At 40.5% G+C, this 57,795-nt stretch overlaps 1 protein-coding gene across 1 annotated transcript; it reads right to left on the bottom strand.

Annotated features, from left to right (window-relative positions):
- Positions 1–456: 456 nt before the first annotated feature.
- On the bottom strand, positions 457–52,350 carry slc1a7a (solute carrier family 1 member 7a). Its single transcript, XM_052011157.1, has 11 exons — positions 52,024–52,350; positions 51,599–51,678; positions 26,301–26,516; positions 19,423–19,465; positions 17,644–17,869; positions 16,185–16,284; positions 14,240–14,473; positions 13,109–13,303; positions 10,407–10,541; positions 10,176–10,275; positions 457–2,728 (listed from the first exon to the last, which is right to left on the bottom strand). The coding sequence occupies exons 1-11, from the start codon at positions 52,252–52,254 to the stop codon at positions 2,519–2,521; spliced, it is 1,770 nt and encodes a 589-aa protein (XP_051867117.1). The 5' UTR covers positions 52,255–52,350; the 3' UTR covers positions 457–2,518.
- Between the last annotated feature and the right edge of the window lie 5,445 nt (positions 52,351–57,795).

The raw sequence follows: 57,795 nt of genomic DNA on the forward strand, positions 1-57,795 counted from the left end.
TGTTTTCATTGCCAAAATAAACTTGCAATTTCCAATACATGCATGCAACAGAATGACTATTTGAGGTCTTTTACTTTTGTTAGAATATAATCTAAACACCAAACCACAAGGAACTGCTGAAGTTTCAAATGCCTGGAAAAGGCACTAAGTTGCCATTCTGCATTTTCACGTCTGGTTGAAATTATAATTTGCACTCTCCATGAGAACAGATACCTGTTTAAAATCTGGAGGACACTGGCAAACAATTTATACTTAAAGCTTTTTGTCAATTGTAAACTCTTCACTGCACATTGTGTATAGAACACATGTCCCACACCACATAAACGATGGTTGTATTACGAAAATGTTGCTGTTAGGTTTGCTGTCCTCAAGGTTGGAATGGTCTTTAAATCCTTTTACCTTCTCCCAATTAATACAATTAGTTCAAAATAGAGCGAGTTTACCAGTGGAATATATTAGAAGATAATATTAACAACAATTACCATGGAGAAGCCACATTTTTACATCTGCAAATCACTGAAATATTGGTGTACAGCACACCCCTTGCACCAATTAAACAAAATGCACATATTTCATGCAAAGCTTAATTTATTGTCAGCCAATAAGATCATCAGGAGAAATAATGTGATTGTACATCAATGGTTACCCATCAACAATTACTTTTTTCTATCAATCAGACAATGCAGATGGTCAGTTAGCATCTGGACATTTGGTATTTCCTACAGAGAGACTTAAGAAGTGAAAGCTGATGGCAAGTTCAACAAAAGATTATTACCTCCATTTCGATACAACAGTTCTTCTCAAAAAACATTGATTTGGTTGACTTTGTAAAATTTTCCACATGTCTAAACTGTAAATTTCTCTACCCTAGCATCACATTGTAAGTAACATACTGTCAGTTGCAGGCCTTGATATAAATGAAAATGCATTTCAACTATTGGATTATTTAAAAAATGCACCACAACAGGTATGACACTAGAAAAAAAACACATCCACAAAGTGATTACTTGGTTATTGATTACAACTCCCAACTGCTTTCAAAGTGTTGTGGCCAATTAATTGAAACAAAAGTCCTAATTTTCTAGCTTCCTTCAATACAGACATTTCTGCTTGTAAGCCACAACTCTGCCCTCAGAATTGTAGGGCAGAGTTGTGCCTTGTAAGGAAAATGAAGAGGAGCTAATTTGAAAAGAGCTGAGGAACATTGTTCAAATATACCAGCAGACAAGATGATTGAATTCTTACCCACTAGAATTTTTAAAGCTTTATGCTGAGGAAATGGCTGATTCATAATTCAATTTAAAGGTTGAGTAAATTTTCCAGAATTCCATTTTAAATCTTTTTAAAGTAGAAAGATTCCTTGTATAAGCATGTTGCCATACGAAACATACATTTTCCTCTCAACAACTTGATAAAAGTGCTCAATGTTTAGTTTTCTCCTTCTAAGAACTCAAAGCCAAACAACTGTTAACTTCTCTTGATCTTACTTTCCTACTACAGTAAACAGGCTTTTAAAACCCGATGTTTAACTTATTTTCTTTTCTGCTCTTCTTACGTTAGTAGCCCTTGACTTCACTCCTCAGAACCTATTAGATGAATGGGTTAGGCTGAGTGCATGAAAGAAGCTGCCATGCATCAGGATTTTTAGCTGGAGGCGCTTAGAAAGGATTTTGAGTGAACACATATTAGAATGATGCTATTAAGTTAAATTCAGCTCCCAATGGATTAAAGCCACAACATGTAGCTTCCAGGAATACAGATTAAAACTCAGGAAAAGAATGACTCTTCCAATATCAACTTAAGACAATGGAGGTTTGTTAAAAAAAAATCACTTAAAACTTTGGCCTCCAGAGGACCATCAATCATCCAGTCTTAGGACATACCGAGCTGGGGGAGGGTTTGAGGTTAAGCCATTGGCTTCTCATCCAGCCAAGGAAGAAGAAAGTCCACATAGATCCAAAGTAATTTTCTGCAAGGTTTGGCCCGGTTGTCAGCTATAAACAAAATAGCAGATTCTGATACCAGAAACTGCTGCAAAAAGAGCACAGTTCCTAGATAATAATCAGCAATCCTCTTATCCATTGTATATCAGAACACCATGCAGGAAAACCTTGCCTGCTTGCTCAATCCACTAACTGGATTTAGTGTTGACAAATCTTTGGGAAAGTAGGGAACGAGAACAAGAAAAGACAAAATAGGTTTACTTATCTTTATATTATTGCTGCAGGTGAAACAAAGGCAAGAATATACACTCTTAAGTTTCCTCTGCACTCTTTATGAAATAACCTAGATGAATAACCAACACTTCATATTGACTAAACAGAATTGAGAAATAAAATGTTGTTCACAAAAAAAAAGGAATAGTAATTCAAAGTAGTTTGAACCAGGTGTGCACCTTCAGCACTGCCATCAGTTCCACTTTTCACTTCTCATGTATATATAACATTTCCAACTATGAGGTAGTCATACATGTTACCAGCATGGCATGAAGTACTCCCATTGAGATGCATTCCTCTGACTATACTTTTGTCTCCAGTTCATCTATTTCAATGGTGCAATGATCTTTTTTGGTGCTGAGACCCAGCTCCATTTGTACGTTATGAGATCCATCTGTGGCACCTGCATAGAGATGTTTATCTGTCTTATTAGCATCATTTGTACATCCATTTCTCTGATAGGTCATGATTTGATTAATACTTCCAGGCTTCGTTTCACAAATCAGTGGAACCTAAATAGGAGAAAGATATAGTGAGCAGAGTGGATAGCTTGATAAATTGGTAATTGTTACAACGTTTTGTCAAGTGCAACTAACATATCAAGATTCAAAATCACAGGGGTATATTTTTCACCGCTACTGCTGAGTCGTAATCTGATGACATGAATTACCATCCATTACAGCACCACTGGTTTTCATACTAATGAAGTTAAGGAACAGAGAAGTGGGTGAATGGACAGCAATGTAGCAGAGCAGACTAATCAGTGAAGAGGAAAATTTATTCCTACTATCCCAGGTGTCAAATTAAAAGAAATTCTTAAGGAGGGAAGAAGCAACCAATGGCATTTCAAAAAGTGGGAGAAATTCAGAACACTCAAAAAAAAAGCAGCAATGATTGTATTTATTTGAAAATCCAAAATAAAACTGCAGATGCTGGAAATGGAAATAAAAACAGAAAATCCTGGAAATGCTCAGAAGGTCAGACATCACCTGTGGAAAGAGAAATAGAACTAATGTTTAAGATCAATGTTCTGCTGAATGGTCTTCCACTTGTAGCATTATTTTTCTCACAGATGCTGCCTGAGCTACCGAGTATTTTAAGCAATTTCTGATTGTATTTATTCAGTTTCTTTAATCATCTTAGTACATTCCATAGTGTTTTACAACTATTTTTGGTCATTCTCTCCCATAGGTAAATTTTATTGCCTATGATTGGCGAATGGAGAGCACTCTGACATGCAGGCCAGTTCATGAGCAAAGTTTAAGTATCTTGCACATTTCCGGTTTAGCACATTCCCACAGGCATGCAGGGTTAAGTCTAACATATGCTTCACAAAACCTTAATAAACTCTGCAGGAATATTTCCATGCTCCCATACCAGCAAGGGCTTTACGTAGATCATATGCATACATCCAGAGATTTCACATCCATTGAAGCTAATGGATGCTAAAATGCTTCTTATTTTTACTCAGAATTACCAGTCTTCACTGCAAGTTTATGGTCCATTTAAATGTGTAAAAATCGTACATTTGAAGGGTAAAATGACAAGCCGGTGGAAGTGCTTTTTCAACTTCCAATGTCAGGATGGCTCTTCATAGCATTCTCCCACTATGCAGAATGTGTGTCAGTTTCATTCACATCACAGTGCTTAAGTGAAATGTTGCTTAATGGAGCAGTGTAAGCACAACACCCAGTGTGCTCCTGATGGGATGCCATTAGTTCCGTTGCAGATTAGGGGGAAGTCCTTTTACATAACAGTCATGGGTCTCCAGCAAAGATACAGGGAAACCCAAAAGAACTTCCTGATGTAAATCCAATTAACAAGGAGAGGTATCTTAAAGCAGGACCCCATCTTAATTACTGACAGGTGTCTGTTTCAGTGCCCTCTCACTATAGTTGAGGAAAATGAACAGATGAAGATAATCATGTCAATATAGGTGCAGAGAAAAGTAGGTTGTTAGAAATTAGCAAAGCTCATAACCTCTTCAAAGATATCAAGGGCTGCTGAATTGGTAGATTGTGACAGAGCATGACATGAGGTCAGGAGATATACTTAGAAGATAAACTAGGTTGCACTGATAGAAGTTACCCAAATCATTTATTTATTTGCTGAAGGCTGCCACCAATAATGATCACAAGGGTTTCTCTAGTTGATATCCAAAATCAATAAGCCCACAACATCCCTGCAGGGTATTCTTGAGATTTAGAATGAGCACTTTATCAAGCTGATGTCTGACTAAACAAAGGTATTGTGGAGATTTATCTGCCTCGACTCTGCTGTGCAGAAGGATTGCTGTGATGTACCTGTTCAATATAAGGAAGTGCTCTGAAATCTACAGTCTAGCTAAACCAGAAAACAACTTCTGGTCTTGGTAAGCAGAGCCAGACATCCAGATTTGATTTGGAACTGCTGCTAATAAATTATTTGCAGCATTCAGGGTGCAGTTTTGGTTTCTAACACAATAAAGTCAAATCCATTGAGCAGGAAATTTACTAATAATTGGTGTTAAGTTGCTTTTTAGGTTGTTGTGTATGCATATTGGATTGTGTGCAGTAATTAGAAAGGATCTGAGGAATACATTGTTCAGAGCAACATTTTATTCAAATTTGTTAAGGTGCCCCTGCTTATATTGGGTTCTCATTTCATGTCACTTTATGAAGAAATTGAAAGCTTTATGCATACATCTTAAAGCAAATGTAGATCAGAGGATCACTGAACTTACTGTTTTTTGTTAAGGCTGGCACTCAATATTTTTAATACATTCATCAGTGTCATATTTGAAATGATTGATTAAAGCAAATCTGTTTGCTTTATACCTATTTATGGCCCTTGCCCAAAACATCTAGGTTTTGATTTGCAGGCGGTTATTTTTCTTCTGTTGGTTTACACCTTCCCTTCTTTACTAGCTGGTTCCTTTCATCTCCACAGAGAGTTCATAGTCATCCTTTATACATTTTATTCTCAAAGTTCCAGAATATAATAAATAACTGTGCTTCCACAGGTCTCTGGGATGGAGAATTCCAGAGACTCAACCATTTTGAGCAAGGGAAGTCCTCCTTTTTTCGGACTTAAATGGATGATTCCTTATTTCTGAATCCACGTCTCCAAGTTCCCATTATCCTAACTAAGGAAAATTTTCTCTCAATATCTACCCTGTCAATCACCCTCAGAATCTTTTGTTTCAATAATATCACCTGTCATTCTTCTATACTCCAATGAGCATAGGCTCAACCTGTTCAATCATGTTGAGTCTACACAAATACTGTGGCTCATGTTTTACAGATTTCTCCTTTACAAATGTTAATAGATTGTCTGCCTGTTTATAGACCCTGTCTAGTTTTCCTTGTCATTGAAGCTGACAGAATTAGAAAAAGAACTGGGTGTACATGGGCTGTCCAAACCAGGACTGCCAATTCAAAAGTTAAAATCTTTATTGTTCAAAACCAAAACTGCATCCTTAATGCCACAAATTATTTATTAGCAGCAGTTCCAAAGCAAATCTGAGATGTTTGGCTCTGTTCCCCAAGACCAGAAGTTGTTCCCCCTCTCTTCTCTGTAACTTAAAACATGTTTGATTTTTTATCTTTCCTACTTCAAGATGAAAGGTCATTGATCTGAGATGTTAATTCTGTTTCTCCCATCACATATGCTGCCTGACCTGCTGATCATTTCCAGCAGTTTCTCTTTGTACTACTATTTTTTTGTAAAATGATCCACATGAAGAGAATTTTCTGGTCCCAGTGCAAAGAGAGAGAGCTTCAAGCCTGTTATTTTCACTAAGCACCAATTTCACATGATTTAATATGTCAGTGAGCTCCCAATCCTTACAGGATGATTTCCAGCTCCAATTCCCTTGGGCGAGCTCCTGCCAGGTCTAATTAATTCAGGCTGAGAATAAATATGGAGATTCAGCACAGAGTGTCTGGTTTAACATTTAGTTTTCTCCTGCCAAAACACCATCATAGTTGAATTGCTGTCAGATTCACATCTTCTTCTTCAGAAAAAGGAGAGGAATCTCTCATTAAATTCTTTCATGCCTTGCTCTAGTTTATCAATACTTCTGAACTTTTCTTTTTTCATTCCAAATGTTTTAAGTTGAATATTTTTCAACTCATTCTATTGATTTTAATACATTTTCCTGATCACCATTATACTATACCAGTATCTTAAAACTATAAAACACTTTACCCTTCTCACAGCCCCCAGTATTCCTTCAATTGCTCCAACCTATGGCTTTTAAAATCAAAGTATTGCAATACCTTTTCACTAATTCTTCATGGAACAACATTTTTTTTTAAACTTTTCTCTTTTGTAATTTAGATTCCTAATTAAATTTAGATTTAATTCCAAATCTGTATTAATTTGGAAAACTTTTTTTAAAATATAAAATGATCTGGTATTTCCAGCTGTAATGACTGAAACTGCCAGGGTTTGATGTCATTAGTAAGTCACACTGACAGCAACTTGCAACAATTACACCTGCCCCGCTAAATCCAGAAAGTGAGAAACTGCTGTCAAAGATATCCTTCATTCCACAGGGCACAATGTGTCAGTCTTCACAGATGCAATCAACAAAAAACATGATTAGGCACAAATTTCAACTCCTAACACATTTTCATTATTTTCTTACAGCAAGAATAATGTTAATTTGTATTTTAACAGTATTAGTGATCAAAACTGTTGATGTCCTCCCTAGCCCTGCAAGCTAATTTTGCATTTTAGAATCTCAATCCCCAGAGAAGATTTAAAAATGCATGATTTAAAGTAATATAGATGTTTATAACTTTTATGCTTCATACCTAATTACACTTGGATATCCCAATCCTGAGAACATAGAACATACAGCACAAGGAACAAGCCCTTTGGCCCACAATGTCTGTGTCGACCATGATGCCAATTTAAACTGCACATTGGTCTGCACATGGTCTATTATCCCTCAACTCCCTACCTGTTCATGTGCCTGTCTAAATGCCTCCTGAATATTGCTATTGTATTTGCTTCCACCACCTCCCCTGGCAGCACGTTCCAGGCACCTACCACTCTCTGTGAAAGAAACTTGTCACGTAAATCTCCTTTAAACTTTCCCCTTCTCAGGGTAAAAGTATGCCCTCTAGTAGTTGACATTTCCACCCTGGGAAAAAGAGCCTGACTATCTACCCTGTCTATGCTTCTCATAATTTTATATACATTGATCAGGCCACTCCTCAGCTTCTGACACCAAAAGAAAACATTCCAAGTTTGTCCAACCTCTCCTTAGAGCTAATATTCTCTAATCCAGGCTATATCCCAGTGAACCTCTTCTGTACCCTCTCCAAAACCTTAATGTTGTGACCAGAACTTCACACAATATTCCAAATATGGCCTGACCAAAGTTTTATACAACTAACAAATGGAGTTTAATTTGGATAAGTGCAAGGTGTTGCATTTTGGGAAGACAAATAAGGGTAGGACATTAACCATGAACAGTAAGGCCCTGGGGAGTGTTGTAGAACAGAGGGAACTAGGAATACAAGTACATGGTTCCCTGTAAGTGGCATCACAGGTAGACAGGGTAGTGAAGGCAGCTTTTGGCATGCTAGCCTTCATCAGTCTAGGCATTGAGTATAGAAGTTGGGATGTTATGTTGCAGTTGTACAAGATGTTAGTGAGGCTGCATTTGGAATATTGTGTTCAGTTTTGGTCACCTGATGTAGGAAAGACTGCAGAGGAGATTTATGAGGATGTTGCTGGGACTGGAGGGACTGAGTTATGGAGAGCGGTTGAGCAGGTTGGGACTTTTTTCATTGGAGCTTAGGAGAATGAGGGGCGATATCACAGAGATATATAAAATTATGAGAGGTATACATAGGGTGAATGTGCAGTCTTTTTCCCAGGGTTGAGGAATCAAGAATTAGAGAGCATAGGTTTAAGGTGAGAGGAGAGAGATTTAATAGGAACCTGCGGGGCAACTTTTTCACCCAGAGGGTGGTCAGTATATGGAATAAGCTGCCAGAGGATGTGGTTGAGGCAGGCACATTGACAATATTTAAAAGATACTTGGACAGGTACATGGATAGGAAAGGTTTAGAGGGATATGGGCCGAAGGTGGGCAAATGAGACTAGCTTAGATGGGGATCTTGGTCGACGTGGACCAGTTGGGCTGAAGAGTTTGTTTCTGTGCTCTATGACCTCTATAACTGCAACATGACTATTTGACTTTTATATTCAGCACCCCGACTGATAAAGGCAAGTATGTTATACACCCTCTTTATCACCCTATCTACTGGTGTTGACACTTTCAGGGAGCTATGGACTTGCAACCCAAGGTCCCTCAATGCTCCTTCAGGTCCTGCCATTTACTCTATACTTTCCTCTTACATTTGACGTTCCACAGTGCAACCCTTTTGCTTAGCTTTCTGGATATTGATCGAAATGGGAACCATCCCATGATTTTTACATTTTGCATTGCTAACTTGAGAATTTTTCAGTCCGATTGGTTGCTTGCTGCTTGCCCTGTTGCTTCACGCCACAGATCCCTTGTAAGTAGCAACAAGTTCAAAGTCATCGCTGAATAAAGGAAATCTGCATACTCCAGTCCAATAAATCTTTATGGGCAGCTATTTTGTTTTGAGGTCAATGACAAGCACCATCCTTTCATCAAGTGCTGGAATTGCAAGGCCGTTAACATGTGAATAAATGGGACAGGCTGATTTCCCTCCACAAATTAGCATACACAACTCCAGGGACAAGATTCTAACCCTACCATCTGCTGCTGTCTGTGTGAAGTTTGTACATTCTCCCTGTGACCATGGGGGTTTTGTCCAGGTGCTTCGGTTTTCTCCGACATCCCAACAATGCATTATTAGGTTAATTGGCCACTGTAAACTGTCCTTGGTCTGGAGGTGAATGGCAGAATCTGACAGAGTTGATGGGTGTGTAGGTAGACTAAAATGGGATTAGTGTAAAATTACTACAAATGGGTGCTTGATAATTGGAGTAGACTCAGTGGGCTGAAGAGTTGTTTCCAATGCTGTATGACCCTATAACTTGGATTTCTATAGGAGCAACACCACTGGTCTCAAGGTAGCAAGAGGCAGTTGTAGTGAAGAAGTTAAACAACACTCCCACACTGAGCAATGTCCACAAAACTACAACACAGGAAATGTAGTTATTGCAACCCTTGTTCAAACAAGCGTTTTCTCATCTGAAAGCACAGCCTTACACTGGGATTTTGGACATTAGCAGTAGTTTCTAGTAGCTTGTCAAAAAGACTATTTTTGATGTGTAATCTTAGACAGTTCAGGAGCTAAATGTCTATAGGGTACTTTATAAGTGAAGCCAGTCATGACTTTCCCTGACATCCATACATGATCCTGGCTGCCTTGACTAAGGTAACAAGACATAAATAATCAAAATGTCTTGGGGTGAATGGGTCAGCATTACTTAGGGAATTTGATATATATGCTTTATACTGGGTTGTTGTCCTTAGAGCACAGAGGACTGAGAGTAGATTTGACAAAGATAAACAAGATCTTGATGAGTTTAGATGTTAAATAAAAAGATTGTTCCCTGTGGCTGTTCAAGGGCCAGAGGGAAGGGGGATACAGACTTAAAATAAGGGGCAAAAGGTCTTAGGGAAATTAACTTTTCTTTTACACACAGACAGTGGTTATGATCTGGAACTTGAAGCCTATAATTTGAAAGGAAAGTACATTAACCTGCAGGGCTGCAGAGAAAGAGTGGGGTAATTGGACTGACAGGATTGTTCTACAAAGGGCCAAATGAGACTTGATGGGCTGATTGGCCTCCCATGCAGTAATGATCCTTTTGTTTTATTTTGTTCTGTGATCCCATGGAGATTACATACATTTTTCCAAGATCAATTATAAAACAATCAATGTTCAAAAGTGTGACAAACCATTAGATAAATCCACTGAATTAAACAAAATTCGAAAAGAATACAAAAAATTATTTTCCTACTTCATCATTTTCCTGAGTAAAATTCTTTCGGCAGATATGAGCCATAATTCCAGCTGCCAGAGCATCTCCCAGAACATTAATCATGGTTCGAAATCTATCCCTTTAAAAGAAACAGCCATTTACTATTACCAGTCTGTAAAAATAATGGTAAGACAGCCAATTATTTTTCTGGAAAAAGTAATAAGATTTTCTATAAAATAGATATATTTAAAAAAATATGTAAAATCTTACAACGCCCAGTCCACTGCAATTATTAGAGTGATGTCATCTGTGGGAAGGCCAACTGATGTCAAAACAATAACCATGGTCACCAGGCCAGCTTGTGGAATCCCTGCTGCACCTATACTGGCTGCTGTTGCTGTTATGCTAGAGAAAACACAGAAGTATTTTTTGTTGAGTATGGCTTGCTCCTTTATATATATTTTGGTCTGTTTTGTTTCCTTTCCGGCCCCCATCCAAAACCAAGAGATTTACCCTGTACCTACATTTCTTGCGTTGCTGTTTTTACACCAAAGGGAGAGTTATCAAAGATGATACCACCTCCATCTTTTGCTCCCAACTGTGTACACCTCAGCACTCACCTCTGCTCATCACAGGACTTCAGCACTGCAGGCCTGAAGGCAGCAATGACAGCTGCTTGTTTAATTCCCATTAGGTCTGGACATATCTCCGAGACCTTGTTTGAGCTAATGGGCTTATTGGCCTGAGGGCCATTGCTATGGCACTCATTATTTACTTGGTTGCTTTATGGACCCAGCATTTGCCCCATAATTGGATCTTATTGCCAAAATGGACTTTAGTTAAGATATGGACACATTGCTATTGATATAAGTACAAAAGCTTAACTGCAGATACTGGCCAATTTTATGCAAGGTTATAACAATCTGAAAACTGTTCTAGTGAAAGAGAAAGGTTGGATTGACCAGTGTGTCTGGCTTTGCACAAGCATTAAAAAAATCAAATGTAGTACTTTGTGATAGCAGGAAATCATAAAAGATGTGAATATTTGATAACCAGATACTAACACCAAATGCCAACTCCTCTATTCCCGCTTCTGCTGCACAAAACACTAGTTGTTCTGTAATATAGGTAGTTTACAGGTGTCTATGCATGAATTGTCACCTACACAGGCCACAAGGTGTTGGCCAGGATACTTATCATGATATAAATTCACATTATGCCTCTCTGACAGCTGGGTGGGAAACTGAGCAGTACAGACCACAGTCACCAATGTGGGCTCTTGCTCTGCTAGTCTATCTCAGCTGTGCATCACTGGGGAATGGAGCTGAAATCATCTTTTGCTCCAGGTCTGATCATTATTCAGCAACTCATTAAAGTACTGACGTAAAATTCCGGTGCTTGTGGGTGATGTATTACTAGTGGGGAGTGGGGGGGTGTGGTCAGCGCACTAGGAGAAGGGATAACAGATGAAAAGAATGCTAATACCATTTGAGATCTGGAAAGCATTTAGCTCCTGGGCTTCAGTTCAGTTGGTGGTTGGACCTACCTAGTGGTTACTTACTACTGAATACTTAGCTAGTGGGTGAGGATAGGAATTGGGGTTGTGGGAATTTGCTAATCGCCCAAGGCACTCTCGTAAATGGCTGGACAGATTCCTGAGGGAATGCAGTAGGGAAGTGTAGGAGAGGCTACGTTTCCTTGTGGGCACTTGGGGGAACACCTGTAATCCTCCTGTCAGCAAAAATCACTCACCAAAAATGATAAAATTTAACTTTCTGGGCTTTTCAGCCCTGGGTCCATCTTCTGGTGGGTTTGGCCTGCCATGATGGCTTGGGCTTCCCCACACATACCATGAGCTAAGGTAACAATTGGCATAGACTGCACAAAACACTAGTTGTTCTATAATATAGGTAGTTTACAGAAGACTTAACGAATTCTTAAAGAAGGATCCAGCCAGCTTTGCAAAGGCTTTCACATTCACATGTATTTAAGTTGCGCTTGGCTAGATCAGGACAAGAAAGTGAGCAAGTATATCTCATCTTCATTTTAATAGACCTCTGTGCCACTTTAAGCCAGGTGAGGGGTTTAAAGTTCCCAGATATCAGCAATGATCATTCATGTCTCATGTAGGACCTCAGACATCCCACCAGACTACTAGGAAGTTGAAAAAAATTATAATTTTGTTTTATAATCTGCAATCATCACCCACCTCCTCTCTAGCCTTAGCCTAACATTGAATCAATTTCAATATACAAGTTGTAGGCTAATGATAAAGATATCAATTTCCAAATTGTTTGAAAAGGAGCATTTTCTTCAGCAATATTCAAAGAAATTATTCTGGTTCTTCTAGTAGGAATGGTCTATTTGTGACCCCAGTCCTATTCGATATGGTTGCTGCTCGAAATTATCTAATAAGCTACTCAGCAATTAAACAACTGGGCAAAACAGAAATGTCTGAAAAATCATTTAGCAAATGTCAAGGTATTGGATCAGGACAAGATCCATGCAATCCCAGCCTCTTTGGCTCTGCCAGTTCCACCTGACCAACATCTGAGAAGCTATCTTGTGAGACAGCCAAATTAGAATGTATTCTCAGCTTTACAAGTATTACATCCCAGACTGATCTCCATTGATTTATATGTACATTCCACCAACAGGATAAACCCAACAGAGGTAGGCCATAATCAGTGAATCTGACTGGCCCTGGAGTTTTCAGCATTAGCTCTGGATCTTATAATGTTTTTTGGCTTTATGTCAATAAAACATACATTCTATAGATGTTAGGTGAAGGTACTTTTTCCGATTATCTGTAATGCTCTGTGGCATATTGATGAGACCACATTCAATATTAATAGGAATCCCAAGGAATCACACCCCAGCAAGAAATCAATGACTCTCGGAGAAGTGGGAAGTAAAATTAGTGAAAAGATATTCAATTCCAATTTGCCTGGATACATTAAAATTTCACATACCTCACGGTAATAATTTGTCCAAAGTCCAGTTCGTAGTTGTTAACCTGTGCAATAAATATTGCTGCCACAGCTTCATATAAGGCAGTGCCATCCATGTTGATTGTAGCTCCCACAGGCAAAACAAATCTTGCAATTCTTCTGTCAATATGATTGTTTTCTAACAGGCACTTGAAGGTAATAGGCAAAGTGGCAGAACTATAAATAGATAAGGAATGGAAGCCATGGTCAGATTACAGCACAAGCCACAAATGCTGAAATGATCTGTGCAGGCCAAAAAAGCTCAATGGTAGCTGCTTAAATTTTCCAAAATGCACCCATTCATGATCAATATTATTCTTGATTAATTAACTGAACAACTTTTTAAAATGGTATATTTGGTAATTAACCAAGCAAACCAGTCCCTGGCCTAATTTATTGGATTTGGGAAAAACAGTTTTTTGTCTAGTTTTCCCACACTAGCTCGTTAAGTTGTTTCTGGCGTGAATAGTATGCAGAACATTAACAAATACATCATTGTCTTAAGCTGCCAAGTATCAGACAGATGTTAAAAACAGAAGGATGGATGATTAGGATATGTGTAATATTGTCTTATCTTCTCCCCAAAGAATAATAGGGCTGCAGAACAATTTGAGTCTGTACTACACTTTTATGAGAGTTTATTGGTCTTGTGTGTTCTTTATGATCAGTATTTTATCCCCACTGTTCAATATTCAGTGGTGGATGATATGATCCAGTAATCATAATGACAAACTATTCAGTATGTATATTGGATATTGAATTTTAATACTTCTCCTTATTTTGTCATAGAACATTCCAGTAAAATGGGGTCAAGTATAAACAAATAGGCTGATTTTCTTTTTAGTTGTTGAAAAAAAGTATTTCAAAAGACTATGAAGCATAAAACACTGCATAAATTTTGCAGGTTAGGCAGCATCTGTGGAAAGAGAAACATAGTTAACATTCTAGGTCAAGGACCCTCATTAGAACTGGGGAAAAAAGATGCAGAGAAGGGAAGATGAGAGAGGAAAGGACAAAGGGGATCTCTCCAATAGGTGGAGGCCAGGATTGCCCAATTTATAGATCTGTTTGGTTAATAGATTAACAAGGGCAATTAGAGAGTGTGAAACATACCTTGATGAAGTAGCCAAAGCTATGAGCAGAGCTTGAAGAATTCCTCTAATATAAACAATTGGATTTTTCTTGGTGATAAAGAGGTATACCATGGGTAGAACAAATAGCCCATGAACCACAAGACCACAAACAACTGTGATCGCATAGAAACCCAGTTTCTTTCCAATGGCCGTAGGATCATCCATCTCTAATATTTTGCCAGCAATCAGGAACACTATACCTAATGGGAAATAGCTAAAAGAAAGAAAGGTGTACATAATTAAGCAAAACAAACATGGAAGCAAAAGCAAAATTACAAGATTAGCACACACTTTAGGCTGTCTTAATATAGAACCCTGGGAATGACTGAAAGGATTAAAATGACTTTGAATGTGAAGAAATTATTTTGTCAATCATTCATCAATAATTGATTAGGGAACAAGTACTGGATATTGGCTTAATTACTTTCTCATCTTCAGAAATTTAAGCAAGTCTATGTTAAATGATCTATAAACCTATTTTTTCTTGAAAAATATAGTTTAAATAATACAAAAGTTTAGAAATCTTTTTAAAGCTTACTGGTCTATTTCTTTAGTTTATTGAAATAGAATAGCTCATCCACATATACACACTGGTCAATGCATAAGTTTGTCTAAATTATTTTCTCAAATGCAACAAAACACAACATTATATAGTGCATAACATAATCAAGAGTTTTGCAAAATATTGGCACAATTCATTTTATAACAACATAGGAGTCCACTCAGCCCAACCAGTCTATGCTGGCTCTGTGAGCAATCCCATCAGTCCCATTCCCCTTCTTACTTCCTTATGATCTATTCTCTGTCATATGACCATCAATTTCTCCCCTGCAATAGGGATAATTTGCAGTAATCAATTAACCTATCAACAAGCATGTCTTTCAGATGCGAGTAGAAACTAGAGCACCTGAAACAAACCCACGCAGTCACAGGGAGAGCATGCAAACTCCACACAGATAGCACCAGAGGACAATATCAAACCTGAGTCACTGGAGCTGTGTGGCAGCAGCACAACTTGCTGCACAGCCGTGCCACCCTTAGACGTAGAAAATGTCCTTAGTCAGGAACACTAGGTAACACTGTGCTCTGCTTCTGAACTTTGGCTTCACAATGGAACTGAACTTCAGAAGCAAAAAACACCCTACAGTTAGTACTGCAGTCTGCATTCTTATTCACAGTATTTTCTTCACTGAAAATACTACAATGTACAGAGAGACTCAGTCGACAGATCACACCCCTTGGACACATGTCAGTAGATGCTGGCTAAAGTGATTAGAGAAACAACTTGCATTTATATTGTCTTTAGTGTAACAAAACTGTTCTAGACACTTTACAGGAATGTTAGCAAACAAAAATTGTCACATAAAGGGAAGCTGTTAAAAGCTTGGCCAAAAGGTAGGCATTAAGGAGGATCTAAGGATTGGTGGGACTGAGATTTACTGAGCGAGGAAACTGACAGATTGGCCAACAGACTAGTTGAGTCTGCACGTACAAATCCATGGGTGGAGTTATCAGCAGCTGATGGGCTGAGGCTGGGGAGGAGATGGGTGATCATTAAGATTCTTAAAACAAAATCATGCCATTTTCCAGAATTTCCTGGCAATCCAGTGGGAAGTAGTGAGTCCTATATGGGATGACAGAGACATCAATGGTTATTGTTGATACACATGAGTTTTAGTGTACTATTATCAATAAGATAGTTGCAAGATGCATGTTACATTTAATGCTTTTCACCAAAATACACATCACTGGTCACAATTTCCAAGCATGTGAACTCCTAAGTGAACAGACATAAATCAGCTTGATAATTTCAGGTAAGGTTATATGTCAGCCAAGCTATAAGATCTGTAAATCAGTGACCTCAGAAGAGCGGTGGAAGAATATTTTATATTCTGGACTAAATTATGCATCTAGCAGAAACTCACCATGTAGCAATAGCAACAATCTTCATCACAGATTCATTCAAGCACTGACAGAAGCTGACCAATGGCATTCCATTCTTCCCCATCCTTCCAAGCATTATACCTTCACATAGAGAATAAACAGCTCATGTATCATTGACTGTTTGGTGCAGCCTGGGTTACAATACAAGGAGCTTATGGATCCATTACAAATTTAAACAATCAGCATTACAAGCTGAAAACATTTGCTATAAAAGAGATGGCACACAAATAGCCAACTCAACAATAATTTGCGATTCTTTATAAAACAGTAAATTTAAATAAAAATTTATTTTGAATAATACATTTTTCTAAGATTGTCGAAAAGTTGAGGAAGTCCCCTCTTCTTGTTTGGAGCACATTATATTCAGATCAGTATTGTGGCAATCTATGTTAACATAATCATGATTACCCAGTGATATCTGCTGGACATCCTTCACACTGCTCTTGCACAAGTTCTGTCTTCTAGAGAGTTATGGACACATGTTAGTGACTTTTATTTCTGGATAAATATCAATATCATTCTGTCTTTTGACAGAAACTGAAGCTTTCAAGATACAAAGGATAATTTTGCATTTTTAAACATTCCATTATAAAGTAAACCAATTTTGTACTTCACAATGGAATATTTTTAAAAATGCAATAATAAATATGTATTTAAATTTCATGTTCTGAACCTGCTTCTCCAGAAAGTGAATAAATTAAATGCTATTTATAATTTTAATTAATAAAATTCAGTGAGCAGATAGAGGTTGAAGCTTAAAGTTTAGTAAAATGACACAAAAACAAAAAAGTGCTGGAAATGCTTTACAGTGAGAAGAGTGATTCAGATCTATAACTCGTCATCAGAATCACTATTAGCGACCAACTTTATTGTCAATCACAGACATTTCAGGAAATTATCACAGGAGACATTATTTACCTGAGGTAAGAGCATTTGTATTGGATAAAATAAACTAAAATTACCTTCAACTTTTGTACCAAAGCCAGAACTGACATCTTTGATATGCTATGTATTGGTCTGAATAAAGCTTGCAAACAAACATTAATTTGTAATCTTGCACTATATGAAATATTGGTAACCTAAAGCTGACCATTAATGACAAAAGCAATGCAGAGGTAAGAATTGGACAAGATACATGGAGCAGATTAACATATGTTAATTAATTTCCCCCAAAACTCCCAGCACTGATATTCTACATTCATCCAGTGCTGATACTTTAAAGTATTTTACTTACTCCTTCTTTCAACTTGTGAAAAAAAAAATTGGCATATAAGAAGTAGGCTTATAAGGATAAGAAGAGACTTTACATGTGGGTGTTTCATTTCAATGAAGAAACAATGAAATAATAACAGAAAGTTAAAGATAAAAAAACTTACCCAAAACAAAAATTGCATTTTTTTAAACAAGTTTAATAGAAAACACAATTTTTAGCAAACTTACCCATTGTTGCTGAAAATATAACAATGCCAAGAACATTCATCCCCTCACTTGATCCTGGTCCTGTTTGGTAGATGATCTCTGGAGCTGGAGTGATATCCAAGGAAATGTTGTGAATTATTTCAGAGTCATTATCACTCTGAATTCCATAGATTAAAGGCATTCTCTTGGCAGCTTCGTATCCTGACACTTTGACAGAGATGACTATTGGAACGATCTTCGTTCGATACTGTGAAATAACAAGATTTCAGTATTCTCCATGGGTAATTCTCTAAAATCAAGTCCAGCTGCAAAACCTCTTATTTATGTCCAGGCATCCCACTATGAACAAAAATTGAAAAAGACACTTTCTTCAAATGAGCCAGATTTATTTTTTCCTCCTTTTTGTCCTTAACACGCTAGCTCGCAAAGCATCAACTGAGATCTAGAACTTCAAATATATGGGAATCTTTTATGACTGGATTAGAATTCTCTGAACCAAAGACCCGTGTCAACTCTTCAACGAACAATGCCAATTTAGTGGTGATCATTACTGTTGATCCACATTTAACTTGACAAAATTTTTCATTATTCTCAATTAGAACTGCACTGAATTGTTTTCACTTTCTCTTTGCTCTGTTTTGGAGATAATAAATAATTTAAGGAAGGAGTCCACCACCCCTGGTTTCACAGCACCTCCGCCCCTACTTCCAGGTGATACATGTCCGATCTTAACAATTCTCTGTGTGAAACACCTTTCCTATTTCCCTTCTAGTTTATTTTTTTTTAATCTGACTACCAACCCATCTTCCAGAGGGAACAGTTTCTCCCTGTTCACTCTATCATAACACCCCATAATTTTGAATTCATCTGTTAACCTCCTCTGTTTTGAAGAGAATTCTCTCATTCCTGGGCATTGCCTGGCACATCTCATCTCTAATTTCATCAAGACATTGATGCAAATCCCAAACTATGATGCCCAGACTTACGTATATGCTAGCTGAGATTCAACCTGTAATTGGTAAACACAAGAGATTCTGCAGATGCTGGAATCTGGAGCAACACACACAAAAAGTGCTGGAGGAACTAGCAGGTCAGGCAGCATCTATGGAGAGAAATAAACAGTCAACGTTTTGGGTCATGACCTTCACCAGGACTGGAAAGGACGAAGGGTCCCAATCCAAAACGTCGACTGTTTATTTCTCTCCATAGATGCTGCCTGACCTGTTGAGTTCCTCCAGCACTTTTTGTGTACATTGCTGTAATTGGTAAAGGCTGGCATGATTTCCTTGTTTCTGTATTCAATGCAATTTATAAAATCAAATATGTTCAACCCCAGGTCCCCCTTCTCTTGTACCTCTCCCACTGCCCTCTCACAAAGTAGTATAATTTAAGTTATAGTGCTGCTTCATGTTGTCCCTCTCCCATCTACTCTTTCACTTGGAAGTAAGAGATCTCATGGCAGAATTTTGTAGAAGACCAAAGAGTTATCCCTGGAGTTCTGGCCAATAGTTACCCTCAACTAACATTTCTGATAACCTGATTAGTATCACCCTCTGGTGGGGTGCAATGCACAAACTGACTGCCATATTTCCTACGTCACAACAACATCCACATTTGAAAAGGCTTTGAAGTGCTTCACCTCCTTCTTCCCTCCATTAACAAACTTCAGCATTTATTGTTTCCTTCTCTATTCCGTTCAGCCATGGAGTTCTTCTTTGACACTTAGAATTATTATGAATCTAGCTTTCACCTACACTTCACAAACAAAATCATTAAGTGCTGCATAGAATAAGGACTCACCTGTTGAAATGTAGCTTGAACAAGATTAGATGGGAACATGTTCCTTTAAGAGCAAAGGGGAAAAGTATAAAGATACTTAGCATGAATAGAATAGGCAGCAGCAACATAAACTACGTTACAATTATAGTTTAAGTAAATCCCAAGGGACAATTATAAAATGGGAAATCAGGAGATAAAAGATTCAAATCTTGTACCAAATCATTAAACTTACTTAGGTGAAGTTGTCAAATGAGTAATGTTAGTACCAACATGCACAGTTGTTTGATGAGAATTTTATTGGGACAGCTAATATTGGCATTGGCCAGCTCACTGTAATTGCTGATCCTGGTCACACCACACATGAATTTACTTGGCCTGCATGCAGAGGGTCTAACTTTCAGGCCTAAAACACCCTGGGCTCCCTCAACACGGCCTGATTGATGGCAGAGTCTCCGACAGTGCACTAGGCAAGTCCCTCTACCCAAAATACCTAGGGTGGCTTTAACAGTGGGCAAAGCCTAGCTCCAATTTTGTCGGCTAATGAAGCAATGAGTTGTTAAAAATCTCTGACAATTTCTGCTCTTATTGAAAATTAAGTAAATGATTTCTTAAATATAAAGCTATAAAAAACTGTAATAATTGTAGTTATAAATAATTAAAAACATCAAGCTGAACTAGATTTTTTTAAATGCAATTTATCCTCCCTTTCTCCACAAACCTATACAGCTCATTGAAATCAATGGGCTCACACCCAGATCAGTCAATTCTCCAGCATAAGTTCTGGGAAATCTCAGCAAATTAAGTTCCATGGAACAGTTGACAATTAACAGTCAAGTCCAGACCATTCTGATTTGGAATTATTTTGGCTGAGACAAGAAAGGGGATATCATTTGATATCTTGATGTACATAGTGAAGCATTTATCAATGGTAGATTTGCCAATAGATAATTATTAGCAGTTGACCATTGAGCCTAAAGTCTACATCTAACAAATATATACTAAAACTTAAAATGTTGGAGATTCAAATACTTTCTATTCTGGCTGTGCTGATTATTAATCTGGGATGTTGCTTTTAATTAACACATAAGAATTGTTTTAAAAGGAATTGTTTCATGAGTAACTTTAATCCAATATCCATTTACTGATATTCCCAGCAATAAAATTCCTCCAGCTGTCAGTTTCTGAGAGCTGTGATTCACATTCACCATATTTCAGGTACTCTTGATGTTCTCCAGAACCTCACTCCAGCCATCTATTTGTTATGAAATGGCAAATGTCAACAGGTCCCTCAGCTGAACCTAATTCTATCCTACTCCAATGCCAAGCTGCGAACAGCAGAGGTATGAATACCAATAGTAAATAAAACCTGGACTATTTTCCTTTCCCTTTCCTGGGCTGAGGCAAGTTGGTGTTCTCACTAAAGTCCACTCACCCAGGCTATGAAATGAACCCAAAACCTCCTCTGACTCAGACAATTCATTAACTGGCTCAGTTGGGAGGTTTGTCTCTGATGAACATTTTAATTCAAAATTTATCATTCTCCCATTCCATGAAATATAAAGGTATATAGTTGAGAACAGAAAAGATTCATAACAGATTCAATCGCAGACCAGAGATACCACCTCTAATTATTACTACCAGATAAAACTTGACACAGTCACATTGTAGCTCATTTGACCAAAGCTTGGTCAAAGAGGAAGGTTTTAAGGAGCATCATAATGGAAGAGGAGAGAGATAGAGAAGTTTAGGGAATGAGTTTAGGGCCCTGGAAGCATGGCTACAGTTGGTGGAGCAATTAAAACTGGGAATTCACAAATGGACAGAAATGGAGGAGTTTTCAGAGATCTCAAGACTTACAGTATAAGGTTGAAGGAAGTTATACATAAGGAGGTGCAAGGTGGTAGAGCCGAGGGCTTTGAAGGCAAGAATTTGAAAACTAAAGTCTTCAGAAATCAGGAGCTAATGTGGATCAGTAAGAGAGGGACTGAAGGTTGTATAGAACAAAACTAGGTTGTACAGACTGACGGCTGCACAAGTTGATAGGGTAGTAAAGAAGACATATGGCATGCTTGCCTTTACTAGTCGAGGCATCGAGTTCAAGAGACAGGAAGTTATTTTGCAGCTTTATAAAACTCTGCTTAGGCCACATCATTATAGGAAGGATGAGGAGAATTTGGAGCGGGTGCAGAAGAGGTTTATCAGGATGCTGCCTGGATTAAAGGTCATGTGCTATGAGGAGAGTTGGACAAACTTGGGTTGTTTTCTCTGGAGCAGCGGAGGCTGCGAGGGAGACCTGATAGGAGTTTATAAGATTATGAGAGGCATATATAGATAGAATAGACAGTAGGTACCTTTTTCCCAGGGTCGAAATGTCTAATTTCAGAGGGCATGCATTTAAGGTGAGAGAGGGTAATTCAAAGGAGATGCACGGAGCAAGTTATATTTTACACAGAGAGTGGTGGGTGTCTGGAATATGCTGCCAAAGATGGTAGTGGAGGTAATTACGATAGAGGTGCTTAAGAGGCTCTTAGATAGGCACATAAATATATGGACCTTGTGTAGGCCTTGTGTCGGGACTAGTTAGGTGTTTAATTACTAGTTTAATTAGTTGGGCACCACATCAGAGGCCAAAGGACCTGTTCCTGTGCTGCACTGTTCTATGTTTTAACTTAATACTAGGAGGCATACAGGAGTGATATAAATCAGCTGGATGAGTGGTGTTGTAACAACCACCTCACACTCAATGTCAGCAGGACCAAGGAATTGATTGTGGACTTTAGGAAGGGGAAGTTGGGAGAACGCACACCAGTCCTCATTGAGGGGTCAGCGGTGGAAAGGGTGAGCAGCTTTAAGTTCCTGGGTGTTAACATCTCCATGGATCTGTCCTGGACCCAACACACTGATGCATTCATGAAGAAGGCACACCAGCCACTCTACTTCATTAGAAGTTTGAGGAGATTTGGTACGTCACCAAAGACTCTTGCAAGTTTCTATAGATGTATGGTGGAGAGCATTCTGACTGGTTGCATCACAGCCTGGTATGGCGGCTCCAGTGCACAGGATCGCAAGAGGCTACAGAGGGTTGTAGACTCAGCCAGCTCCATTATAGGCACAACCCTCCCCACCATTGAGGACATCTTCAAGGGGCGGTGCCTCAAGAAGGCAGCATCTATCATTGAGGACCCTCAACACCCAGGACATACCCTCTTCTTACTACTACCATTAGGAAGGAGGTACAGGAGCCTGAAGACCCACACTCAACGATTCAGGAGCAACTTCTTCCCCTCCATCATCAGATTTCCGAATGATCCATGAACCCATGAACACTACCTCATTGTTCCTTTTTTTTTTGCACTATTTATTTTGTAATTTATAGTTTTTTTCTGTCTTTGCATTGTACTGCTGCTGCAAAACAGCAAATTTCACATCATATAAGACAGTGATAATAAACCTGATTCTGATAGGTAATGATATGGGCAGCGAAGTGGTGGATAAGGTTATGTTTACGGTGAGGATAATGAGGAGGTGAATGAGGGTGATGATAGAGTTGGCATCCACATAAATTATAAGGTCAGCTGCCTCAAGAAACATGCATCATATTGTATGACTTTCCAGAAATGGTTTCTCTCCTTTAATTAAGTAATTTGCTTTAGCTGCAAATATTTGATCAAGCATTCCTTTCAATAAAATTGTCACTATGCACTGCCAAATGAGGATGGAATTTTAATCAATCTATCATATATTTTATGAGTAAATTTGTTTTTAGTAGAATTGAGGCCAGTTTCAGATTGTGTTGATAAAGTAGAAGGGACCAAATGGTTAGTAGCTTGCTTCAGTATAATCTGTGTCATTGGGCAAGGTTTTAGAGCTTTCGATCCACGTCAGTCACTTTAATAAATCCATATTTTACAGCAGTTCAGACCTTCACCTGAAATGATCTTGCTCACTATCATTTGCAGCTGAAAAGATAATTAGTTCTTCATATATATTTGATCATAAATACCTAATGCATGACAATTAATTAATTACTGGGAAGGGCACTGTTTCAATACAATTAGACAGGGGAGGGCACTGTTTTCCCATATTCTGATTCTTTCTGCACTCTTCTAGAGTACATGGACAAATCTAGAGACAAAGCATTCAACAAAGCATGCAGAGGGTTCACACTGGGCCTTTAAGGTGCTGGTTGGCAAGCATGAAATTATGAAGCAGGGATATTTCAACTGAAGTAGGGATGCAAGGAGGAGGTGAAAAGATCAGAGCCTTGATCAGTGTAATAGAGACTAGGCGATAGAAATTCTACAATGCTAGAAAGGGTACATTAATTGGCACCATGTGGTAGATACAGCTAGTTACATGCAAAGCATCAGGAGATGGCATTGCAAAGAGGAATTATGGTGTGAGGGTGGCAGTGTGCAGGATGGAAGGCAGCAGTCAATCAGGCCAAGATCCTGAGAGATGGGATGGTGGGGGGAAGAGACAGCGTGGCCAGGCAGGTCAGTATTCATATTGGGAACTTTAAGCACCTTGGTGGAGTGGGTGAGGAGGGATTGTGCAGCAAGAAAACTACTTCATGGTAGTCCTCCCTGCAAGGCAATGGATGCTGCAGAATCCCTGGCAGCCAGTGACACCAAAGCAGCACCCAACAGTCCAGTTAAGACATGGTTTGGTGTGGGTGGGTGGTGCAATTCACAGATGTCACACATACACATGAATTTTGCCCAATGATATATAAAAAAAAGACAATAAATGCAATTTGGTATCACTGTGCACTGCTGGCAAGTCTCCGTGTGCATGCCCATCACACACATGGAAGAACAAGGTAGTAACTTACAATCAGCAAGCAGACTCTAGATAAAATTCACTCATGCTGCACACAAAAGTACTGCACTGTGCAAGAGAATTTCTAGCCCAAGAAATATTGTAACAGAGAAACTGCACATCTGAAGTGAGAGGCACAACACCCATCAAATGCCCAGGTATTTTTTTGTATTCCATTCAGCTGTGCAAGTGAGAAACTAGAAGAACTAGGTTGGGATATCACCCCTCAGTGCAACATTCCTCAGATTTTAGTTAAGTTAAGAAAAGAGCAATATGAACACAATGCAGTCCATTAAAACTTAATATTAGTTGTGATATGGGCAGCAAAGTAGTAGATAAGCTCAGGTTTATTGTAAGTCTCAATGATTGCAGTCACTCAAGTCTTTTAAAACATTTTTAACATGCTTCGGCAACAAGTGGATTTTCAATTTAGCATAACCAGACCAGATTTGAAGTCTGATCCCATTAGCAAATGAATTGCTGCTATTTTATTAAAATAGCTGGCATTGTGAGTTTGTAATCTATTTGGGAGAAACATCAGAATTGACCTAGATAGATCCAAGTCTGCCAATCATTTCCAAAAAGTAGGTTATCGACCAATTGTTGACAATGATTTCAAGCTGTTCTTCCCATCAAAAATGAATAACGTGTGCAGTAATACTGGGGAAACAGTGGGATAAAATATTATTTAAAACATTCAAAGTAGTAATAAATCATACTAATAAGTTAAAGAAGTTCATAATTTATGAAGTACAGTAAGAAAATAAAAATGAAGTGTGAAGAACATGGTTAGGGTTCAAATTTATTTTGGTTTGAACACAGCTCAGAGTATAATTTTAGCAGTTTGTTGCCATTTGTCTGAGCAACTTTACAATCTTTTTTTAAAAGTACAATGCTTAAGCTGAAAACTTAAAAATACATTTCAAAGGTTAATATCATTAGGCCTAACTGAGATAATTAAAAACTAATCTTGCAACTTGAATTCAGTGTTTTTTTTAGAAAATGCTTCAGATGAAGGCTTGCTTACTTAATCAAGTTAAATTCTATTTTAGAGTTTGAATGAAGTTACCTTAAATGCATGACAATAAGACTGAGAAATATTTGAAAGATATATAAAGATTATTCACTACGCTTTCACACTAACCATAAAGGTTTAAAGAATGACACAAGTCAAGAGAATAGTAATGAATTCTGACTTTCAATTTTCTCTCCAACAAAGGAACCCTTTATTAAAGATTCATTGCTTTGGTCAATTATATTGCATCACATGACAACCCAATTGAGAATTATTAGCATAATATAGGGCAGGAATTAAGACCTTCTTGCTCTATATGTTTCAATGACACAACATACAGAGCAGTTACCCAGAGCAGACTTGATACTTTTATCTTCACCAATAGCAATTGCACCACTCAGTGGACAAGATTAGATTTGACAAAGAAGGCATAAGATAAATTGATTGAAGGGCACATTACATCAGGTAGTATCACTTAAATTAAATGAGTCATATTATTTAATTCTGACAGTGCCTCTGCAGGGGGAATTACCATTGAACTACTGCAGGCACACAAATTTTTTAATATAATGGGCTGATATATTTACTGCAATAAAGATTATCTTTCTGTGGCATTGTATTAGCTGTTGACTAGCCTCACAAAGTATGAAGTAAAATGCACTTGAAAATAACGTATCAAATGTGCGATGTCTTCAGTGAACAAAGGACTAGAGCATCATGGTAGTGCAGCAGGTAGTGCTGTTGTCTCAGAGCTCCAAAGACATGGGTTTGTTCCTGACCTCTTATAATGTCTCTGTGGTGGTTCAGCATTCTCAATGTGAACAGATGCACCAATCTTGTCCCACATTCCAAAGGTATGCTGGTTGGTAAATTAACTGGCTACTGTAAATTGCCCCAGTAATGATGGGTGACAGGAGAATTAGGGTGAAGTTGATGGGCATGTAGGAGGGAATAGGGAAATAAGTAGGAATGTGACTGATGGAATTTTTCTGAGAGCCAGCATATGCTCAATGGGCCGCATGTCATAAGAAAACAATGAAAAAAGAGACTATGCTCTCTGTACCGTATCAGATCCAACAAAGCGTCAGCAGAGCTCATGATCGGCTTTCCACTGTCCTCAGTATTCTCCTTCTGGGCCGCACCACCAGGATGGATGATGGAGACCATAATTATTCCAATAACAACAGCCACAAAAGTGGTCCAGAGATAGTAGGCAATTGTGATGAGACCCAGTCGACTTGAAGCTTTTGCATCTAAAGCGGCCAGTCCAGACATCAAGCTGAAAAACAAACACGAACAGAGCAAGAGTTTTCTGAGCATGTACTTCCATGAATTACTCACTTCACTTTTTCATCTCATGGCTCATTAAGGGAATGACTGCATGGGTACCATAGGCCTGTTACCTCACTGGATTACAAAGGCTTAATATGTAAGAACACAAGAAATTTAAGCAGGAAAAGGCTAATTGGTCCCTCGTGCCTGCTCTACTATTCAATAAGATCATGGATCTTTACCTCAGCATCCCTTTCCTGTACTCTCAATTCCCTTAATACCCAAATATCTACCAATCAGTCTCTTAAATGTACTCAGCAATTGAGCCTCCACAGTCCTCCTGGGTAAAGAGTTCCAAAAATTCACTATCCTCTGGGTGAAGAAATTTCTTCTCATTTCAGTCCTAAATGGCCAACCCCTTAGATTCCTGGTTCTAGACACCCCCACGAGGGAAAACATTATCCCTGCATCTACCTTGTCAACTCCTGTCAGAAATTTGTATGCTTCAATGAATTCACCTCCTGCTCTTCTAAATTCAAGACACTACAAGCCTAATCTGCTTAATCTCATAAACCAAAAATGCCATCCTAGGAATCAATTCGATGAAACATTGTTTCACTTCCTCTGTCAAAAATATATCCATCCTTAAGCAAGGAGACCAGGCACGTATACAATATTCCATATTCAGTCTCTCCAGACCCCTGTATAATTCCAGTCAGACCTCATTTGATGAAGGGCCTAACATTGTGTCAAAGGGTTTTATGAAATATTAACTCTATTTCTCTTTCCACAGATGCTTCCTGATCAGCTGAGTGTTTTCAGCAATATCAGTTCTTTTTTCCGAATTTCTGATTCCTAGTATCTGCAATTGTTTTGATTTTTTGAAACTTCTGCTCTTGTACTCAGATACTCTTATACTCTGATCTTCTTGCATTGAAAACCAATATACTATCTGTTTTTCTTAGTTGCTTGCTGTACCTACATGTTAACTTTCAGTGATTTGTGCACAAAGATACACAGGACCCTCTGAACACCAACACTCTTCAATCTTTCACCATTTAGAAAATACTCTAAATTTTCTATGTTTTCTGCCAAAGTAGATGACCTCATATTTTTCCACATTACATTCCATCTGCCATGTCTTTGTCTATTCAGTTAACTTACATTCTTTGCAAAACCCACACAACCAGCAGGCTTCACATCATCAGCAAATGTATCCAGATTATTAATACAGACTGTGAACAGCTGGGGCCTCAGCATGGTTCCCTGTGGCACCTTTCTAGGCATAGCCATCCAAACCAAAAATGATCCCTTTGATCCTACTCTCTACTTTCAGTCTTGAATCCAAGCCAGTACATTACCCTCAATCCCATATGTCTAATTTTGTTCAATAATCTGTTGAGTGCCACCTTATTGAAGGCCTTCTGAAAGTCCAAATAAACTACTTTTACTGGTTACAATCTCAAAAAAACAGATTTGACAAACATGTCCTTTTCAGATTCTAGAATTTTCCCTACAACCATTCTCAGGTAAGGGTTTTCCTATTTCATTCCTGAACTTCAGGCTTCAAATGTTAGACCATGAACCCTAGATCAAGACTCCTCAAATATCAGATGAAAGTTTATCGGATCCCATTAATAATCTGCAAACTTCAAACAATTTTTATTCCAAACATTCCAGATTCCAGGCACTATGTCCTTGAGTCATTGAATTTCTCTCTATATAATAATCCTAATAACCCAGGTATCATTCTGGTGAGTGTACAGCATGCACCCTCCAATGTCAATTTAACTTTTCTAAGGTGTAGTGCCCAGAAATGAGCAAATAAATATAGAGAAGATTTTAGCTTGTCATCATTTAGAAAGTGCTCTGTTCTATTCTTTTTAGATTGAAAATGGATGATCTTGTATTTGCTCATGTTGAAATTCATTTGCCCATTGGTTAATTAATAACTTATTGTAATTTTATGCTTTCATCTGCCCTGCTATCGTGTCACCTATCTTTGGGTCATCAGCAAAGTTTGATATGAAACATTCCGTACCCCATCCTGACTGTTATTCAACACTACAAATAGTTGAGGCTGCGCATCAATTCCTGCAGGATACCACTAGCCAGATCCTGACATTTTGTACATCTTTACATTATCCCTGCTCTCTGTTTCATGCCAATCTGACAATATCCTAACCTGTCCAAAAATTGTTTTAATCCACTGAGCTCAGTTTTCAACTAAGGTGCCATCCCTACTTTAAAAAATGTGGGGTAGCCACATTAATACTGTCGCATGGCCGAGTATTTTGCAGAAAACAATTCAGTAAATCTTTCCAGATTCTACAAGCTACAGGTCATAAGTTTAATGGGGTATTCTCACTTGCCTGGATGAATGCAGTCCAGCTACCCTCAAGAAGCTTAATACCATCTAGAAGCCCATGTGATTGGTACCCCATTCAAAAGCAACTTGCAAAGATTTTTTCAACAGAACTTCCCCGATTCACTGTTTCTGCCCTTTAAAAGGACAAGGGTAGCAGGCATATTGGATTACCTCCTTTTCCAATGACATTCAAATCAGCTTTGGAAATGTATCGCTAATTCTTCATCATTGCTGCATCAAAATTCAGGAACTTCCTATCTGACATCACTGTGAGAGCACCTTTACTATCAAACTGCAGTGGTTCAAGAAGGCAGCTCTGCATTATTTCTCAGAAAAAGTAGGGATGGGAATTAGAGTCTGCCTTTGCCAGCAACAACCACACCTCATGAAGGAATACGAGAAGAAAATGCAAATATTTATCTACTAACTTTCCCATTTAGAAGCAATTAATGCAACACTGGAAACAGGGGAGAAGATGTCACTTAAGATTTATTCCTAATGAAATTATAAAGCTGCTCATTGACAATGAGTACAATCCAATTCAAACACTTAATAGTTCAGTGTTGTCTTAGTTTCATACTAATGCCCAATGGTCAATATGTTAATGATATGAAAGTGATCTATACAGCATCTTCTCAAGACCTTTTGCCCTATTTTATACATCTTACATTAGAGGTAAACTACTTGTTTCCCTACCTCATTGTTTTAAAACTTTGCAAAAGCAGTCATCTATAATAAAGCATTAATGATAAAAGTGGAAATGTTGGAAACACACAGAAGTTCAGACAGCATTTGTGGAGAGAGAAACAGAGTTAAAGTTTTAAGTTAATGATCTTTCATCAGACAAATCATTGTTAGTTAATTTAAACAGGGATCATGCTACAAAGCCCAGTTAAATAGTTGGCCTGTGAATAAAATTATATATTTCCTCGATTAGTTTGATGACCTGGGTATCCTCAAAAGTTTAACAAAATATAGTAACACAATAACATTTACCCAATAGGCCCATGCCAGTGTTTATGCTCAAGCTTAATTTCCTCCCATCCATCAACATATGTTTCATTCCTCCTTTGCCTTTTAACCCTCTTGTACCTTTCGAGAAGTGTATCCTTGTTGTTTGCCTCAATAATTACATGTCCTTATTCTCAGAACTCCTTTGGAAAAGATGCTTGCCTGCAAACTCCCTTTCCATCAAACATCATGCCAATACAGAGCTTGTGAAGGACATCAGATAAAACTGGGGCTAGATCCAGAAGGATCAGGGGATTTTGGTAGGGGGAGGGGCGGTGCAGGCTGATATGTGGTGGCTAGAATCACAAATCATGGAGTTGGGGGGGGGGGCGGGTGTGGGCAAATTGAAGGATCCAAATCATCAAATGGGTTAAGAATCAGTGTCCCAGGTGGAAGTTTGTGGTTTATGATCAATGGAGGGGGCTGCTGTGGAAGGTTGAGAGATTGGTAGGTGGGGTGGGCAGCTGCAGATTAGGAGATCAGTGAGTAGGCTGGGAGGTTATGAAAGGGTTTCAAGCTTGATGTAGCAATGAATTGTTTAAAGAGAATTGGCTGTAGATCAAATAAATAATTTCACTGCATATTATTAGCCCAGAATTTCCTTGCAGTGAAAAGTTCCCCATGCTCACTGGATTGCTCCAAAAATCCATACATGGATTGTAGTGACAGACACAGTTATTGTTCTTCATCCATTAATACAGAGACCAGCAGTCAGCGTCCCTCTATCTCTTTCTGACTGACTGACAAACATCAGCACGTTGTTATCTTGCTGTTGTCGTAATGACGCCACACACGCGCGCGTGCGCGCGCACACACACACACACACACACACACACACCTGTACTATGTCTTAAGGGGACATTAACCAAATAGCAACCTAATCTGTAACAAAAGAAACACACTTATATATCTCTTTGGTCTGAACTTGTCTTGTGTTGATCCTTTATCTAGGACTTCCTTGCAGTAACTGTCCCTATCTTCACCTGGACATAAATTCCATCACATGACAAGACCAAATTAAGGTCAGCCCACAGAAATACTGAAAATTTCTTTGCTAGCAACTTAGACACAACGCCACACTTAGCCAACTGCCAAACATGTCTTTATTCAACTCTTACCATTAATTTAAAAGCAAACTAGATACATTTTCCTTGCTCTTACAGCAATTTTGTACTAATAAACTGGAACCAAACCGGCAAATGTAGCAAAGAAACTTAGTGCTGAAACTTCATTAATCCTAAGGATTTTCCATATTCTCATTCACTCCAGCTCTAAATTTCCCAAGTCTTAAACAGCAAGTTTACAATGTGTGACACTATCTTCTCTCCTCCAGTGCTTGGATATGGCAATAGTACGATGCTAAAGGCATTAGTAAAGTAGAGCTACTGCTGGGTGACTAAGTTGAAGGGACTGCTAAACTTGGGCTTCACTGACTACAGGGGTGTGGCCAGGGATACCGTCCTTTAATTTGAAACTATAGAGAATGTTAGGGTCAAACAATGCCCTTCCTCCTTTGATGGGGGATTGGTAGAGAAGTGTCAGATTGACAAATTACGCAGACAAAGACTGCCATCAAGACAGGTATCCATTCCATCTTGTCTACTGACCTATTAGTTTCCAGATACTAACTACATTATAAGTCAATATTAAATAGAAAATAACAATGTTCTGCCCCAAATGTATAACCTTCATCTAATATTGGCAATAGTATTATTAAAACACCACAGTCTTTCATCAGGCTACGCCCTGTCCTTTGGATCCAGATTTCAATAAGACTTTGCAATGCAGTGAATGGATATTTGGAGTTTCCTTTTAAGCCATCCAATTAAATTCTGACACTGCAACAATTACCTACCAATACATGATGAAAAATGCACCAGTCAACAAAACTGTAATGGACTCACTCATGAGCACTTGCTGACAATCAACACAGGTGCACATCAAGGATGCGTGCTTAGCCCACTGCTCTACTCTCTCTACACTCATGACTGTGTGGCTAAGCACAGCTCAAACACCATCTATAAATTCACTGATGACACCACTGTTGTTGGCAGAATCCCAGATGGTGATGAGGAGATGTACAGGAGATAGATCAGTTGGTTGAGTGGTGTCGCAACAACAACCTCACACTCAACATCAGCAAGACCAAGGAATTGACTGTGGGCTTCAGGAAGGGCAAGTCGGGAGAACACACACCAGTCCTCATTGAGGGTTCAGCGGTGGAAAGGGTGAGCAACTTCAAGTTCCTGGGCGTCAACATCTCAGAGGATCTATCCTGGGCCCAACACATTGATGCAATCACGAAGAAGGCACACCAGCGGCTCTACTTCATTAGGAGTTTGAGGAGATTTGGTATGTCACCAAAGACTTGCAAATTTCTACAGATGTACAGGGGAGAGCATTCTGACTGGTTGCATCACTACCTGGTATGGAGGCTCCAATGCACAGGATTGAAAGAGGCTGCAGAGGGTTGTAGACTCAGCCAGCTCCATCACGGACACAACCCTCCCCGCCATCAAGGACATCTTCAAGAGGTAGTGCCTCAAGAAGGCAGCACCCATCATTAAGGACCCTCACCACCCGGGACATGCCCTCTTCACGTTACTACCATCGGGGAGGAGGTGCAGGAGCCTGAAGACACACACTTAACATTTCAGGAAATGCTTCTTCCCCTCTGCCATCAGATTTCTGGACAGTCCATGAATACTATCTCCTTATTCCTCATTTGAACTATTTATTTATTTTTGTAATTTATAGTAATTTTTATGTCTTTATGTCTTGCACTGTACTGTTGCCGCAAAACAACAAATTTCACAACATATATCAGTGATAATAAACCTGATTCTGATGCAAAACAGTGTCAACAAGGTTAGTAGACTTTCACTCAATGCTTTTTTAGCACTAAAGCCAATATAGAGGAAAATCTAATAGGTTTTCCTCACATTCCTTGCCCCAGGGCTAAGTATATACTTCAGCATGCCCAACAGCTAACAGCCTGCATCAAGCTTTGTCAGTACAACTCAAACTCACAGAGATGCTCATCAGAAACCAACTGTTAAATGTTTGCTTCCAATAGTTTTCTTAGTCTCTGCTCCAGGGCAACACTAGGAATATATGAGGGATCTACCAGGCATCTCCATACCTTGACAATACAATCTGATGGCACAAAATACTGAACTTTGTTTATGACAGCCACCTCAGATACCAAATTAAATAATCTAATGATTTATATACAAACCAAAGTAATTGACAAGGTAAAAAAAATACTAGGGCATTACTTGAATAATACACATTTTGGAAAACTTGCTAATTTGAACCCACAGTCCTCTGTGTAATAGTCTGCACAATGTCCCTGGTTAATGGTAGGTAATTATATGGTAACAATAAAATATAACATTCTTTAATGTATGTCCAAAAAAATCTACCCCTTTTCTAATGTTCACATCTTTAAATACAGATTTTTCAATAGTAAAGCATCTGTTTGAACAGATGCTGGCTTCAGATCAACTGAGGAAAGCAAAATACTTAAAGCTTTTTATTTATTAGGAGCTTGATTTTGTAGCTTTGAAAGTGCTGACACCAACATGATTTTATTCTAAAAGCTAAATGCTACTGATGCCATTTGACATGGATACTGACATCAATGTACCAGGAAAAGAGGTGAAGGAAGGAACATGAGTGGGCCTGATAAAAGGAATGTTCAGTGCATCCCTCAAAAGGCCTGGCATCACCTTTGTAGGTTGCCATAGCTACAAATAAAATTGATATTTATTCTGTTGTTTCAATCACATACAATTTAAAAATTGCAAACTCCTATGCAGGTGAGAAAACTTATCAAACTATGTATTACAGAGACACAAAAGACTGCAAATGCTGGGATCTGTATCATTTCTTCTCCTTGATATCATTACATCATCAACTGGCAATATGCACGACTTAGTTCAGTGGGAAGGTCAAGAGAAGAAATCACTGGAATGTCTCAGCCATTGCCTTTTGTCGCACAGTGCAGCATACTTGCTGCTCAGTATCTGTCACCCCTGTTTTTAACATTAAAACCATCTCCACCAGCTAAAAGCTATACGAAACTCTCTTTGACACAGATGGTTATGAATAGATGAGAGATTTTAGCGATTAGAAAAAGAAATCCTCCCTAGCAGCGGTTAAGTATTAATGATCAGTCATAGTGAATTCACATTTCTCTATAATGTCTGTAGTGACTTGCTCCAAAAGTGATTCAGAATTAAAGCCTTACAGGGAAAATGTTTTTGCTAAAGCCTTGTTATTAGCAAACGTTAATGCAGTATTTCCTCCTATACATCAATTTACAGTCCAGGCAAAAGACAAATCCACTGAGCAATTGGTAGCCTTTAAGTGTTCTGGCTTTCATTCCATATAATTCTTTGAAAGAATATCAGTTCCTTGTCATTCCTCCCCATTTTTGTCCATACAACCTGTGCCTCTCTGGGACTGCTACACCACAACCCGGGGTGTATGGCAGCATTCCTGTAAGGACCTTGCTACATTTTCCTTATTTTCTATGGAGAGCTGACTGACTGAGGTTAAATTTTCATATGGTTCCTCCTGCCAAGGCACTGGTCATCACCGTCCCAAAGCAGTTCACATTCCTCCTCAAAAATCCTCACCATTGACCTTTCTGTCCTTGCAAAACAATGCCCATCTCCAATCCTCCTTTTCATTCCAAAGTTCTGGGTCATATTGTTGCATTGCAAAATTTGTTCCCATTTTCCACACAACCCGTTGAAATTATTCATGCAAGTTGCCCTATCCACTTACCTCTGTCTCCCAGCACTATATTTATGATTCATCTTCTCTCCTTGTAGCCTCTGACATAGTTACCCACTGCATCATCCTCCAATATCTCACCTCTGATTTTAGCACGGTGTTACTGCCTTCATTTGACTTGTTTCTAGGTCATTTATTCACAACTAATGCACCTTTAACAATGGCTTTTCTTTCTATCTTACCTTTACTGGAATCTCCCAAAAACCTATGTACAAGCTTGTTCTCAATCCATAAAGTACCATTGGCCACACTATATAAAACATGTACCGACAAAGGAGACACAAGAGACTGCAGATGCTGGAATCTGGAGCAAAAAATAAATTACTGGAAGAACTCATGCAGCATTTGTGGAGGGAAAGGGATGGATAGTCCATGTTTTGGGGTGAGACCTGCATCAGGACTGAGAGTGTTGAGGGAAGATAGCCAGTATACAGAAGTGAGAGGGAGGTGAGAGAGGCTGGAAGGTGATAGGTGAAACTAAATAAGGGAGGAATGACGGGCAGATGGAACCAGAGGGAGAGAAGATAGGAAAGGTGAATCAAGATAGAAGAAACCCAGGTGAATAGGGACCCTGGATGGACTGGTGGGAGTGGGAAAGCAACACAGGGGAAGTGGGTCACCTGAAACGTCAATATACAGTTCTACCTCTTTATCACAACCCTCAACTTCTCCCTGTCTTTGTGTTAAGGCTGCATGTCAAGCCTCCAATCTTGGATGAGCTACAATTTCTTCCCTAAGCTTTTAGCTTTGAACCTTGCCACACACTTTGTGTCTTTGGCAATGGATTCCAAACCCTTCCTGATCATTATCTCAGGTTGAGACATACAGTCTGCAACTTTGATGTCCTATTCATTCCCTGAATCTCCAAACTGGGAAGATCCTAGCTTTCCTCAGACTTCCGCACGGTAGTGTAAGGGTAGGCATGGTAGTGTAGCGGTTAGCATAACGCTTTACAGCGCCAGCGACCCGGGATCAATTCCGGCCACTGTCTGTAAGGAGTTTGTACATTCTCCCCATGTCTGTGTGGGTTTCCTCCGGGTGCTCCAGTTTCCTCTCACATTCCAAAGACGTACGGGTTAGGAAGTTGTGGGCATGCTATGTTGGCGCCGGAAGCATGGCGACACTTGTGGGCTGCCCCCAGAACACTACGCAAAAAGATGTGTGTTTTGATGTACATGTGACTAATAAAGATATCTTCAGTTGATGATTGCTGGACTTACAAAGTCCAAATCTGGAGCAACTATTTCTTTTCTACCTTTTATACTGGTACATTTCCAATGGTGTATTATATTTGACACAACAGACAGATTTGGGAATTTTTTAGAAAGCAAATGCACACCAGGGACATTGTTCCCACCATCTGTAATATCTGGGAAAAAGTTCTACAGGGAAGAAAAACAGCGTTCCTACTCCATCTACAGGTTTGCAGATGATACCATCATAGTAGGCCATATCTCAAACAGCGATGAGTCGGGGGCACAGGAAGGAGATAGAGAGCTTAGTGACATGGTGTCACGACAGCAACCTTTCCCTCAATGTCAGCAAAACAAAAGAACTGGTCATTGATTTCAGGAAAGGGGACAGTGTACATGCACCTGTCTACATCAACGGTGCTGAGGTCGAGAGGGTTGAGAGCTTCAAGTTTCTTGGAGTGAACATCACCAATAGCCTGTCCTGGTCCAACCACGTAGATGCCACGGCCAGGAAAGCTCACCAGCGCCTCTACTTCCTCAGGAGGCTAAAGAAATTTGACAAGTCCTCTTTGACACTCACCAACTTTTATCGATGCACCATAGAAAGCATCTTATCTGGATGCATCACGGCTTGGTATGGCAACTGCTCTGCCCAGGACCGCAAGAAACTGCAGAGAGTTGTGGACACAGCTGAGTGCATCACAGAAACCAGCCTCCCTTCCATGGACTCTGTTTATACCTTTCGCTGCTTTGGTGAAGCAGCTTGTATAATCAAAGACCCCACCCACCTGGGTCATTCTCTCTTTTCTCCTCCCATCAGGCAGAAGATACAGGAGCCTGAGGGCACATAGCGCCAGGCTCCAGGACAGCTTCTATCCCACCGTGATAATACTATTGAACAGTTCCCTTATATGATGAGATGGACACTTAACCTCACAATCTACCTTGTTATGACCTTGCACCTTATTGTCTACCTGCTGCAATGCACTTTCCTGTAGCTTTGACACTTTACTCTGTATTCTGTGATTGTTTTTACCCTGTACTACCTCAATGCACTGTGTCATGAATTGATCTGTACAAACGCTATCCAAGACAAGTTTTTCACTGTACCTCAGTACAAGTGACAATAATAAATTAATACCAATACTAGGGCATACCAAAACATGGAAAGATCACTCCAAAAGGTAGGGGATCAGGGAGTGGTCAGGAAAACTGTTGCAATGAGAATATGAATCCTTTAGGGTCGGATAATGATACACTCCATCAACCCTGTCCCTCTTTGATAGGTGACAACCCTCCTTCAATTCCTTCTTCTTAAATCCTTAATTAAACCATTTTATTACTTTTGTTTCAATTGCCTTTGCTCAGCAACTTAGATCAGATGTTTATTGCCCTTACATTGTTTTAAGTACTTCGACTGAATCATTTAAAATGGTTCCCTAGAATCATGCAAACATTTCAGTCTAGTATCAAACGGATTGTGTGTGTAAAAGATGAAGAATAATGTAGGGCTATTGCTCTTAACATCTGAAACAACCACCTTCACCTTCATGCAGATATTAATGCTTGGAATTTCCCATCCAAGTTAAATATAATTCCAACTTGGAATATGTCACTGTTTCTGTATCTATCATTAAGTCTGAAACATGGAACCCACTCCCTATCAATACTGTGTAACATGGACTGCAATGGTCAATAAGGTGGGGCACCAACTCCTTCAAGGGCTTTGGGAAAGGGCAATAGATGCAGGCTTCACATAGGAGCCAGCATTCCATGAATGTGTGTGCATGTGCGGGAAAAAAACTGCGCCACCTTTGCACGTGGCCTCCCCACCGCCGGGGTAGGTTGGTGCTCGGTTCATAATAAAACATAATCAGCCCTGTAAACTGACAATAAGGAGTACTACAGACACCATTACATTGACAGTTTACTACTACACATTTTGTGTAAATAAAGTCAAACCAAACAATTATGAGAAACACTGTGTTAAAAGTTACTACTGATCTATAACCCAACTTTGCACATTTATATGAAATTACTTTACAATAAGTTACCAGTAGCTTTAGTTTGTTAAAATAATTAGCACCTCCATTAACATAATGAGAAGAATTCCTTGTCAGCTCTTCATCTATTGTTAATGTTAACAGTATTTTTTAGCCCTATTACGCAGATTACAAGAGTGCAATTAACCAACCTGCAAAGATGAACGATGCTAAAATAATGAAATCGACAATATCTGCCAGTTCAGACTTCCATTGAAAAATCAGTTCTGGATTTTTTTTTAAGTTTATTCATATTTCGGGATCTAGACAAGGCCAGCATTTATTAACCATTGCCTTTCAGAAGGTGGTAAAGAGCCATTTTGTTGAACCACTGCAGTTCTCCTGATGAAGGTACTCCCACAATGCTGTTGGGTAGCTTCAGATCCAATGACAATAAAGAACCAGTGATATCGTTCCAGGAAAGAAGGCAGTGTTCTCACATGTCTGAAACTCTTGTCCTACTTGGTGGTAGAGGTCGCTGGTTTGGGAGGTACTCTCAGAGGAACCCAGGCAAATAACTGCATGCATTTTGTAGATGAAACACACTACAGCCATTGTGCACCAGAGATGGAGGAAATGTGTCCTGTAAATGGTTTTGGGGTGTCAGGAGACAATTCACTCACTGCAGGCTGTTAGCTTCTAACCTGCTGTAGCAGGCATAGTATTCATGTGACGGTCTAATTGAGGATATTGGTGACTCCCAGCAAGTTGATGGTGGGGGACTCAGCTATAGCAATGGCATTGTCATCAAGGTAGATGGTTAGATATCTTTTTGTTGGAGATGGTCATTGTCAGGAGCTTTTATAGTACAAATGTTACTTGCAACCTATCAGCCCATAGCCTGCATGCAGCAGATTCTGTTTCAAGTTTCAATAATATGGCACTCTCTCACCACAAGATTCTTGTATTGCATATGGAGAATTAACCCAGCCAAATTCAAAGTCAAAGCAATCCAAGTAGCTGGAAATTGATCAAACTAAGCCAAATCCAATTCATTGTGATTCAGTCAGAATTTGGCTCTGACTTATTTTTCCTCCCAGAGGCCCCAAAAGACATGCCTGCACATAAAGCATAACAAGTTCCTTTTTTGCCATATGAAAACTGCAACCTAATCCAGGTTTGAATGCTGAATCAATTTTTGCCATCACAGGGATTTGGACTGGAGGAAAACCAGACTTCAGTAATTCAGCCATCTGCTTCAAGCTGGCATAACTCAGCAGCTTCAAAACACATGGGAGTTGAGAACCCCTCTCAACTTTCCTCCTTCTTCTTTGAACTGTCCTGACCAACATCGGTAATACAGTTCCATAGGCGTTGGGCCCTTTCACATCGTCATTGCTAGACCACATTAAATGACCTGCTGACCTCGGAAGGGATCTAATATCTTTGCACTAGCCCTTTTCCAACAGAATCACTAAGGAGCAATTAGGAGTGGGAACACTACACATATTTCCTGATGTTATTAAATCCAGGAGAGCTGAGGCAATGGTGATAGTTTACTGACAGTCTGGAGGGTATCAGCTTCCGTCATAGAGTTGTACAGCACAGAAACGGACTCTTTGGCCCAACTCACCCTTACCGACCATGATGCCCATCTACACCAATACCATTTGCCTGCATCAGGCCCACATCCCTCTACTTTCCTATCAAAATACCTTTTAAACATTGTAATTGTTTCTGCCTCCATCACTGTGGCAACTCGTTCCATATAACCACCACCATCTGAGTGCATAAACTTCACCCTCAGATCTCCTTTACATTTCTTTCCCTCTCACCTTAAACCCATGCCCTCCCCTTTAGACTCCCCCACTCTAAGAATAAAGACAAATTAATTACCCTATCTATGTCCCTCATAATCTTATAGACCTCAATAAAGTCATCCCTCAGCCTCCTGCATTCAAGTGAAAATAAACCTAGCCTAGCCAATCTTTCCTTATAAATAAAATCCTCCATTCCAGGCAAGATCCTGGAAAATCTCTTCTGCACTCTTTATGATGCTTTGCATTCAACAGTACATCTGCAGTTTACACATTTGGGGGATTTGTTGATCAAATTCCACTTTACCTGTGGGGTACCTAAAACTGCTGCTGTGGTCTAAGTCACAGAACATGTGGGGAGGGGGGAGAGGTCAGCCCTTTTATTCTTCTATGTGGTCAGTTGCATTCACCTTAGCAGGCAGACAAGGGCTCAGTTTAGTATCTCAGCTATGGCACGGCATCACATTTCAGATTAAGACCTGGGGAAGGGCTCAAATCAGCGACTTGCTGACTCAAGCAAGGATGGTAGCAATTGAGGCTCCTTATAAACAAGTGTAAACATAACTGTGGTTGGGTCTGTGTAATTTTCTTCAATGCAGTTTTTTTATTTCATGTTTGTCTAATTTGCTGGTCATATTGTAGCCCAGGAGGAGGAAAGCTTTCAACTTTAGGAGGATATAATGGGTCTGGTCAATTGGCCAGGAAAGTGGCAACTGGAATTTAATCAGTGAGAGGTAATACATTTAGGGAAGTGCAACAAAGGGAAAGGAATACATAGTAATTGGGAGGGTATTGAGAAGAGAAACAGTGGGTATACATACATTCTCAGATTCGGGAATGTATCAAGACAGCTAATAACATGCTTACAAAGGAATACTGGGTGCTTTCTTTTATTAGTCAGGGCATGGAATATAAGAGGTTATAGTAAAATTGTAAAGAAAGTTTGTTATGGACAGCTTGAGTACTGCTTACAGTTTGGGTCACTACATTGCAGGAAAGATAAGATTGCACTGGGGAGGAAGAGATTTACAAGGATGTTGCCAGGACTTGAAAAGTTTAATTATGAAGGAAAGATTGAATAGGCTAGAATTGTTTTCTTCAGGGGAGGCTGAGGGTTGTACAAAACTATGAGAAACATAGAGATAATAAATAAATATTTCTCATAGCCGAGGTGTCAAAAACCAGAAGCATGGATTATAGGGGAGATAAGGAAAAGGTTTTTCACCCAGAAGGTGGTGGGAGCACTGGAGATTACTGCCTGGGAAGGTTTATAAGGACAGAAACACATTTCAGAAGTACTTGGATGTATAGCTTAGAGGGCAGTAACCTGCTGGGCTACAAACCAAGTGCTGGAGTTGGGATCAGGTTGGGTGGCTTATTTTCAACTGACCAAATGGCCTTTGTGTTGTAAGCTTTCAATGATTCTATGGTATTCTAAGACATTAATGGTCTAGTATTAATCTCCTTAGAATACAAAAAAAGCAATCATTTGTTTTGGACATCAATAAATGCCTCCTCTTATCCATTGCTTTCGGACCCAAGCATATAGCAAAATTGGTAACAGGCTTAAGGAAGGTAAAGACAGACTGCTGAAATGTGCAATCCTGTTGCTGATGAGATTTAATGCTGAGTCATAGAGTTATACTCCATGGAAATAGGCCCTTCGGCCCAATTGGGCCATGCCAACTAAAATGTCCACGTAAGCTCGTCCCACTTGCCCGTGTTTGGCCCACATCCTTCCAAACCTTTCTTATCCATGTCTAACTGTCTTTTAAAAGTTGTTATTGTACCTGCCTCAACGACTTCCTCTGGCAGTTGATTCCACATAGATACCACCCTTTGTGTAAAAAAAAAGTTGCCCCTCAAGTTCTTCTTAAATCTTTCCCCTCTCACCTTAAACTTATGACCTCTAGTTCTTGATTCCCCAACCCTGGGAAAAAGATTGAGTGCATTCACCTGAACTATGCCCTCATGACCTTATACACCTCAAAAGATCACCCCTCAGTCTCCTATGCTCCAAAGAAAAAGTCCTAGCCTGTCCAACCTCTCCCTATAACTCAGTCCCTTGAGTCCTGGCAACATCCTTGTACATCTTTTCTGTACTCTTTCTAGTTTAGTAACATATTTCCTATAGGAAGATGACCAAAACTGAACACAATACTTCAAGGATTGTAAAGTTCTAAGTGATAATAGAAAGAGTGAAGAGAGGCAAAGTAAATTAAACATATTTTAAAAGGAGTGCAGGAACTGATAGATGTGGAGTTGAGTTTTCACAAACATTTAAAGAAGGCTAGCTGTTCAAAAGTAAATGGGATCCTTTGCTTTATTAATGGGCAATCTTAGTACAAAAGTTAGGAGCTGTAAACATTGAAGGTTAAGGAACCACACTTTAGGAAAGGTAACAAAGCCTTCAAAAAGGTGCAAAGGAAAATAACCAGGATGGTGCCAAGAATAAAAGTTTAAATTCATTCACAAATGACACAGCCAAGATTCCTTTTGCTAACAACTCTTTGATGTTTTCATGGTCACAATTACTGTTACTAGCTTTTCTAGATTTAATTTTAGGGCAAAATTTAGGGCTAGATTTAATTTGAGGGCCAAAGCCACTGTTACAGGCACTGAAGCAAAATCCTCACGCACTCTGAAGCCACAATACATGGCAAACCTCAGATATCACCTCCTTCTGAAGTCAAAGCTCACCTTGAACATATGTATTAGATGGTTCCTCTATCTGAGGACTCTTCTCCCCTCCCCACCAACCACATCGCCAACATCATCTGGCAGATTGCCCTGCTCTGTGACCCTGCTATTCATCCTCCCCATCATGTTGAAATCTCAGAGGGATGGCCACCAAATATACTCATTTCTGGCAGGGAAAAGATGTGGGTAAACGTAATTGTTAAGGTTTGGATCCCAATCTCACCCAACTACTGAAACATATTCTATGCTAACAACAATAATCCCCACACTTTTCTTCAATCAGCTCACCTCCCAGTCATCAACACATGACAACTTGTTGAAGATTCATTGCCAAAGCACAGGTTAGGGAAGGTTTTCCTCCTACAGCTAAACACCAGGTTTCCCGTGCTTAAAAATGTGTATTGCTACAGCCCTATTTGACAATACTGGCATCAGATCAGTGCTACGCACATGAGAGCACAACGGTCTGCTTCCTCTGAATATTTCCACAATGTGTGAGCAATGCACACGCTATTGATTAGCCAAGGGGCTCATGTCTCATTAATAAAATGTGCATGGGTGATTCATACAGCAAACCAGCACCTATAATGCTGAAAAGAAATACTGGGCCTGGGACCTGTGACCTATGAAGAGCTATGGATCCATGGGAACTGGTTTTCCTTTGGTTGCCATGTATAACCAAAGAAGTGAAGAGAGGCAAATATTGTTGTGGAGGCATCACGTATATGTCTAAAACTCAAATTCCAGAATGCACAAATAAACTTTTCGTAAAATATTTCATCTGGGCTTCAGTGCAACTGAAACTTCTTCTAGATATTTCAATTTTAATTCCTCTATTAGATTGTTAAATAATTTAAGCTCTGTCTCGAATTTATGGTTTGCTTTAGTGACATTTAATACTTGAAAAACAGAAAAAAATAATTTGACAGCAAAACTGTGGAGTAAAGATGTTTAGCCAGATGCCTGGTCCTATACTACTTAGCAGTTAACCACTCCCTGTATCTTTATATGTGGACATGGAGGATTATGAAATTACAAGACCTGCTGTTATGACTTAACTGCCTGAATAGTATAGGCAGATTTTAAGGAAATAATACTCAGAGCTGCTGGCTCTTGATTCAGGTTAAATTGAAGCACATATCCAGTTATAAAAGGCTAAGTCAAAGTAACAGGATTGGTTACTGAAAGAAATTCCAGATAATCATGGCTTTTGGTACCTAGTATTGAGTATAAAGGCTATCAACCAGTTCAACAAATAGCAATGTAATTTTGTGAACACATGGAAACAACACATAGGTGAGTAATCACTTCTCAGACAATCTATTTGTGGTTTGCTCACTGAGCCAGATGCTTAGTCTGTACACTGACAAATTGCTTCATTGCAGCTCAGTAGGACACAAAAGGATGTTAACAAAAAGATTTGTAGCCTTATGCCCTACAATACTGACACTCACTAACCACAGGGAGCCATATCATCTCTTGGGAGAGGCAAAAAAATAGCCAATTTTGAAGAAAAAAGATCTGGAACATACACCTCCCATCCCTTCAGATATTTAAACACTGACCCAAGCCCATGCTGACCCTAATTGATATAATGAGGGAAGCAGCTCTTGTGCAATTTAATGTTTGTACCTGCCAGAAACAGGTCCATCTGATTCTTGATATAAAATCAACGTTCACTATGCTCAGTGCATGAGCCAGCCACCTCTTCCATGGGCCCACAATTCTTTGAGTTAAGGGAGAGGACTAACTTCCAGCCAGTGTCATATGTAATTGGCGCACCACAATTCCCTAAACTCCCATCACATCTACACATCTAGTTATTTCCTTATTATATAAATGTCAATTGAATTATGAGAATGAGAAAGTGGAACAGGGAAAAGTAAGGGAGAGCAAAAAGGGAGAAAGGAGAGCAAGAAAAAAGGGAGAGAGTGAGGAAAAAACATTGTAGTTATGCACCGCATTTCACAATTTCAAAATGTCCCAAACTGTTTTATAGCTAATGAAATACTTCTGAACAACAATCATTGTTGTAATATAGTAAGTCAGCTGCCAATTAATGTCAGCAAGCTCCCACAAACAGCACAAGGATATTGACCAGCTGATCTGTTTTACAAGATTTCGACTGAGCAGTAAGTAATAACTAAGATCTTGTGGTAATGCCCCTTTTCTTTTAAACAAGGATTCTTATAGCAGTTCCTTTTAAACGTTCTCCCCGTGACTGCATGGGTTTCCTCCGGGTGCTCCAGTTTCCTCCCACATTCCAAAGACGTACAAGTAAGTAAGTTAACATGGGTATAATTGGGTAGTGCTGGCTCATTGGGCTGGAAGGGCCTGTTACTCTGCTGTATAAATAAAGTTTTAAAGATGATCTCACCCAATAACTTATTAATTTTTTTAGATCTCAATGTGATGAAATCAGAAAGACAATTTTCTTTTTGAAAAGTGGCGTTAAATTGCCAACGTCACTGCTTTCTGTCTTCAAGCTGCATTATGTAGAGCCATCAATGGCATAAAATATCCCAAGGTGCTTCATAGGAATCTTAACCAACAACATTTGACAATGAGCTATAAAAGGAGATATTGGGGTAAATGACCAAAATCATGGTCAGAGGTAGGTTTGCAGGCACATCCTGAAGATGGAAAGGTTAGAGAGATAGAGATGCATGAAGGTTTAGGGAGGGAATTGGAGAATGTGAAGTAATAGCAATTTAAAATTCAGGATGCTCAAGAGACTAAAATTTGAGAAGCAGTGATTGCTCTCAGGATTGTAAGACTACAGAAGTTTACTGGAATTAGGAGGGGCAAGACTGTGGGGAGTTTTGAAAACAAGGTCAAGACATTAAAATTGAGGTGTTGCTCAATCAGGAGCAACTGTAGGTCAATGAAATCTCGGGCAAAAGATAAAGACGATAGTGCAAGTTGGGGCACAGCAGCAAGGCTCAAGTTTATGGGTGGATAGAAAATTAGAGGTTGGTCAGATATGCAGAGGAATACTCAAATCTGGAGATAATAAAGTCATGCATGATGGTTTCAGCCATGGATGAATTGAGGTAAAGGCAAAATCAGACAATGTTACAGAGATGGTCCATGTTTCTAAGCATCTTTTATGATACCTTTTAGCATCTTACCTATTATTGACATCAAGCTATCAAGTCTAATGTTACTTGTCACTACCTTTTAACATTTCTTTCCAACTGAAAATGGAATTATATTAACATGCTCCAGTCTAAGTGAACATTCCCCAAATCTACGAAGTCAGATTGACAATAATTGTAAATAACAAGCAAGGTACTCTAAAAGCATCTGTCCAGTTTTAAATGTCATCTGGAGCATCAGCGCAATCCATCTTAAAGATTCTTATTCTGCTTTAGTGTGCATCCTTATCTATTTTATGTTAACAGCACAAATCAGAACCCTTAAGTTATGCATTGTCTTTAAAAGGTAAAATTTAATATCTTTGCCATGTGCTTGAAGTCTTTTCTAATTTGTCCTAGAGAACCATCTAACATTCATTGGAAGACAACAAATCAACCAGTCTCAGGCAGAGTCGCATGCCTCACTTAGCTGCGCAAGTTGTTGTTCAATACACTGCATCATTTTAATTTATCAGCTAACTGGAGTGTGCTAATTTAACTCCTCCAATTTGGAGAAGTCTCACACACTCACCTGAATTACAATATAATTAGTACTAATTCACTGAAAGCTGACATTCCCCTACCAACAAAATTTAACTCTGTAGGTATTTATTATTACTTATTATTCAAATGTCTCGGTAGCTCAGTGTGCAAGTATTTTTATTAGTTATTTATATATTTAATGTTTCAATTTATGTAGTGCTAATATGTAGGCACAGTAGCATAGTGGTTAGCATAATGCTTTACAGCGCCAGAGACCCAGGTTCAAATCCGGCCACTGTCTGTAAGGAGTTTGTACATTCTCCCCGTGTCTGTGTGGGTTTCCTCTGGGTGCTCCGGTTTCCTCCCACATTCCAAAGATGTACAGGTTAGGAAGTTATGGGCATGCTACGTTGGTGCTAGAAGCGTGCCAACACTTGCGGGCTGCTCCCCAAAATCGCTACGAAAAGATGTATTTCACTGTGTGTTTTGATGTACATGTGACTAATAAAGATCTTATCTTAATTTTGAAGTCAATAAACAAATAGGATATCATGTACTAACACTTGATGTCTTTAATGCTTTGGCAAGAAAGGGTTAATAGATTTAATCGATTTCAATCAGAAATGGCTAATCCCAGATAGTTCAAAAATAGGCAAGATTCACCCTCAAAACAGACTGAGAGTAAACCTTAGATCATCCCATATTGAGAAGTTAAGCGATAAGAGGGTAACACTTCATCTCATTCCTTCATATATCTGTCAGGATACTGAATCCTTCTATTCTTACATCAAGGCACGGTACGGGGCGGCACGGTAGCGTAGCGGTTAGCGCGACACTATTACAGCGCCAGCGATCGGGGTTCGATTCCCGTTGCTGTCTGTAAGGAGTTTGTACGTTCTCCCGTGTCTGTGTGGGTTTCCGCCGGGTGCTCCAGTTTCCTCCCATATTCTAAAGACGTACGGGTAGGTTAATTTGGGGTTTAAAAAATGGGCGGCACGGACTTGTTGGGATGGAAGGGCTGGTTACCACGCTGTAAATAAAATTTAAATTTAATTTAAAGAAATCCTTATGTGCCTTGTCTGGTCAAGTTGTTGAATGATCTACATCCTAGCTAGTAACGAAGCAACTGTTTTATTTAGCGTGTTATTCAACCAGGCACCGGACAAACAATTGAGGTCAATGCCATTTGGCGCACGCACAAACATTAACACAGGTAGCTTGGTGAATTGATGAATATGAATAATTTGACACAAGCATAATCACAATGGACTTTTGTAAAGTCCCCCTATCTTTGTAAAGCTTTTGTTAAGGTCCCTCGTGGTAGGCTGATCCAGAAGATTATGACACGAGATCCATAGAGACCTAGAGTCATAGAGTAATACAGCTCCTTCCGCCCAACTCATCAATGCCAACCAAGGTGCCCACCTAAGCTAGTGCCATTTGCACATGTTCGGAGACTTGGTAGATTGGATTCAAAATTGGCTTGGTCTTAGAAGACAGAGGGTAGTTGTCGAGGGGGGTTATTCTGATTGAAGGCTTGTGACCAGTGGTGTTCTGCAAGGATCAGTGCTGGGACTTCTGTTGTTTGTAAATATATATATATATAGATATATGTAAAAATGTTTTGTTGGACAAAAATGTAGCTGGGCTGATTATTAAGCTTCCAGACAATACACAAATTAGCAGAGAAGTGTGGACAAGTGTGAGGTATTGCACTTTGGGAGATCAAATGGAAGAGGAAAGTACACAGTAAATGGCAAGAACCTGAGGAGCATTGATGTATTTAGGAATCTTGGAGTGCAAATCCATAAGTCCCTGAAAGTGGTAAACCAGGTAGATAGGGGGATAAAGAAAGTGTATGGAATTCTTGCCCTCATCTGTCAGGGCGTTGAGCAGAAAAGCCAGGAAGTAATGCTGAAGCTGTATAAAACTTTGGTTAGGCCGCATTTGGAGTATTGTGTGCAGTTCTGGTGGCTGCATTACAGGGAGGATGCAGAGGCTTTGGAGAGGGTGTAGAAGAGGTTCACCAGTAGGTTGCCTGGATGAGAGAGTATTAGCTATAAGGAGAGATTGGACAAACTTGGATTGTTTTCTCTGGAGCGTCAGAGGCTGAGGTGTGACCTGACAGAAGTATATAAAGTTATGAGAGGCATCGATAGGGTACGTAGTCAGAGTTTTTTTCCCCCCAGGGTGGAAATGTCAAACACTGGAAGGCATAGCTTTAAGGTAAGGGGGGGAAAAATTTAAAGGAGATTTATATGTAAACATAAAGCTTGCCTGAGTGCGGTAGATGCCTGGAACACGCCACTGGGAGAAGTGATGGAAGCAGATATTAAAGCAATGTTTAAGAGGTATTTAGACAGGCACGTGGACAGGCAGGGAATGGAGGAATATAGATCACATGCAGGCAAATAGGATTAGTTTGGATCAGTAATGTGGTCGGTACAGACATCATGGGCTGAAGGGCCTGTTCCTTGATGTACTGTTCTATGTTCTAATCACAGCCTTAACCACGTCATAAACAAGACTGCAGCAAGAGCAAGTTTGCAGAGGCACTTATGCATTACATAATGTACTTGTGGGGCTTATCTTTGGGATAGTTTTCTCTGCAGCCATGAATCCAGCAACACAGAGGCTCATGAGACTGTGATGAACTGCGAAGTGTACTGTTTTCAATCCTCACTCTAGATGCACTGTAGTTGAAGGAATGTGACAAAATCAATTGTTTTTATATATGATGGATTATGCATTGGATTACTTTTTGTTAATGATAACAGCATGTAAATAGATGACTGCTCCTTATTTCAACACAATAAAATAATAAATAGCCTGGATATGTTGAAATGCCTCAATAAAGTTGTAATAATTATCCTTGAATAGGTCACACAAAGTGTATGCATAGATTATTGCATCAGGACAGCCCATTTACCTGCAATTATTCTTTGTAGTTGTAACAATATATGTTCATTTTGCAGCTGTACTTGCATGGCAAAATACCATTTTGAATTTTTTTTAATAGTTAAACTTAATCCAGCTAGGTGAAGTAAATTTATTGTAACATTTTCAAAAGTAATTTGGAGCCATATCTCAGATGATATTGGAAGGATTATAGTTAATCTAGAATCATCTGGGGTACAAGTCCAGACCAGAGACGTTGTAGTAGTTTATAATTAAGAATTAATTAAGTGCTAGAATTCATGGTTCAGTTTAATACTTAAGGTTAACATAGAAGAGATTGGATTAGTTTATTTTTGTCACATGCACCAAGATACAGTGAAGAACTTTTGTTTTGCATGCCATCCAGACAGATCATGCCATACATAATTACATCCAGGTGGTAAAAAGAAGAAACAGAATTCAGAATACAGTGTTGCAGTTACAGAGAAAGTGCAGTGCGGATAGACAAATAAAGTGCAAGAGCCATGAAGAGGTAGGTTGGGAGATCAAGGGTTCACCTTTCATGCATCAGCATTAGTCTCCTTGATACTGTGGAGATGCTGAATGTATTTTTTTTTATTTCCCATCCCAAGTTTACTTGACATCAGTGGTCCTTCTACATCACCTGTTGCAAAGCTTCTGATGATGCCCCTCCCACAGTGGTATGGGCAAAAATAGCCTAGGATTTAATACCATGAAGGAATAGCAACATAGTTCCACATCAGGATGGAATATGGGTGAATTTGAGATGTAGTTGCTTCCATGATATTATTGTTCATCCTCCTCAGTGGTGGCCATCATAAGGGAGGGAAGCACTGAAAGTTTGCTGAAATACAACATAAATATATTCCCTATAGCCATAGTACAAAGGTAATGGAGTTGATTCTTAACCAGCTCCTCAATTCAGAGGCAACTGAGGATGAACAATAAATTAAGTTAATCAAATTAAGAAGCAGCAATCAAGCACAATGTTCTGTACTGGACGTCAAGTTTCTTAAGAGCTGTTGCAACTCCACCCATTCAGGCAGGTATCAAATTTTTCCCAACAGTGCTGACTTGTTGATAGTGGAGAGTCAGCGAGTGGTCAGGGGGTGAATTACTCGTCACTGTTAACAAGTATTCTACCAATGGCATTGAAATTCTGATGGAGATATCCTTCTGGTCAATGGCAGTCTGCAAGATATTTATGATGGGATATTCAATGATATTAGTGCCAATCAATGCCAGGGAGATATAATCATTCTTTTTCCTGCTGCAGATTGGCATTTAGGATGTGAGGTTTCCACCTTCTGTTTCTCAGTTTAGGCTTGGATATCATCCACGTCATGCTGTGCATTAGCTTCAATATCAAAAGGAGTTATGATTGACCACATGGCAAAGGGAAGTTACTGAAAAAGCATTGGAGGTGGTTAGGCTTGGAACCCTGACCTGTTGCCTCTACCCTGTGGCTGCCACAGCTGCTGTTAGAGAATCAAGAATGCCTTTTACGAGGTCAGATAGAACCTATCCGATGCTTGCAGAACACAGGAATCAGCTTGGCTCAGGGATTGCTGCTGGGTTCAAAGGTTGAGCTTGTCAACTGCAGATCTTTAGTGAGAAGTTCAGGCTAACGGTTCAGCACAATATTGAAGAAAAGCTGCATGTGGATAAGATGCCATCCCATTTATCTGTTGGAATAAAAGGCTCATCGCACAACACCAAGTAAAGAAGAATTCTTCTGATGTTCTGGGTTATAACCAACCTCACCAAGATTTATTACCTGCTTAATTATTTTACTTGCTCTGTTAGACCCTGCTAAGTTTAGATTGTTTTTATGTACAAACCATCAAAATGACTATTTTGCAAAAGTAATTCAGTGTCATACTGTGAGGGCATTATATGCACTACAGAAAGTTTAATTGTTTGTTTCTACCCACCTGTTTCTCATTCAATATCCAGATCTGTTGGTTTATATCTGGAGTCAAGTCACATTCTAGCAGACATTATATTCTGTTTAATGAAGTCAACAAGATGTGATGTTAACTCCTAGTTTACTGTCACTAATGGAAATTCCACTAAAACCAATGAGTGACAGATAAACATTATCCAAGAAATTCAGACACAAACAACGAAAACCTTACAACTTTGTACCGATGAGACAGTAGTTGGATCTCTGCTCTGCATGGTTGCCTTCCATTTAAAAAACATGCAGTTGTACAACAGAAGCTTTCCCATCAGACCAGAGGTAGGAAAATTGAAGTAGAATGAAAGTTGCCTTTTGCTAATTGTGAAAGTCCCACATGACATAGATTTTGATTGTGCCAACCCAATGTCAAGCAGAATTTGACAAAGTAAAACTGCCCACCATCTAATCACTTATCATTCTCACTTACACGAAATCTGTGATGCCCATTGTCAGGATCACATCGAGAGGGCACGATATTTGAATCGCACATTATTCCAGTGACATGGCATAGTTCTGGTTCTCCACCCTTACAATGACTTTGTCAAAAGGCAGAGCAGCAGCTTGGGACTGGTGCCAGTCCACTCAGCTAAATTGACACAAGTTATGAAAGGCGATTAGAAAAAAGCCCAGATATAAATGGATATTTTCTAATATTTATTGGTGGGAAAGGATGTGCAACAAATGAATGGCTGCTGGGACAAGTTTTCACTGACCTTGATACCACCAGTGGAAGAATTAACATTTTCAGCATCCTCATCAAAAGCTCACCAGGGAACTGGAAATACTTAATTTCCTAAAAGAGAAGTCACAAATAAATAATCCACCAGGATAAGGCCTGATGAAAGTACTGATATGTCTAATAAGAACAAAGCAACCTCTTACGTATATCTAATTTGAATAAAATGTGAAACGACTTTGGCTCAATTTAGAAAAGCAATTAAATATTTATTTGAAAATCTGATATTAGCCCAGTGCTTGTTGTTGCCTAAAATATGTGTGGGGCAGGATCATTGACGCGTATGGGAAAATTATTGTTATCTTTAAATGCCCTCCGTTCTGTTTGGAATGATCAATTAAATAGATGATCAAATAGATTCAATATTGATTGCTGTCAGGTGGATGTTTTTAGTTTGCCTACCTGCTCAGAGAGATGCCTGGTCCTCAGGAAAAATCCCAGCGAGCAACCGATGATAACAGACAACACGGAGAGAATGAGCAAACCATTCCTTTTAAAGACATCCTTGATCTGGACCGAGACTGCGGCAAATACCACTGCCATCATGGCCTGGTCTCCTGAGCTCAGAGAGACAGCTACTCCATACAGTGGCAGTTCCCTGACTACCCACAGACAGGAGTTTAGTGCGAGCATCCCATCACTGAGCTTTGCACACAGAGAAGACACCCTGACCTCTGAGCTAAACTTCGTCAAATAAAAAGCACGCACCAGATGCCATTATTATCTCAATCTGATGTCTTTGATCCTATTAGCAGAGAATTCATTAAGGCGATTATTGACTAACCCAAGGCTGGAGTCTGCCAGCACTGAGAGAAATCTCTTAGCTCCTGGTGTTGGACATTTGATATGGTTCTGAAAAAACTGTAAACTAGTACCAAAATACACCTTTTTATTCTGGAAATAGCTTCCCCTCTGCTCCAGTCTAGAAAAAAATATCGTTTAAAAAGAACCATATTGACTTCAAGCTTGAACAAGGAAATAAATAGGCTCAAGTTTTCAAATTGCTCAGTTGATCAATTGATAGTCTGATTATGAAGTGCACAGACAGGTAAGCACTTGCAGGCAGTAGAGGATGACAAAGAGGGAGAAGCAGGTAGACAGAAAGCTAAAAAGTGCATTGGTGGAAAAAAAATCAAACAGATTTTTTGGGTGTTATGAAGAGATAATTGAAGTGTTGACGAATATGATATTAGACCACAGTTTTAGACAGAACAGGCCTAGAGAATGTCTGAGAGAAATATTCAGAAAAGATTTAAAAATTAAGATTGACTTGTCTATTCATTCAATGAGATTAAATTTAGAATCGGTACTAAAAGCCTAAATAAAAACAGAAAAATACTGAAATATTAGTAGGTCAGGAAACATTTGTGGAGAAAGAGTTAACATTCCAGATTAATGCACTTACGTCAGTTCTGCTTTTATTTCAGATTTCTGGAATTCAAAGTATTTTGCTTTTGCATTTTATTAGGTTACAACATTTTCCATGTAGTTATGAGCTATGCTAGATAATGCCTCATCCACTATCCTGAACAATCATTTCCTCTACTTCATGCATCATGGTTGCAGTATGTACCACAGGAAAATGCACTGCCCCATCTTCTCTCATCGCAGCTCCTAAACTCATGGCCTTCAAAACCTAAAGATCAAAGGCAGCAGCCACTTAGGAGCTCCACTATTCCAATGCACACATCTGCCAGACTTGGAAATGTATCACTATTTCTTCATAACCACCAGTCATACAAGCTGGAACATCTGACCTAACAGCATTGTAGGAGTAACAAGCGCACAAGCATTGCAGCTGTTAAAGAAGGTGGCTCACCACCACTTTAAGGGCTATTTGGGATGGTTATTAAGTGGTGGTCATATTAGAAGTGCCCACATCCCAGAATTAAAAGAAAAATATATAGCACTTTAAAGGGAATTACCTCAAAAGCAAAGAATATTAGAGGATAGTCTTCAGAATCAGGAAAGAATATTAGAATAGTTAGCTCCAATAGGGATTTAGAATTAGTGCAGGTTAGATGGGACAAAATGCCTCCTTCATTAATGAAACATCTGTAATCCTATAATCTAAATTAGAGACAAAGTGTGATATAACTAGTCCTCAGCTGGAGTATAATAATGCATCCCCACAAAATTTTAATGAATTTGAGATGTTGGTATGGCTTAGTGACATCCTTTATTGTCCATCCCCATACGCCTTAAAAAAGATGGTAGTCAAATGCACTGGTGGTTTTCATCCAGATTATTGATAAAGCAATCCTCCCAATAATGATTCTCTAAGAATTTAATAATAAACAGTTCCAAGTAAAAGTGATGCCATTAACAAGAATATAATTACTTATCTAATTCAAAGTTTGCCTACTAGTTCTTAGTGCAACCCCTGGTGTTTCTGAAAATCAACATTATGCAATCTACCGCCACAAATCTAGAAACATCCTTTGCCAGAGGAGAGTCAGACACACTGAATACCAGTAGGATGCTTCCCCATTTTGAGAAGCTGAGAACAAGGGGTTATAGTCATGGGATACAGGGCTCATATCACTGTTAATTCTTTTCCTTATATTTTATATCTGTGACCTCTAGTCCACAAACCCTCCAGCAACAGGAACAGCCTCCTATTATCCGCTCTGTCCAGATCCCTCATCAGTATATTTACTTCCATCAATTACCCCTCAGCCTTCTCTTTTCCAAAGAAGGCTCTCCGAGACTTAAGTGAAGAGAATTTTTTTTCCATTCAGAGGCTGCTGAGCCTGTGGAATTTTCTACCACTAAAGGTACTGGAGACCAAGAGGAAGATAGTTTTCTGGACACAAAAGGTATGAAGGGAGAGTACAGGGATATGTTGTTGAGGTAGAGGATAGACATGCCAAAACTGAATGACGGAGCAGGCCTGAAGGGCCAAATGGCCTACTCCCATGCCTTTTTTCTATGTCTCAAAGAAATTCAACCAGGATGATGATAACCTTCTTTTCCTGAACCCATACTGAAGTTTGATAATAATTCTTCTCCCTCAAGCACACCTTCCATTTTGTCTATAGGCCAATAGGTCTGCAATTTCCCTATTCTGACTTTTCATCCAGTTTAAAATATTGGCAGAGCAGAGCATTTCTTCAGTCCACAGAAACAATCCTGGGCTGAGGAAAATGGGAGTTTCAGGGTAGCAAGATGGAAGGAGAGGAGGTAAGGTTAATACTAACAATGCCTTTCCTCACTGAGGGTTTTGCCACTTACTTCAGTCCCAGAGTCCACTGGTCACAAAAGGTCTCAAGGATGCTGGTAGACAGTGTGGGCTCTCTCTCTCCAGAAACGTCACAGTGGAATACATACTGTTGATTGGGATGAACAGATCCTTGGAGGCTACTGTTCATCGTCAACTTGGCTATGCCCAGGGACTGCCCCATGAAAAAAAATTTTAAAACAAAAATAGAAAATCTTGTAAGTACTCAGGAAGCTAGACAGCATCTGTGGGGAAAGAAACATTTTTAACATTTCAGATTGATGATTTTTATCAGAACTGAAATAAAATAGAAAACGAATGCATTTTGTTACAGAGAAGGGCGTGTGGTGGAGAAAACAAAGGGAATATCCACAGTAAGGCGGAGATCAGGGAGGACTGAAAGACCCAAATGGCAGTGGTGCCAGCTGAGAGTATGGTGAAGGCTTGTTAGTTGCAGATAATCTGTCTGGAAGAGATCCAAATAGAAGATGATGATGAAAACAAGAGTGAAAAGAAAAAGAAAAACAATTATGTTGGAACTGAGGTACAAACTGGTTGGTTGTGACAGAGTCTTAAAAGGCTTGTTATCTGAGAATGTTGATTTCAAGGTTGTGCTTTAAGGACTGTACCTTGACCAGACAGAAGATTAGATTATGTTTCTCAGAGTTACGTTGGGTTTTGATGGGACAACGTACAAGGTACAAGACAGAGAGCTGGATGGAGAATTAAAGCAACAGGTAACTGGAAAGTCAGGGTAAATCCTATGGATTGAACAAAGATGTTCTACAGTAACTCAATCTGCATTTTCAGAAATGATACAAGTGCTCAGCAGGTCAGGCAACATCTCTGGAGAAAGAAACAGAATTAATTTTTCAGACGGACGGTCCTTTCATCAGGATGGAGTAGAATTAGAAAGCATGACAAGGTTTCTTAAGTTGCCTTGTTCCCACTCGATCAGGAGTACAGGACAGGTGCACCCTGAGATTGAGGTGCACCCATGTCCCACTGGGACAGCTACATCCACTCCTCCTTCCCTCACTCCCTCCCTCCCACCCCCCCAACCCTCCCCCCTTCTTCCACCCCTCTTCCCCCTCCTCCCACTCCCTCCCCTTCCCCCTCCCTCCTCCCACCTCCCCTCACCCACATTCCCCCACCCCTCCCCCTCTCCTACTCCCCTCCCCCTTCTCCCTCCCTCCCCTCTCCTCCCCATCTCCTCCCCTCCCCCCCCCTTCCTCCCCTCTCCCATCCCCTTCTTCCCTTCCCTCCCCCCTCCTCCTCCCCTCCCCCCTCCCTCTCCTCCCCCCTCCCTCTCCCCCTCCCTCTCTCTCCTCCCTCTCCTCCCCCTCCCTCTCCTCCCCCTCCCTCTCCCTCCTCTCCCTCTCCCCCTCCCTTCCCCCCTCTCCCCCTCCCTTCCCCCTCCCTTCCCTCTCCCCCTCCCTTCCTTCCCTCTCCCCCTCCCTTCCTTCCCTCTCCCTTCCCTCTCCCCCTCCCCTCCCTCTCCCCCTCCCCTCCCTCTCCCCCTCCCCCTCCCCTCCCTCTCCCCTCCCCTCCCTTCCCCCCCCCCTCCCTTCCCCCTCCCCTCCCTTCCCCCTCCCCTCCCCCCTCCCTCCCCCCTCCCCTTCCCCCTCCCCTCCCCCCTCCCTCCCCCCTCCCCTTCCCCTTCCCCCTCCCCCCTTCCCCTTCCCCCTCCCCCCCTTCCCCTTCCCCCTCCCCCCCTTCCCCTTCCCCTTCCCCCTCCTACTCCCCTTCCCCTTCCCCCTCCTACTCCCCTCCCCCATCTCCCCTCCCCCATCTCCCTCTCCTCCCCCTCCCCCCTCCTCCCCCCTCCCTCCTCCCCCCTCCTCCCCCTCCCTCCTCCCCCCTCCCCCCTCCCTCCCTCCCCCTCCTCCCCTCCCCCCCTCCCCCTTCCCCTCTTCCCCCTCCCCCCCTCCCCCTTCCCCTCTTCCCCCTCCTCCCCCTCCCCCCCTTCCCCCTCCCACTCCCCTCCCCCTCTCCCCCTCCCCCTTCTCCCCCTCCCCCCCTCCCTCCCCCTCTTCCCCCCCCTCTCCCCCTCCCCTCCCTCCCCCTCCCCTCCTCCCTCCCCCTCCCCCCTCCCCCTCCCCCCTCCCTCCCCCCCTCCCCCTCCCCCCTCCCTCCCCCCCTCCCCTCCCCCCTCCCTCCCCCCTCTCCCTCCCCCCCCCTCCCCCCCCCCTCCCCCTCCCCCCCCCCCCCCCCCCCCTCCCCCTCCCCCCCTCCCTCCCCCCCCCCTCCCCCTCCCCCCTCCCTCCCCCCCCCCCCCCTCCCCCCTCCCTCCCCCCCCCCTCCCCCTCCCCCCTCCCCCTCCCCCCTCCCTCCCCCCCCTCCCTCCCCCCCCCCTCCCCCTCCCCCTCCTCCCCCTCCCTCCCCCTCCCCCCTCCCCCCCCCCCACACCCCCCCCTCCCCTCCCTCACTCCCTCCCCCTCCCCTCCCTCCCCTCCCCTCCCTCCCCCTCCCCTCCCCCCTCCCCCTCCCCTCCCTCCCCTCCCCCCTCCCCCCTCCCCTCCCCCTCCTCCCCCCTCCCTCCTCCCCCTCCTCCCCCTCCCTCCTCCCCCTCCTCCCCCCTCCTCCCCCCCTCCCTCCTCTCCCTCCTCCCCCCCTCCCTCCTCCCCCCCTCCCCCCTCCTCCTCCCTCCTCCCTCCCTCCTCCCTCCTCACCCCCTCCCTCCCTCCTCACCCCCTCCCTCCCTCCTCACCCCTCCCTCCCCCTCCCTCCCTCCTCACCCCCTCCCTCCCCCTCCCTCCCTCCTCACCCCCTCCCTCCTCCCTCCCTCCCTCCTCACCCACTCCCTCCTCCCTCCCTCCCTCCTCACCCCCTCCCTCCCCCTCCTCCCTCCCTCCCCCTCCCTACCCCTCCCCCCCTCCCCCTCCCTCCCTCTCCCTCCCTCCCCCTCCCTCCCTCTCCCTCCCTCCCTCCTCCCTCCCTCCCCTCCTCTCCCT

This window comes from Pristis pectinata, chromosome 3 (genome assembly GCF_009764475.1).
Source record: "Pristis pectinata isolate sPriPec2 chromosome 3, sPriPec2.1.pri, whole genome shotgun sequence".
Lineage (NCBI taxonomy): Eukaryota > Metazoa > Chordata > Chondrichthyes > Rhinopristiformes > Pristidae > Pristis > Pristis pectinata.

What these genes read in the sequence shown, in the direction of transcription:
- slc1a7a (XM_052011157.1), bottom strand. Translation starts at nt 52,254, where the DNA reads ATGCTCGCACTAAACTCCTGTCTGTGGGTAGTCAGGGAACTGCCACTG. An exon ending in CTTCCACTGGTGGTATCAAG is followed by an intron (nt 26,517 to 51,598) that starts GTCAGTGAAAAC and finishes TTTGTTTTTCAG; the next exon opens with CTTGATGTCTGGACTGGCCG. An exon ending in GCTTTGGCTACTTCATCAAG is followed by an intron (nt 13,304 to 14,239) that starts GTATGTTTCACA and finishes ATCTATTTATAG; the next exon opens with TTCTGCCACTTTGCCTATTA.